A 62848-nucleotide genomic window follows, 5' to 3' on the forward strand; every position below is an offset into this window, starting at 1 on the left:
CTAATAGGTCTAATTATTTCCATAGTCAGAATCTTTTACCTCCAAGCAAATTACAATAGTATTTGATGGGTAAAAGAAGCTAAAATCCTAGCAGGGGAGCTTGTGGGTTAATAAGTGGTTTTATCCTCAATTTGCGATGTAGTGTGTTGAGATGCTGGTGATCTTCTTTGTAGGACACACTGTTGTGACATGGACTTCTACCTGGGCCTCCAGGTCTTTATATATGCGTTCAATACATATACATAGAGGAGAGGGTTAAGTTACAAGCGTCATCGAATCGGTGAAGGTAGAAGGCATGGCGGTGTTGGCGGAGATGGCGGCGCCGATGATATGATGGTGGTGGCACCGGCGGTGGTGATGATGAGGGCGGCGCTGGTGGAGGTGCCTACACGGTGGAGATGGGGCCGATGCACGTGGTGGTGGAACCTCATTGTCTTCCCTTGATCTTGTCCCTCTTTTCTATAGTGGTGGATGGAGCGGGAATGGAAATGGTCTTGGATGCATTGTTGATGAATGAGAGATGAGTCTGCGGCGGCTAGGGTTGAAGATACAAACAATACAGAAATTGGGACAACATAAACTACTGATGCCAACAAAACCAAATCCCAACCAATTGGTGACGACTCGAGGATTTATTTCCCATTGCTCCTAACCTTTAAATGGGGCTTGTGTCCCTCTTCACAAGCAAGGCACGCACGTGTGTTCATTTACAAGAACAACAACGAAAGTATTACCCCTCTCGAACCACCACCACCACCATATGTCACTATAAAGGTCCAAGGAGTTTGAGATTTAGACTAGTTCATGGATATTTCGATCTGCGAGAGTAGGGTGGGCTGCCTAGGCATTTCTATTGGTTTTGTAGTTTCGAATTGATTGTATCACATACTCACTCGGGGTTTTAGTTTTGTTGAGCTTGCCTACCTTCTTTATGGTGTACCTCGCTTTTGTTCAGTTTTCGTGAGTTATGGAAAGGCTACCATTTCGGTGAGCTCATCTAAGATGCGAGAGAAACGGTCGAAGTTGATTAGAGTTGTGAATCTTTCTGGATGCCTCCAATTCCTATTTGCAAATTCTAATCAAGTCCGATTGTTTGTCTCGCATCTCAGATGAGCTCACCGAAATGGTAGCCTTTCCAGAACTCACGAAAATTGAACAAAAGCGAGGTACACCACAAACAAGGCACCCATGCTCAACAAAACTAAAAGCCCAAGTGAGTATGTGATAAAAATCGATCCAAGAATAGTAGAAATGTCTCGAAGCCCACCCCACTCTAGCGAAACAAAATAGCTACGAATTGGTCTACATCTCAAACTACTTGGACCTTTTATAGTGGCATATGGCGGCAATGGTGGGTGGAGATGCAAAAAATCTTGTTATTGGTCTTCAAAAACAAAAAAAATGTCTAGAATGTTAATCATGCATGGCTTGAAGCTTTGGATGAATTTAATTTGATATGATGCTACTCTGGTGTGCAAGGAACAAAGTAGAAATAAATTGGTCAAGGTTTGATGTGTGACAAAATTATGGGTTGGAGGTTTCCAGAAAGATAAATGAGTCAAGTGTGTGCATGCTAACTATGCAAAAGACATGTGTGTGAACATATTGTGCTTGTATATCCTTGATGCAACGTTAAGAGTCAATAAAACGTCCTTTATCACAACACAAGCTTTTACGAGTAAATTGTATTTTTTTAAGAAGTGTGAGGTTTGCTTAGTTGGTTATGTTCCTTGTGGTGGAACAGCCCGCCGGGTTTGAGTCCTAGATTTCACATATGTGTTTTGTATATTTTTGGTATTTAGTCCAGGTTTTTGGATGGTGTTCGTTCAACAGGAGAAGATGTTTTGGTTGTCTGCTAGGCTATTGTGACGACCTCCCACATTTCAAGTCTTAAACCTTTCAAAGGTTCTCATATAGATAAGGTGTGTATATGTGCATTCATATGGTTGAGTGTGCGTACATGTAGTATTCAAATGTCTATGCTTATATTATGTTTCTAAAAAAGAGAGCTTTTTGGATTATTATTTTTGTTCGTTATCACTTCCATATAGTTGGGTTGAATTCTAGCAAAAAATATTAAAAAAATTAAAGAAAAAAAAGAAGGAATGAGTAGCAAAGAAGAAAAAAAGCTATTGATTCAGCCCAATACACAACGATGCGAGGTGCCTCACTGATGCGAGACCTCCTCCTGTCTCGTTGCAGGCAAGATAGTGCTGCCCTAATTTACCGGACGCCTGACAACCGCCATAATAATAGGAAATGTTAGCGCTTAACCAAATGATTTCCATTGTGCCATCCGCCGCCTCGATTGCATGACACATGTCCCTATGGGAGCTCAGCCGGGCTTTGTCACATGGCCCATGTTGCAATCGCAACACATGCCATGTATCCTAAACTCTTATGTGTCCAAGGTCAATATGGAAACTCCTTCAGAGGTTTATCATTAGTTTATCCTTACCTTGACTTTTTCAGAAGGTCCAAGTCAAATAGCAATGACTTGAAGCACTTCTTATTTACATTACACTATTTCATAAATCTAAGGACGGTTTTAGAACCTTCCATGCCATTTTTTTTTGTTTCGTTATCTGTTCTTTGGTTTTATTTTTTCCTTTTTTGTATTTTCTTGTTATTTCCCTTTTTTTTAAATAGATGCCTGCTTTTTTATACATCTTGTACATTTTCTGTGTAGATGTGAACATTTTTTTGATACAAATTGAACATTTTTTAAATACATGACAAAATTTTGAATACATTATGAACATTTTCGTAATACATGTTAAGTATTTATCAAATAAATGTAGAACATTTTTTGAATGGTATGGAACATTTTTGAAGTGACACAAACATTTTTTTAAATTGTAAATCATTTTAAAAAAATATTAATAACATATTTTGAAACGTTTGAAGTTTTTTTAAATGTCATGGACAACTATTTTAATAATACATTGTTGGGAAAAATAGGTGAATATTTTTTCCCCTGTATAAATATTTTTTCAAAAAACATTATTTTTTTTGAATGGGGTGAACATTTTTTGAATGGTAAAACATTTTTAAAAATGGCACAATTTTTTTTACACTGCGTTAAAGTTTTTAAGTACTTTAATTAAATTAAGTTTTGAGATATTAAAAAATTATAACTAAAAGTTTAAAAACAAAAAGGAAACAAAAAATGAATGAACGAGAAGCAAATAAGAAAGGAAAAGAAAACAAAGCTACTAGGCCAACCCAATAGCAGCGATGCGTGGTGCCTCACTAAGGGGGTGAGACGTCCTCCTATCTAGTTGCGGACAAGATAAAATGCTAACCCAAATTGCTAGATGCGGACAACCACCGTAATAATAGGAAAAGACTAGCACTCGATCGACTAATTTCCATTGGGCCATCCGCCACCTCGCGCACGCGATGTTTGTTCCCCTGGAAGCTAAGTCAGGCTTTGTAACATGGCCCATGTTACAATCCACAAACGCGTGCCATGTTGCAGAGACTGAAGACAACACAAGGTGCATGGCATGTATTAAGGATTGTAATAAGACCCACATCGCAAATGACACATGTGTGGGACCTCAGTTCGGGATTAAAACATGACCCATATTGCAGATGACACATGTGTGGGAGCTTTGCCCAGGATTGCAAGATGGCCCATGCATGTCACAAAGGATATGGCAATGCGAGGCACGTGATGTGTTTGTGAGAGTCCAGCCTAAGATTGCAACAGGGACCATGTTGCAAAGAATGGGGCAGCGTGAAACATGTGACACGTGTGTGAGAGCTCAGCCAGAGATTGCAACATGACCATGTGTTGCGTAGACACAAAGAGCATGTGGCAATGAGTTTTTTCTAGATGAACCTTAGAAAACAGTTTCACGAAACACAACACTTGTCGTGTTGCAAGCCCCGAATGCAACACAAGCCATGTTGAGAACGGGCAGAGATGCACTTTTGACGTGGGTAAAGATATAATGGATGTCCCGCACACCATCGAACGGCTGTCGAGGCGGTTGATGCGATCCGATTTTTCCGATTTTCATCTCGATTCTTCTTCTTTTATTTGAGAGGGGGTGGGCTGTGAAGGCCCTAAAATGAAAGCCCAGCTAATGTGGTAAGTTAGCAACCCTAGCTCTAGTCAGGCCCAAGCCGCACGCCGGAGTGGGAGTGGCGGCGCCAACTCCATCTCGGACAAAATCACTGTTCTGACCTTATGAGTAATCTTTGTCGCAAACTGAACTCGACATGAAAGTATTTCACGATCCGACCCTTTTAGCAACGCCACAGCCCGCGGCGTTGCCGCTCAATATAGAAACGCCGAACAAGGTCGCGTTTCTGCTCCACATAGAAACGCCGAACTACCTCGTGTTGCTGCCGAGACCAAGCTGGCGTCAGTCGCTGACGTGGCATGCTCGAAACGCCAGGACCATTGGCGTTTCTAACTTGTCTTCAAACGCCAAAAGGCATGGCGTTTCCGGCCTTGATACAGCGGCGGCAGAGGCCTATGTCGGGCGATGGAAAACAGTCCGACGCTCACGCTGCAAATAATGCGCCTTGTAGGCTAGGTGGTAGGCTGGTGAACATGCATGCTTGCACGGCTGCTAACAATGCGCTGCACTACAGTCTACTTCTTACAGGCTAGGCTATAGATTGGTAGACATGCATGCTTGCACGGGTTGCATGCAAAGCAGAGAAAAAGGAGCATGCAATGGCACGTATTGGTGAAAAAAAAATAGGAGTATGCAATGGCACGTAGTGGTAAAGTAAAAATAGGTAACCATTATTCACAACATGATCTAGGGACATGCTCAATGATTCCTGGCGGCAAGCATGCATGTGCAGCGTGAGACTGTTTTCCACAGCCCGGCATGGGCCTCTCCCGCCGCTGCGTGCGGCCACTGTATCAAGGTCAGAAACGCCATGCCCCTTGGCGTTTGTAGACAAGCTGGAAACGCCGGCGGCCTTGGCGTTTCCAACGTACCACGTCGGCAATCGATGCCAGTTTCAGCCTGGGCAGCAACGTGAGCTAGCTCGGCGTTTTCATATGGAGCAGAAACGCTAGCTAGCTCGACGTTTTTATGTGGAGGAGAAACGCCACGGTCTATGGCGTTGCGAAAAGGATTATGAAATAATTTCGTTCAGAGTTCATTTTGTGTCATAGTTTCTAAACAAGGTCAGAATAGTGATTTTGGCCCTCCATCTCCGTCTCTCTTTCTGAGGAGTGGAGGAGCCACGGCGGTGCGGCTCTCTTTCTGAGGAGGGGAGGGGAGGACCGACGTCGGCGCGTGCGGCGAGGAGCAACTTCCTGCTCTGTGCTCCCGCCGGCGCAATTCCAGGTTCGTCCCCAATTCTGAAACCTTTCTTTTACTCCAATTTCGAATTAAGGAGCCCCAATTTCGTCCAAACAATCATGAAAATGGCATCATCAGTCCAAAATGCCATCAATTCTTCTATGACTGTTGAGATGAGCGCCCAAAATTCACTAGAGACATGTCCTGATGATTCTGGAAATCAGAGGCTTCTGCACTCTAAATTCGCACCAGAGTGAAAATTGATAGTAGATGTTTTAGTTAAATTCAGTAGACTGACAACTTGGGCACTCTAAACTATCTGCCTCAATAAACTGGAACTGAAACTTAAGAGTGAAGTGCACTGTAGGTCCCTAAACTATTCGAGGGGTGTCAACCGGCCAGGTCCTCGAACTATGAAAATCGACATGTGGGTCCTCGAACTATTGTAAGTGTCTCAGTCACGTCCAAAACCTGCCCGACCCAGTCTGACCTGCCGTTGACTGTTGCCACGTCGGACAGGGGTAACGGAGGTGGATGGATATTTACAAAAAAACACCCTGAATCATTTCAGATCTCCATTCCCCAGTCCTTGCCTCTTCTTCTCCTTATCTCCCGATCTCTCTCACGGCGATTTGGGGGCGGCGGCGCCCTGGAGATTTGGTGTGGCCGCACGGAGACGGCGGCTCCCTGGAGATCCTCCTCCACAGTACGGTATGTTCCTCTCTGTCCCCCCAATCGATTTGTGACTAGGGTTAGGATTTGATCCGAATTGGTTAGGGTTAGGTTTGTGTGCAGCTTCCTGATGCTTGATTCCCTCTCTTTGCACGTAGGACCGAACAACGACCTCTTTTCAGTAGAGATTCATCACAGTGGGTTCTTTTGTGGTGACGACCCAAACAAGACATATGTAGATGAGCGTATTGACACATTTGATTGTTGTGAAGTGGACACATGGTCTCTGCTTTGGATAGAAGATTTTGTTAGGCAGTGTGGCTTTGCAGATGTCACAAGGTTGGAAGTGTATTGGTTGCTGCCAGGGAAATCATTGTTTGATGGTCTGCGAGTGCTCGGGTGTGATGCTGACACAAATTATATGATGTCTGTGGTCAGCAAGATCAAAACTTTTGAGCTATATGTGAATGATAAAGATCTGGAGAGATCAATCTTCAGTGATAATGACATTCCAATGACTGGAGGCCCTGAGCTGCCTAAGGTTTTTACTCCTACAAAGAGAAAGCCACTGGATATTCCACCCTTCTATGATAATGTCATCAGCCCCAAACAGAGAGCAAAACTTCAGAGAAATTTTGACAGGAGAGAGGCTGAGGCATGGAACAGTAATGCAGGGCATCAGTTCACATATGAGAGGAGAAGCAATAGGAGGAGGGCTCAGTTTGAACCAGAAGTTGAAGAGGACAGTTCTGGGGGTGAAGACAGTAGTAGTGGATCAGAGTTTGTGGACTCCGATAATGAGTTCGATAAAGATGATGACAACCTATATGAGAAGTATGTTGATGCAGATGCAGAGGAGGATGAGCAGAGCAAAGACAAGGACAAGGACAAGGACAAGGATATTGGAAGCTCAAAGGAAAAGGGAAATGCAAGTAAGGGCAAGAATTTGGTGGAAGAAGAGGAGGAGCTGGACCTCCCAGATTCAGATGAAGAAGGAGGTGAGAACAGTTTGAAGTTCAAAAGTTTTAGGCCTAAAGACATGAAAAATCCTGTGTTCAAAGTTGGAATGGTCTTCTCATCAATTGTAGAGGTTAGGACAGCTTTGGCAGAGTATGCTGTTAAGAACAGGGTAGCTATAAAGACACCACAAAACGACAAAATTAGAGTGAAAGCTCATCGTGTCCCAGGTTGCCCCTGGGAGTTCTTTGCCTCAAAGGACAGCAGAACAAAGTGCATAATGCTGAAAAAATACATAGATGAGCACACTTGCAGTAGGGAGTGGGAGGTGAAGCAATTCACTGCTAGTTACATAGCAAAGAAGTATGTTGAGAAGGTGAGGACAGATGAATCAATTTCATTGAGAACCCTGGGAAGTAATGTGCAAGAGGATTACAATATGGCAGCCACCAAGAGCAAGCTTGCTAGAGCAAAGAGAGAAGCAATCCGAAAGATTAGAGGAGATGAGCAAAAACAGTACAATATGTTGTGGGATTTTGCAGAAGAGCTGAGAACACAAAATCCTGGTAGCACATTCTATTTGAAACTGAAAAATGGTGTTCTTTTTGACAAATTGTACATGTCTATAGATGCATGTAAGAAGGGTTTTCTGCAAGGATGTAGGCCAGTAATTTGTCTGGATGGTTGCCACCTTAAGACAAAGCATGGAGGAATACTTCTAACAGCCATAGGAGTTGATCCCAATGACTGCATCATTCCAATAGCCATTGCAGTAGTTGAGGTTGAAAACACCATCACCTGGACATGGTTTCTCAAGACCTTGAAAGAGGATCTGTTAATTCAGAACACTAAACCATGGACAATCATGAGTGATAGGCAGAAAGGCTTGATTAATGCTGTGGACGATATGTTCCCTGATTCAGAGCATAGGATTTGTGTACGACACTTATACCAGAACTTCCATGCCAATTGGAAGGGTGAAACATTGAAGAACCAGTTGTGGGCAATAGCAAGAAGCAACAATATGGCTACATGGAAAAAGAACATGGAGAAGATGAAGGAGATGAATCTAGAAGCATGGGCATATTTGGATGGCCTTGCCCCTAACACATGGTGTAGGGCATTTTTTGAAGAATTACCTAAGTGTGATCTACTCCTCAACAACAGTTGTGAGGTCTTCAACAAATGGATACTTGATGCAAGGGAGTTACCAATTCTGAGCATGTTGAGGAAGATCAAGGCGCAGTTGATGACAATATGGTATACAAATAGAAAGCAATGTGAGGATGACTGGTCTCAACTACCATTATGCCCAAAGATCAAGAAAAAACTTGACAAAAACATTGAATGGGCAAAAAGTTGCCATGAATGTCCTACTGGCAAAGGCGTGTTCAAGGTAATGAGCCGTGAAAATGAATATGTTGTTGATATTCTCAAGAACAAATGTAGTTGCAGAAGGTGGCAGCTGACAGGGATTCCTTGTAGCCATAGTATTGCTTGTTTGAGGTTTGAGAGAATTAAACCAGAGGACAAAGTGGCTGCTTGCTATAGTATTGAGGCATACAGGCTGGCATATGGACATGTCATCATGCCTTGCAGAGATCCAGCTGAGTGGCAGAAAACAAATGGTCCTCCGGTAGAACCTCCAAAGTATGAGAAGAAGGCAGGCAGGAAAAAGAAGAAGAGAATAGTTCACCCTTCAGAGAAGGATGAAGGCACTAGGTTTAGCAAGCATGGAGTAATAATGCATTGCAGTGTCTGCAACTCCACAGAACACAATAGAAGAAAATGCACTGTACTACATCCATCTGATAGAGTGCCTGCACTAGAAAAACTACCTGTGAGAAGAAATTTGCTTCAAGCACCTACTGCACAGGACTCCCAATGGACTGAGATGACCATCACACAGGTACTGAACTAACCATGCTTGAATGCCTACTTGTAGTGTATCCAAATGCAATGAATTGACATGGTTTTACATTTGAAATTAGATACCTGGTGAGGATAGTTCACACACATGTTCTGTGCTGTCAACATTATTCCAAGAGGTTAGCATTTATTCCAAAGAAATGTTGTTTACATATTTATCTGTCCGGAAATACTTGTCGCTCAAACGGATGTATCCGTGGTGTCAATTGTGTAGGTTGAAGCATCTCAAGTAACACCTGATGCACCACCAGGACCACTTCCTGAGTGCTCTTTCATTGCATCGAGGAGAGATGAGCTGCCAGTGCCCAGGGCACAACCAGTACACAATTTTTGAAGAAAAAGCTACAAACTAAGAAGAAAAAGACAACTCCTAAAGCAGCTGTTAGGCAAGCCTTTGTGCCTCCTAGAGCAGCCACTCAAGCCTCCCAAACAGATGCTGCTGTTGGTGTAACTGAAGCAGCAAAACAGGCCAGAAGAACAAAGGCAAAGAAAATGCCTAAAGATTAATGCATAGAGAGAAAAGCTCCTTGAGGTGTTGAAGGAAACCTGAGCTCATGCCCATGTCTTGGCTGTAGGTTTTGATCCACACCTTGTAATAGCGTATGGAGTGCATATGTGTCTTTTGTGAACAACCTGTTATGATAGATGCTACTGTCCCTCTCTTTTGGATGCACTCCTCTTTTGTGACAAAACTTGTTATGCATTCAGCTAATTAATGATGACTGATTTCATGCCAATTATGTATGTCTTTTGTGAACAACCTGTTATGATAGTGTTTGTTAAAAATGTGATGAAATGCTTGCCAAAATTTGTCATGCTTACACATTCTGGGAATATTGCAAAGCACATTTTGGAAATATTTCATCATGTCATCGCTACATGCACCATACATTGTTCACTGACAATGTTTCTTGCACATTTGGCAACTAAAAACACATTTCAGCTCCTACTTCATTACAACAGCATACAAGTTCACGGCGAGAATCATGGTACAAACAAGCAGAATCTTCCAACCTATGCCTACAACAAGATCCAACTGAAGCTTGATATCTTCAGCAATCTGGCTCATCTGATTTCCAGGAATGTTGCTAATCTTCTTGACCACACTTTCTGCCCTGCTATCTTTCTCTATGAAACTAGCACGAATGTTTGGCTTCGTTCCTTTGGTTGTCATCTCCCTGTCCAGATAGGGCTTGGAAATCATTGCAATGTACTCCACCTCCTCTTCAGGAATATTATAACCATGGCACAAAACAAGATCCAAATATTCATCTATCCAGTGATAGCAGTCACAAGATCCATGTGACCCTCTCTGCCAAAACAAAAAAATCAAGCAAACAAAGAGCAGAAAATTTGAGAAATCTTATTGATTCGAAAGTGAAGACTAACTCAAACAACGAAAGTGACCTTGTGATTAGGGCATTTGAAGAAAACCCGTCCTGGATTCCTCTCAGATTTGGAAACCAGACGAATCACTTGCCTCCAGCCGCACGTGCAGCACTTAAGTAGAGCGAGAGATGCACCAGCCTCAGGGTCAGAGGAAGGCGGCCAGGAAGAGCTCGCAGACGTGCTCCAGCTCCGGACCATGGCGCTGCCGCCCCCAAATCGCCGTGAGAGAGATCGGGAGAGAAGGAGAAGAAGAGGCAAGGACTGGGGAATGGAGATCTGAAACGATTCGAGGTGTTTTTTTGTAAATATCCATCCACCTCCGTTACCCCTGTCCGACGTGGCAACAGTCAACGGCAGGTCAGACTGGGTCGGGCAGGTTTTGGACGTGACTGAGACACTTACAATAGTTCGAGGACCCACATGTCGATTTTCATAGTTCGAGGACCTGGTTGACACCCCTCGAATAGTTTAGGAACCTACAGTGCACTTCACTCGAAACTTAACTTGTTTGAGATACAAACAAATTCGCACCAGAGAGATTCTTGTTTGCCATGCCATGTAAATTTGTACTATGTAAATAGGTTGCTTGGTGCGTAAATAGTTCCAGCATAAAGAAAGGTTTAGCTTTCATCAACCCCTGACACAAATATGATTGATTGGGCTACAGAAAGCCGGACCAATCCTTTTCAAATACCCCAACTCTGAAACTTTGGGTTGGTTTCAATGGTGACTGGCAGGTCTCTCATGTCCATGTTCACCGGTGTGTCTGTCGTCGACGGCGGCAAGCAGAGCTCCTGCGACACGTCGGCCATCTACGCTGGTGACGCGGACAGTGGGTAGGGTACCACCTGCTCATGGTCCGGGCCTACTCGCGCACCAAAGAGGAGCTACCCACCGGCACTCATCTTTTCACGGTGGGAGGCCATGATTGGTACGTCGACTACTACCCCAACGGCATAAACAAGGACTGCGCCGACTTCATCTCTCTCTATGTTACCCTCCTCTTCGACGACGACGACGACGACGACGACCCTTTCGACATGGTCGTGGAGGCCATGTTCAGCTTTAGTCTCATCGACCACGTTGAGCAGCACAATCCAATGTTCATTCGTGATGCCAACAAGACCTGCAGCTTCTCCAGCACTGCTATTTCCTGGGGCAGCGACAAGTTTCTGAGAAGAGACGCCCTCGAACGGTCATCAGATCTAAAGGGGGATTGTTTCACCATCCGCTGTGACATCAGGGTTGCTTGCAACAAGTAATGGCAACCAATGGCTGGGATCATGTAGTTTCAACCTATCCCTCGGTTTTGAAGGAGATCATTGCCAAGATTGCTTTGAACCGGTGCAAGTAGTAACACTACATATCTGGTATGCATCTTCCTTAGGCCTGTAGTGGCACTCTTATGCATATATGGGATCCTCTGGAGAGATGGTAGGTAGTCTGTGCGTCTTGCTTTTGTTCTCATCAGGTAATGTAGATGTTTATGTAAAACACTTATATATGGCCAAATTGTCTCTGTGAAATGGGTGGTCCGTATGTACATTCAGGTGTGAGCATCAAAATCGCATTATTATGCAAGTTCCTTAACTGGCTGTCGTTTAATCCTCATATATTTCTCTGTGCTGTCTCATACCAAGAAATTGTTGCTTTGTGCCTTTGCTGTCATGTAGATCCCTTTTCTAGTGGTTGTCAATCAAGAAGAATAATGTAGATGTTTATGGAAAGGCATTTTATGAACCTGTATTTTGGGGAACGAACCTGCTGGTAGACAAGACAAAAGATCATCAGGATTTCTTGTTGTCTTGAGCAGCCAGAGTGTCAAATCTTGGGCTCTGTACCTGAAAAGATGGCATCCATTCTGGTGTATTTTGAAGCGTAGATGGTTGATTGCTGTCATTTTTCTGCGATGAAAAGCTGGGGATAGCTTTGAGCGCACCGACAAGGGCTATACTTTTCTTTATGTAATATAAATATCTTTAGGTCAATTTACTTGGAGCTATACTCTTCCTAAGATAGGTATGAAACTAACTGAGCTTTGAGCGCATTGTTGTCGATTAATGTCAGTTTGCAGGAAACCAGGTGGTGTGAATCATCACTCTTATCTGTTTGCATGTTCTGGGAGAGTCAGTACAAGCATACGCGTATTTTAACAAACATCTCTTTGTGAGTCCTTGTGTTGCTACTCACAAAGACCCATTTATTTTTTCTGGCATTCACTACCCAAGTTGATGCTCTGTTCAAAGGCAGTGGCAATATCCTGATGCTGCAGATGCACCTGACAATATATGTTGCACAACCTTGAGCCTTCATCAAGTGTGAGGTTTGCTGCTTGTTGACGCTGGCTAGAATTACCCAGTTGTATAGGAATTTTGAATCTTTGCTCTGGCTACGGATATCATATAGGTAGCCTTGCAAATATTGCCGTGAAACTGCAATTCACTCAACATGGCGATGCTCGCTGAAGCATTTCTTAACTGACACCTTGAGCCCTCACCATGTGTGCCTCCAATGGGAGAGAATGATTCCTTGATGCTGTTGGTTGCGTCTTCATCCAGGTAATTTAAAACGTTGATAATCCGCGACTAACGAAGCAAAACCTTGTTGATTTTAGTGGCTTGATGATGACTGGCCGTGTGGGTGCGAAGAGGAGGATCTGGGAATACAAACTGAAAATTCATAGATGCTCGATCTGTAGTCTAAAATCACACATACACTTGCTAGAAATAGACCAAGAAATTATTGGAGACGCATTTTATTTATTCGTTCGTTCGTTCTAGCCAGTTGTTTCAGGAGCTGGTGCTATTATACTAGTTCATTCATCAGGAGACAAACAATTCCAGCATACTAGTTCTAACCAGATGTGTTGTTCCTGTCTGAAACACACCTGGACATGGCTAAGGCAGGGAAATTGAGAAGGAGGTTAGGTTTTGACGAGATGGAAGTTTCGGAAAGTGACGGCAGAAGTGGAGGACTGATCATGCTTTGGCAAACTAGCCTGAGAGTCTCATCTAGGGCTGTTCATTCAAATTACATAGATATACGCTTTAAGGAGACGACAGCAGCGGAATGGCGCTTCACAGGCTTCTACGGCGAGCCAAGTAGTGACCGAAAGCATCTTTCGTGGGAATATTTGCGAGGTTTGCACGCGACGACTAATCTGCCATGGTTAGTGGCAGGGGATTTTAATGAAATTTTGCAAGCTCGTGAGAAGGAAGGAGGGGCTGCACGCCCTCAGCGATGTATGCAGGCTTTTAGCAGTGCCCTGAGCGACTGCGGGCTCGATGACCTTGGTTACTCGGGCGACATTTTCAGCTGGCGTAGAGGTCGAATACGAGAGCAACTTGACAGAGCAGTTTCAAGTAGCTCTTGTGCTGATCTTTTCCTAGCATATGGTGTTGTGAACGAACCGTTTAATAAATCAGATCACCGGCCGATCCTAATTGATACTGACTTTCAGCTAGGATTACAGCCAAGGGGTCCGCCGGGACCGAGGAAATTCGAAGCTAGGTGGCTTGCGGAGGAGGATGTGGAGGTGATAGTTCAAGCTGCCTGGGATCGTGCAAAAGTCAGAGGGACCGAGCCTTACTCTCAAGTGACAGGGGATATTCATGCTACTTTGCACACTTGGGATAAGGAGACACTAAAGGGTCCTAGAATCCGGTTGAGGAAACTCCAGAAAGAGTTAAATGATGTGTTGTCGGGCCGTTGACGGGCGAGGCAGTAGCTCGGCAACACGACCTACACATGCAGATTGAAAATCTACTTGAACAAGAGGAGATATACTGGATGCAGAGAGGACGTGTTGATTGGCTTTGTCGGGGTGATCAAAACACAGATTTCTTTCATCGTGCAGCCACTGGGAGACGCAAGAAGAAAATTATCAAGAAATTGAAAGGAGAGTCTGGGGACTGGATTGAGGAGGAGAACCAACTTAAGGGCCATGTGGCGCACTATTTTGAGGGACTTTTTTTCCTCGGATGTGCAAGAACCGGACCAAACTGTTTTGGACAAGGTAAAGCCTAGGGTCTCTGATGCGATGAATGAGGAACTAATGAGACCCTATTCCAGGGATGAAGTAAAGAGAGCACTGTATAACATTGGTGATCTTAAAGCACCGGGGCCTGATGGACTGCATGCGGTGTTCTATAAAAGGTTCTGGCACATAATTGGCGAGGATTTGATTGACGAAGTGTTGATGGCAGTTAATAATAGGAAGATACCGAAAGGATGGAACAACACTACAATTGTTCTTATCCCAAAGATGGAAAATCCGGCGGTAATCACACAGTTCCGTCCGATAAGTCTTTGCAATGTGGTTTATAAGGTGATTTCGAAACTGCTAGCCAATAGGCTAAAAAATATGTTGCCGGAGCTTATTTCACCTAATCAAAGCGCTTTTGTCCCCGGGCGCTTGATTATGGACAACTTTTTAGTTGCTTTTGAGACTTATCATGCTATCAAGAGGAAGAGAGCCGGGAAGTTCGGAATATGTGCGGTAAAACTTGACATGCACAAGGCCTATGCAGGGTCGAGTGGGTGTTTCTCGAGAGAATCATGCTTCGGATGGGATTCACATCAGATTGGGTGTCACTCATTATGGAGTGTGTACGGTCAGTAAAGTATCAAGTTCGTTTAATAAGTCTCTCACAGATTTCTTTGTTCCAACTCGAGGCCTCCGCCAAGGAGACCCGCTATCACCTTATCTTTTTTTAATTTGTGCGGAGGGCCTCTCTAGTTTGCTCATTCATGAGGAGGAGATGGGTAATTTGATAGGGGTGAGAGTATGCCGGGATGCCCCGGCCGTTTCTCATTTTCTCTTTGTGGACGACTCCCTCATTATGATGCGAGCAGATGCAAGCAATGCCGCCAGCCTTCGTCGCGCTCTTGATGATTATTGTGCTACCTCGGGGCAACTGGTGAGCGACGCTAAATCGAGCATTTTCTTTAGCCCTTGTACATCGGTGGAAGTGCGGGCTGAGGTTTGTACCACATTGAACATTATGGCCGAGGCAATTACAGACAAGTATTTGGGGCTGCCCCCGATTGTTGGGGTGGAGAGAACTGACTGTTTCCAACATATATATTGTTGATAGAATGTTGAATAGGATCAGAGGATGGAAGGAGAAGAAGCTCTCCTTTGGAGGGAAAGAAGTGTTGTTGAAAGCTGTTATTCAAGCCATTCCTTCATATGCCATGCTAGTCTTTAAACTACCAAAACAAATTTGCAATGCGATAACAACCGCTATGTCACAGTACTGGTGGGGAGATGAGGATGAGAAGAAGCACATGCACTGGTTCGCGTGGTGGAAGATGTGTGTGCCAAAGAGCAACGGAGGTATGGGTTTCAGAGATGTACACTGTTTCAACCTGGCTCTCCTAGCTAAACAGTGCTGGAGACTGCTAGCAGAACCAGACTCTTTGTGTGCCAGAGTATTGAGGGCAAAGTATTTCCCGGACGACAATTTACTGAATTGTTCCCTCAAGAAAGGCAGTTCTTATACGTGGCAGAGCTTGCGGAGTGGTGTTCAGACTTTCAAAAAAGGATATATATGAAGAGTGGGAGATGGCACACAAATAAGCATTCGGAGTGATCCATGGGTATCTAGCAGCCCAAACAGGAAGGTAATGACTCCACGAGGTAATATCATACTCACGAAAGTGTCTGAACTGATTGACGTGGACAATGGGTGTTGGGATGAGCAACTTATCAGACATATATTCTGGCCCATTGATGCAAATCGTATTTTGAATACACCCCTGGCTACGGGGATGATGGAGGACTTTGTTTCATGGCACTACAACAAAACTGGAATTTTCTCGGTCAAGACGGCTTATCACGTGGAGTGGGATCAGGACGGAAGTTGAGACAAACAAATTCGGTATTGTCCTCAAGTACTAGTCCAGTTTGGCGCATTCTATGGAAGCTTCGAGTACCGGCTAAAATTAAAGTGCATGTATGGCGAGCCCTGTATGGTGCAATTCCGTGTCGGGTGTGTTGGCAAACCGACATATGATCACAACATTGGACTGCCCAATTTGTGAATCAGACTGCGAGAGTGTTCGCCATTCGTTTTTCAGATGCAACAGGTCCAAGAAATTTGGGCAAAGCTTGGTTTGAACTCTATTATAAATGAGCTATGTGAAGCTGAGTCGGAGGGCTCGTCGGTCCTAGGAGATTTGCCGTTGATGCCCAATGCCGCCGTCCCGGCACTCCCGGGCGTGTCCAGGAAGGAGCTGGTGGTGGTGGCCCTGTGGTATATATGGTGGGAACGCCGGTGCTTCACCCATGGTGAGGCCATGCGGGAGCCGGCTCGTTCGGCCCAAGCTATTGTCACTCTGACAAAGAACTTCATGAGATCAAGGAAGCAAGGTGCGAGGTGGATCCAGCGGCATGGTTGGACTAGACCACCCAAAGGTTTCGTCAGTCTAAATGTCGATGCTTCCTTCGATGCAGATAGCGGCACTGGTGGAACGGGGTCCATTATTAGAGACTCCATGGGAGCGTTCATTGCGGCGTTGGCGAGCAATATCCCTTTTGCTGAGGACACAGCAACAGCAGAGGCTAGAGGCCTCAAGGACGGGCTGATTCTGGCGAACAATGTTGGATGCAATAAGGTGGAGATCCAAGCTGATTGCATGGAGGTGATTGACACCATGCAACATGGAGGAAATTCGTTAGGTCCAGCTGCAGCCATCTATGAAGAGTGTGCTTTTTTATGTCGTAATTTTATTTCTGTTAAGTTCTGTCATTGTCCTAGGGAGTCCAATATGGCGGCTGATTTGTTGGCTACAAAGTCGGAGCCTTCGAGAACTATTGTGTGGCAGACCGAGGCTTCGGACTTTCTGCTTGATGTACTCTCAAACGATGTAGCCCTGTTTTCACATGAAATATAAACCGCCATGATGGCATTCCCCTCAAAAAAAAAACTTGGCCATTAATAATAATTTAATCTGATTTGACACATACGCACATGTTCCACACAGAATGCAGGCAAGTTTTGCTGGGATGGGAAATTTTGATCGACGGTATTTTATTCAATAAATCTTAATTACCATTAGAGTTTGTATATAATTAATTAGCGTGCTGGATTTGGCAGCTTGCCGTACCCAATAACAATAAGGCAAGTGTTGCCGTGTCTTACAGATTTGGATTTGGAGTAGGACACGATCCGGCCGGCCGGCCATGTTTATATGCGAGACAACCAATCAATCCCTCTGTTTCCTGCGACGCGCAACCTTGGCGCACAGTTAGGGGATCGGCGGTGACTACGACACTGACAGTGGTAGGTTCGTCATGTCTTCCTTCACCGGTGTATCCATCGTCCAAGGCCATGAGGGGTGCTCTTGCAACACATGGGCCGTCGACGCCGGCACGAACAACGGCTACCACCTCCTTATGGTCAATGGCTACTCGCGTACCAAAGAAGACACACCCGTCGCCGTTTGCATCAGCTCTGGTGCTTTTGTGGTAGGAGGCCATGCTTGGTTCCTTGAGTACTTCCCTAATGGCGAGAACCCGAACTGCGCCGACTTCATCTGTCTCTATGTATCCCTTTTCCGTCAAGACGACAAACCAGTGGATGCCAGGTTCAGTTTTAGTTTCATCGATCAAGTTGAGGAGCAGATGCCAATGTACATTCGTGCAACCAATCAAGCCTGCAGGTTCGCCGACGACGACAGTGATTCCTGGGGCACCAGGAAGTTTCTTAGAAAAGATGCCCTTGAACGATCCGCGCATCTAAAGGGCGATTCTTTCACCATCCGGTGTGACATAATGGTTTGCAAGGATCCCAACACCGAGGATGCCAGTGGTCACGACACCAAGGTGCTCCTCTCTGACATAGACCAGCATTTTCATACTCTCCTTCAAACCAAGGTGGGTGCTGATGTGACATTCGAGGTTAGTGGCGAGACTTTCACCGCACATCGTTGTGTGCTTGCAGCCCGGTCCAAAGTCTTCATGGCACAACTCTTTGGTCCCAGGAAGGGGGGCACTACAACGTCCGGTGTCATACATATCAAAGACATGAGAGCAAATGTGTTTAGAGCATTGCTTAGATTCATCTACACAGACTCATTCCCTGAGATAGAGAAGGACGACATGGAGGAGGAAGAAGTGTCACAGGTTTTGGAAGGAGGACAAAAAGAGGAAACAATAGAGCTGACACCTATGCTGTCAGACTCGTTCACTGCGATAGAGAAGGACGACATGGAGGAGGAAGAAGTGTCACAGGTTTTAGAAGGAGGACAAAAAGAGGAAGCAACAGAGGATGAAATGTGGATTCAATGGATCCAGGACTTGTTTGTGGCGGCAGATAGGTACGATCTTCGACGGCTCAAGTGCATATCAGAAAGGCAATTGTCTGACAGCATAGGTGTGAGCTCGGTGATGTCCACTCTTGCTCTAGCCGAGCAGCACCACTGCCACGGATTGAAGGAGGCATGCTTGAAGTTTATCCAAGTCCAGTCCCCCTCATGCTTACAAACAGTAACGACGACCGATGGCTGGGATCATGTAGTTTCGACCTATCCCTCTGTTTTGAAGGAGCTCTTTGTCAAGCTTGCTTCGAACCGACAAAAGTAACACTCTCCTATATGGTACACATGTTCCACACTTGTTCCTGAAGTGATCCCCTTATGCAAATGATACTCTAGAGAGGTCGCAGTGTCTTGCTTTCAATTTTCCCGTCATGTAAAATTTTCCTATATGCGGAATCGGAAAAAAAATCCAACATATGGACAAATTATCTCTTCATGGAATATTCGGTCAGGCGTCAAACTACGTATTACAGCAATCTGTAACATTCACAACTAGTTTTTTTTATCCTCATATATTACTCTGTGTGTTGTCTCTTATTATTGCTTTGGTGTCTTCCCTGTCATGTAACCCTTTTATTGAAGTAGAATGTATGCTAAATTAGGAAAATCCGTCTCTTCCTGGAATATATATGGTCTGAAAATTCAGGTGTACACAATGGTGGAAGCAAAAGTAGGCAAGTTTATTTCCGTTTGAAAAAGGGCGATTTTATTAACTCAGAATGAAGCATCAAGTAGATACAAAACAAAATGAGTAAACACCCAGTCTGTGATAGTTAAGATGCACACAACCAACATCAGCGCACACTCTGAAAATTCATAGATGCTCGATCTGTAGTCTAAAATCATACATACACTTGCTAAAAATAGACCAAGAAATCATTCTTTGTGGCTGCATTTTAGTCAGGATCCAGTTGGCGCTGTATATGGAATAAAAGAAACATAGTTCATTCATGCTGAAGCTTTAACAGCATTGAGGCCGGGATGCTGCTTGGTCACAATTCCATTCAATTACATCATAATAGGTAAACTCGGCCGTTAATTATCTAATTTGATACATGCACAAAATGTAGGCAAGTTTTGATGGGAAATTTTGATACATGAATGAAAAATCCACGAAAGCACGGAATTTTGATACACGAATCAAGAGCTCGTGGATGAATCCAACTCCGACTCCGACTCCACCATGACCTACGTTGAATCCAACTCCGACTGCGGGTACCATGTGGTTGTCGTCGAAAACTACTCGCGCACCAAGAAATTGACACCCACTGGTCAAGGCATCGCCTCTCGCCAATTTGAGGTAGGAGGCTATATTTGGCATATCAAGTACTACCCCAACGGCAAGAGCTCGGATTGCGCCGACTTTGTTTCCCTCTATGTTTTCCTTGATGAAGACGACGATGGCAAGAAGCCTGTGGAAGCCAAGTTTGGTTTCAGTCTCATCGACCAGGTTGAGAAGCAAAACCCAGTCTATTTTTGTCATGCTGAAACATGCAGCTTCCCTTCCGGTGGTTCTTCTTATGGCTACGACAGGTTTATGAAAAAGGACGTTCTTGAACGATAAACGGATCTGGAGGCCGATTCTTTCACCGCCAGGTGTGATATCATGGTCTACAACACAGAGGATGATGATGCCGGTGGCCGTGGCACCGCCGTGCGCCTACCCGACATATTCCATCATTTTGACGATCTCCTTGAAATCAAGCTTGGCGCGGATGTGACATTCGAGGTTAGCGGCGAGATGTTCGCCGCACACCGGTGTCTGCTTGCAACCAGGTCTAAAGTCTTCATGGCACAACTCTTTGACCCCATGAAGGAGGGCACCGATACGTCCACCACCATACATATCGAAGACATTGAAGCAAAAGTATTCAGGGCTTTGCTTACCTTCATCTACACAGACTTGTTCCCTGAGAAGAAGGAGGATGAAACAGAAGTTGTGAAACATGGACAAGAAGATGATGAGACGCGGCTGCAATGGCTGAAAGATTTGTTGGTAGCAGCAGACAAATATGATATCCAACGACTCAAGTTCATATGTGAAAAGCAGTTGTCTCACAACATAAGTGTGAGCTCGGTGGCGTCCACCCTGGTTCTAGCCGAGCAGCACCATTGCTGTGGACTGAAGGAGGCGTGCTTGAAGTTTATCCGAGCCCAATCTCCCTCGTGTTTGCAAACGTTAATGGCGACTAAGGGCTGGGAACATATAGTTAAGACCTACCCTTTGTTTTGAGCGACCTCATTGCCAAGCTTATTGCTTCGAATCAGAAGTAACACGTACTCTCTGTTTACAATAGTGTCCCTCCATGGGATTGGGATGGACGGTATATAAGTTGAGTGATATATGCTTTGTGGCAATTCCATTTCATTCCTGTATGGATATATATGTTCCACGCAAATATGTAGGCAGCTTTATTTATTTATTTTTGGTAAAACAGAGGTGGAAATTTCTGTTTTAATAATCCGTGGCAGAAGCGAAGGAAGGCATGAGTGTTTTTTAAGAAAAAGGGTTTCCCCCGCTTTATATTATAAAGCAACGGACATGCTGGGGGCACAGCGGAACAAGCCCCAAAGAAGTCTAAAAAAGAGAGCTAATCCGGCTCGAGGGTGGTAGCGGTGGAGGTGGCGGAGGAGCGAAAGCCAATGCCGCGAAACGAAGACCTGCCATAATGTTGTCGATGACGCCATGGTCGCACCGCTTGCTAAGCGGTCTCCAGAGCTGTAAGAAGCCACACGTTTTTATAGATTGCATCAATCACACGGTATGGAATGATACGCTCGATGACTAGTTTATTGCGGGAACACCAAAGGGTCCAAGGAAGAGTGCCCAAAGCCACCCAAATTGGGGGGCGGCTAGGGAGGTTGTCATGGCACCAATTCCGGCCAATGACCTCCCAGAAGCAGCTCCATAGAAACTGCGCTACAGGGCACCGGAGGAAGATGTGGTTACAGTCTTCCTGGACCAAACAAATGAGACAGAGGCCATCCCAGGGCTGTTACGTTTGCTAACCTACTCCCCCGACGGGAGGCGGCCTCGGGCCCATTGCCAGAGAAAGATGCGTATCTTCAATGGGAGTTTTATCTCCCAGATCACCGATAGTTCCACCGGGCCAGGGGTGGGAACGATCGCCTGGTAAAGGGACCTAGTCGAGAATCTGCCATTTGGCTCCAGGTGCCAAGACAGCGAGTCGGGCTCAAGGGAGGGGGATGGAGGGCGATACATTCGAGCATTTCGTCTCATTGCTCGAGCTCAACCGCCCCGAAGGTATGGCGAAAGGCAATGGCACCCAAGTCAGCTAAGGCCACAACTACAGAGAGTTGTGGTCGGACACAAATCGAGAATAACGCGTAGAAGCGTTCCGCAAATGGGCGAGGCCCCGCCCACCGATCGAGCCAGAATAATGTGCCGGACCCGGAACCAACTTTAATAGAGGTCCCTATGCGCAAGACCGGCATCAGCCGGATCACTGATTGCCAGAATTGGGATCCTACAGATCTGGGAGCGAATGCCAATGGCTGCCCGCAGAGATACTTCGCGCGGATAATCTCGAGCCACAGGCCTCCCGTATCGGTCTGAATACGCCAGAGCCATTTGGAGAGGAGGGAAATATTCATCCCTTTGGATGAAATGACTCCCAGGCCGCCCTGGTCCTTAGGCTTGCAGATCTCGGACCACTTCACCATGTGGTACTTCTGTTTATTGTTCTCTCCCGCCCAGAAGAATCTAGATAGGAGTTTGGTGACCTCATGATGAAGGGATTCATGTAGACTATAGAATCCCATTATGTACATCAAAAGACTAATGAGGGAGGAGTTCATCAAAATGACTTAAGCGACTTTAGATAGCCATCTCCCCTGCCAAGGTTCCAACCTAGGTTGGAGTTTGGCGACTATTGGGCGAAAGTCTTCTCCAGTAGCCGCGTGTCACTAATCGGCATGCCAAGGTAAGTGGTCGGGAAGGATCCCAATCGACAATTCAAGCGATTGGCGATCCGCTAAGCCTCCGCCTGGGAGTATCCCAGGACCATCACCTTGCTCTTGGCGAAGTTGATCGTGAGGCCCAACATCTCCTGAAAGTAGAGGATGAGGAACTTGAGGTTTCGAATATCGTCGTTCGATCCCTCCACCATCATAATGGTATCATCCGCATACTGGAGGTGGTTCAGACCTCCATTGTTCACAAGGTGGGGACAAATCCCCCGAATGTGACCGGCCCGCTTGGCCAAGTATAGGATCGAGGCCAAAGCATCAACCACAAGGTTGAAAAGAAACGGAGAGATCGGATCCCCTTGCCGGACGCCTTGGCCAGTCAAGAAGTAAGGCCCGATCTCCCCATTGATGTTCACAGCTGTGCGGCCGCTCGTCACTAACTGCATCACCCTCGCGACCCAGTGGGAGTCGAAGCCACGCTTGAGCAACACCTCCCGAAGGAAGGACCAATGAACGATGTCGTATGCTTTATGGAAGTCAATCTTGAAGAACACCACACAAAGGTGCTTGCTCTTGACCTCATGGATGACCTCGTGGAGAGCGAGAATCCCATCCAGAATAAACCTGCCCTTCGTGAAGGCAGACTAGTTCGGGTGGTGGATCCGAGGGGCGATTAGGGCCGCCCTAGTGGCGTGCCCCTTAGTCAAAATCCGGAATATCACATTGAGGACCGTGATAGGCCGGAATTTCCTTATGTCAGCAGCACCTGGCACCTGGGAATTAGAGAGATGATCCCGTAATTAAGCCGGGACATATCTAATGTTCCCCTAGCAAAATCCTGGAACAGGTCCAGGATAAGGTCCTTAACCATCGGCCAGAAGGCCTAGAAGAAGCGAACCGGAAGCCCATCCGGACCTGGGGCCGAGGCTGGGTTCATGGCTTTGACAAAGGTCTCGACTTTCGCGGCATCAGATGGAGCGAGCAAGACCGCGTTCTCCTCCGGGGAAACTAGTTGGTCAGGAGACCAAATATGGTCCGCCAGGGCGATACCCCCTCGAGGGCACCCCACGAATAACGACTTGTAGAAGTCGTCAACTAGAGAACGAATACCAGCATGATCTTGGAATAGTTGGCCCCATTCCCATAAAAGGGGAATGGAGCATCGTCGCCTACAGCCATTAGCGATGGCCTGGAAGTAGGCCGTGTTGACGTCGCCGAACAACACCCAATTAACAGAACCTCGATGTCGCCAGAACTCCTCCTCCTTGGAATAGATCTCCATGAGGGAGTCTTCCAGGTTATATCTATGGGCCCATTCATTAGAGGAAATCCTGGAGATATCCGCACGAAGGTCAAGGGCACGAATCTCCTCGAGAAGAGAGGCCTTTTGGAGACGGAGGTCTCGCCCAATATTGACACCCCACCCTTTCATGAATTGCCTGGACCGTTTGGAAAGGTGGTGCCATTCGTCCGGAGTGGACATCCGCCTATGGGGCTCGGCTAAAGCCGAGACCCAATGAGTCTCGACGGCAGCCATAAAGCCCGGTTGCCGGAGCCAGAAAGTTTCAAACCGAAACCGCGGTGGAGGCTGTGGTCTCTCATCCCTAGAAGACAAGAGAAGGGGAACGTGGTCGGACCCGATGCGAGTAATCGCCTGGAGCGAGGCCAAAGGAAACCGGAGCTCCCAGTCGGGTGAGACAAACACGCGGTTGAGTACACTAAGGGTCGGGGAAACCTATCGATTAGTCCAGGTAAACCGTGCCCCGACCCCATCCAGTTCTAGGAGACCTAGATCCACAACCCAATCATTAAACCGATTCATCTCCGCATAATCAACACGCGAATTGCTCTTTTCCTTGGGGGAGCGGAGAGGGTTGAAATCTCCACCGACCACTACCGGTAGGGTCGCGGAAGAAATCTTGGCATGGAGTTCGGCCAAAAAAGCGACGGAGCGACTATGGTCGGCTGGGCCGTAGACCACGATGATCTCCTACTTGAAATTCATATCGCGTTCCCAGACCTCCATGCTGACGGAGTGGGATCCACGATCCATAGGTCCCACCTCAAATGTGGCATCCTTCACTTCGAGAAGGATGCCACTGGAGTGGCCGGTCACTCCACTAGATGGCAACCAGTGCCATGCGAATAGATGTCTACTAAGGCGCTCAAGTTCTGCAAGGGAGAACTCCGTGCGCATTGTTTCATGGACCGCAACCACATCTATGGATTCATCACGCATGTACTCAATGAGCTGCCTGCGGCGGCCATCGTGGCCGAAGCCCCGCAGGTTCTAAAATAAAGCGCGCATGATCACTCATCTAATGGGTCCTCCCTGGACCCAACTGTGGTGGAAGCACTAAGAGCATGACGCAATTGGGCAGTACGAGAACGCGTCCGACCACAAATCTCACCCGGGTCGATCGCGGGGAGGCCCCGCCCACTAGCCCTACAGGCCGTAGAGGGAGGAACCTCCGCAGCCGCTTCCGCTTCGCGAGCCCGAATGGCCGCGAGGTGGCCCTCCAGGATCTCTTTGGCCTGGAGGGACACAAGCTGCTCTAAGACCGGGCCCTTCTCGCCACGGAAGACAATAGCCGAGTCGGTTGCAACCTTGGCCAGGTGACCAAGGGGAACACCAGCAAGAGCGGATTGTCGCAAATATCATCAAGACCAGAGTAAGGAGCCTGGGAGTCGGACGGACCTGTATCGATAATCTTTTTGCCTCGCGTGCCAAATTCCCCAAACGGTGATCAATGGGCTTTTCAGCCCGTGGGCTGCGAGGCTTTTAAAACAAAAGCCCAATCATCATATAATAAACCCTAACTAAATCTAGGCCGCACACCACACACCGACCAGCCGGCGGCGCTGCTTCGATCTGTTTCCGGCGAGGAGCGAGGCAGGTTTGCCCCCAGCCCCAGCTAATCGGTTCCAACTCTCCAGCCTATATATTGTTCATATGAGCTGTCTGTCTACTAATACCACTCATCTTGGGGGAGACACTCATCGATCTGTAGCCTAAGCAACATCTTGATCTTGGAGCATGTTTGGATCTCTTCTGTAAATTTCATCTTTTTTGCCCAATCATAGATTTGAGCTCATGCAAATTCCAGACAATTGTTTCTTTTTTGTGAAAAATCAATGTCTAGCGACTGAATTAGCAGCACAACTATTTAATATGCTATTTGTTCTGCTTTGATCGTATCGTCTCTTGCATGAATTATTAATTCAATCAATGGTGATTTCTGATCGGCTCGCAGGTCCGTCATGTCGTCGTTCGCCGGCATAACTCTCTTGGCCGAGGGCGACCTGAGCCCTTCCACCGCCGACGATGTTGACGCCGGCACGGACTACGGGTACCACCTGCTTGTGGTCCAAGACTACTTGCTTACCAAAGAACTGACACCCAGTGGAAGGGGCATTTGCTCCCGTGCTTTCGTCGTAGGAGGCCATACATGGTACATCGAGTACTACCCTAACGGGGAGAGCTCCAAATGTGCCGACTACATTTCTCTGCATGTCTCAGTTCTTGATAACGATGAGGATTACCAGAAGACTGTGAAAGCAAAGGTGTGTGTCAGTCTCATCGACCAGGTTGAGAAGCACAAGCCAATGTACATCCGTGGAACTGGAACGCGCACCTTCGGCGGCTATGCTTTTATGCGTCTGGACAAGTTCATGAAAAAAGACGTCCTTGAAGAATCGGTGAATCTAAAGGGTAATTGTTTGACCATCCGGTGTGACATCATGGTCCTCAACACCGATGATGATGATGCCAACGGCGACGAGGTGCTCCCACCTGACGTACGCCACCAATTCAACAGTCTCCTTCAAAATAAGGTGGGTGCCGATGTGACATTTGAGGTCAGCGGTGAGACGTTCGTCGCACACAGGTGTGTGCTTGCAGCCCGATCCACGGTGTTCATGGCACAACTCTTTGGTCCCATGAAGGAGGGTACCACTAGGTCCGCCATCATACAGATCAAAGACATGGAAGCAAAAGTGTTCAAGGCTTTGCTTAGCTTCATCTACACAGACTCATTCCCTGAGATGGAGGAGGAGGACAAAGCACAAGTTGTGGAAAAAGGACAAGAAGAGGATGAAATGCGGCTGCAATGGCTTCAAGACTTGTTGGTAGCGGCAGACAGATATGATGTCCAAGGGCTCAAGTTCATCTGTGAAAAGCAGTTTTCTGAACGCCTAGGTGTGAGCTCAGTCATGTCCACTCTTGCTCTAGCCGAGCAGCACCGCTGCTGGTGGTTGAAGGGAGCGTGCTTCAAGTATCTCCAAGTCCAGCCTCCCTCGCGTTTGCTAACAGTAATGGAGTCTAGTGGCTGGGATAATGTCTTTACGACCTATCCCTCGGCTTTGAAGGATCTCATTGCCAAGCTTATTGCTTTGAACCAGCAGAAGTAACACTCTGGATATGGTACCCATGTTCCTTAGATATGAAGTGATGCTCTTATGCGTATTTGGAATCCACTAGAGATGGTAGTCTGTGTGTCTTGCTTTTGTCTCACATTTTAATTTGCTTATATACTGGATCAGAAAATGCAACATATGGGACAATTGTTTCTTCAGGGAATATGGGACAATGGTTTCATCAGCATTGTGCAAGTTTCCTATCTAGTCGATTTATCCTCGTATATTTATCTGTGCATTTGTTGTCCCGTATATTACTATTAGTTATGCAATGATGATGTTTTCGGAAAGGCAATTTATGAACCTGCATTTAGGGGAAATGTTTTTTTTTTTGCTGATCACAATGACAGCGTTAGTGTGAAATATTTATCCATTAAGTACCCAGCAACCTTCACGTGGGTGGTTGATGTTCTCCTTGGTTAGAGTTCCAAAGGTTTTGCAAAGTCCAATGTTTGAGTTGTGCTCTGTACCCAAAGAGATGACTTTCATTCTGGTGTATGTTTTAGCACAGATGTTGTCAATTTAGTAAAGCCCGGGAAAAGCTTTGAGTGCACAGATTGGGCCACATGGGCTATAATTTTTTCCTTATATAATAAATATGTTTGGATCACTGGTAGGTTTTTTTACCGTTATTCTAAAAAAAAACAAAATATGTTTTGGTCGAATTACTTGGAGGTATGCCGGTATTAAGTGATGGGTATGCAATTAATTGATCCTACCTAGCTGCTCCTTTCTGATATTCCAGGGTTATGCAATGGCGTATTTCCTTACTCTCCAGATTACGGCTTATGATGATCTCGGCTGATTCTTGTTCCCTCCTCCAAGTGTCTGAAATAAGTGTTTGTATGATTCAGCTTGTCGCGCTTATTCTTGCGCGTATCTGGCACTCATATATTTCTTTCCAATATCAGTATGTGTCTGCGCATATCAGTGATATAAGTGAAGTTCCAATATTTCTTCCCCTGGTACTACTATATATGTTGTACAGAGAGCAATGAGATTATATTTATTCTAGTGTGGTGTTCATCTCTTGCTCATTGCCACTCATTATTAGGAATTCACAGATGATGACAAAATTAGAGTCGCTTCTTGTACAAAATAAACTGACAAAGGATGATCCGATGATTTATGTACTTGAGGCATGTCACTCCCTTTTGCAAGTGTTTGCTTGCCGTAAGACGACCAAGAGGCATAGCCACCACCGCCTCTATTGTGCCCGCCGGAGAGTCAACCATGTGGATCAACATCTGAGGCCGCCTCCCGACATCCATGTCCCGAGCCACTGCCAACCATCCATATCACAACACTCCAACCATGATAAGAAGAGCACAAGACCCAGCCTTTCACTCCTAGCTCGGCATCAGCCATCGGGTTTGGATCGACACCTCGAGGATAGGAAGCGTCCACACCTGCATCCCCAGTCAATCCCGATGGAACCGGGGTGGGGGTTAGGTGGCCCCTCTGGCCATGGTCGATGGCCAACGGTGACGGTCCAACAAAAGGCACAAGAACAACCTAGCTCGGCTCCCTATACATGTGTGCGGCCGAACGTTGTCCACCACCACCTTCATGTATTGCCACACCGCGAACACAGGCTACGAGTGCTTGAGGCCTCCCCAACACCGCCGTCCCGGAGCGTGGGCTACACGAAGAACAATGCCACCACCGTCCAGCCAGCCGCACCAACATCGAGCCGCCATCCTAATCACACACGGACACACGTGGCATGCACACTGAGAAGATTGGCAAAGGCCTGCCAGAGCCGCCACCTGCAACACAGATTTGGACCAACGCCGCCGCCATGTCACGAGCCACTGCCCAAACTGCCGTCGCGTCGCCATCCTACAAGCACACCGCCGCCGGGCCCGATGCCTCCGTCCGGACAGGTCGCCCCAAGCCGACCGCTCCCGAGAGGATGAGAGAGGTGCCCCGCCGCCAACCACCGCGAGGGGCTTTGCCCTGGCGGCTCCCGTCGGCGGTGGGGAAGGGAGGAGAAGGCGAGAGGACGGGGGTTGGTGTCGCCGCCCGAGTCGCCCGTGGGGGGACGACACTCCGGCTCTCTCTCAGGAGGGGATAAGGTCCAAAAATATAGCAGTGAAAACATGTTGTTAGCTGAATGTTGGAATGGAAAATTGAGGACAACATCGGGGATGGGCATGAAGAGAAGGAGACCGTCCTTCATGAACTCTGACCGATGTCGATTACTGCAGAGCACAACATCCAAACTGAGGTTTCTCTCCAGCGTTGTGTCCTCCTCCGTCTGAGTCCGATCTGGACTTTCCTAAATTTATGTCCTCCTCCGTTGTGCCATACGAGTTGTACTCGAAAATGCTAGACTCATGGAGTATCACAGGGCGGGGCTTTCTTCTAACAAATCTCTCTCTCTCTCCCCCTGATTTTCAGCAGGGCCGGCCCTATGTTTTGGGAGGCCCTAGGCGAGCTCGACGACATGGGTCCCTATGTCCTAAGTCCTAAGACCATATATATGTATGCGTGTGCGTTATATATATGACTTATTAAGAGTAACTTTTAGTCACACATCTTTAGTTTAAAATTTGACTATAATAATTCAAATGACTTCATCGAGAACAATAATAACCAAATTCGAACTGATTCCATCAACAACAATAATACTAAAAAATCGCAAAATGAAACCAACATGACATGATTAATTACCTCAAATAAGAACCAGATTAGACTGACTCCATCGACAACAATAATACTTTAGTGCTTCAAAAAAGGTTTCTTCGGGAGTAGTTTCTTGCCCCTGTTCTTCAATGACATCAACATTGCTTGAAGATGTAAAGAACTTATTCAAAGAATCCTTCAATGGTAGAATTTTCGGATCACTTTCTTTCTTTTTCCTTCTTGTTTCAGCATCCGACAATTGCTTCTTCTTAGGTAACATGGCAGGTTAATGTCTTAAAATCATGAAGAAAAGATCAAAAGAGGATACAAAGAATTAGGAATTTATACATCGGATGATTGGAACCCTAGACATGTACATAGAATAATAAAAAAATGATTGATTGAATTAGAAAATTTAAAACTTCATGCATACTGAAATTGGAGGATGGATCATGGATGTATAGTTGAATACGTAATTAAATACTAAATAAAGAATAAATAAAGTACTGAAATTGTCAAATTAGGGTTTGGGGGATGGACTGGAACTGAGCAACATGGATGGAAACATTCAAACGTACTTTTGGGATTGGGGACGGCCGCGTTGCAGACTTCAAGACTTGTAGTCGCCAGTCGGATGTATACTTGTATACGTATTGCCGCGGTGCCGCCTTGCCGGATGCCGAATGGCCGGCTGCTGGGTTGCTGGACTGTCGTGCGGCGCGCCGCGCGTGCAGCTCCAGCAGGCAGCGGGCCAGTGGCAGGCGAGGCGAGGATGACATGGCAAGGCGCCGAGCGACGGAGCGAGGAGGTCGACGGGCGTCACGGCGCCTGACAAACCTAACCTACGAAGAAAAAGGAAAACGAGCAGTCGTCTGTCTGCCAACTGGCGTGAGTCACGGTGTCGTTTCGCGACTTCGTGTTCGTTAATCGATCAGTGATGGTTTGCTAGCTATCTGATGGGCCTAGCCCATCTTATTTCTTTTCTCTAGTTCTTTTGTATTATTTTTACCTATTTTTTGCTGGGCTATAATATAGATATATACTCTGTCATGGGCCCCCCTCCTCGCCTAGGCCCTAGGCCGTCGCCCCGCCGCCATACCCCCAGGGCCGGCCCTGATTTTCAGGGGGTGCGGCCCATCCTTTCCCAAACTACAGTTCTGTTCTATTGGTCCACCTCAACTATTCCATGAACTCCGTATGAAATCTCTCCATTGTTGTAGCATCGTGTAGGACTACATGATACTACTCTGGATCAAAAATCGTAGACACGCGGGCAGTTTACTTAGCAATACGGACACTTTCCAAACTACCCCCCCCCCCCCCCCTCCCGCCCCCCGCGCCCGTCAGTTTACTTTTAATCAGCCAGCTAAGCCACTCCGTAACACCCAGTAAAAATATTCCGTGCGTGTAGCATTGCTTATTCTGAATCGGCCATATATATAGCCTGATAGGCAGACGTACCATAGGCTTCGTGATAACGTGAGACACACACCAGCCGTCGGGGCAAGCTAAGCGACGTCCACGCACAGGCACAGCGAGTTGGTCATGTCGTCGTTTGCCGGCGTATCCGTGTTGGACGACGGTAAGCTGTGCCCTTCCACCATGACCTTGGTCGGCACCAGCTCAGACTGCGGTTACCACCTGCTTGTGGTCCGGGTTACGCTCGTACCAAGAAGGAGACACCCAATGGTCAGAGCATCATCTCTCATGATTTCGGGGTGGGAGGCCATCGTTGGTCCATCAACTACTATCCCAACGACATCATCTCGGATCGCACTGACGTCGCTTCTCTCTACGTGCACCGTCTCGATGACGATGACAAGCATGTGGAAGCCAAGTTTAGCTTTAGTTTGGTCGATGAGGTTGCGTGGCAGAATCCAGTGTACATTCATGGAACTAAAACATGGAGCTTCTCCTCCGATGCCTCTTCTTGGGGCTGCTACAAGTTTATGAAAACAAATGCCCTTGAAAGATTAATGTATCTAGACAAGGATGACTGTTTCACCATCCGCCGTGACATCATGGTCTGCAATGCCGAGAATGATGCCCGTGGCACCCAAGTGCTCCTGCCTGATATGCACCATTACCTTAACAGTCTCCTTCACAATAAGGTTGGTGCTGATGTGACGTTCAAGGTCGGCGGCAAGATTTTCACTGTGCACCGATGCGTGCTTGCAGCCCAATCTAAAGTCTTCATGGCACAACTCTTTGGACACATGAAGGAGGGATCTGCCTCGCTCGATGTCATACAGATCAAATACATGGAAGCAATAGCGTTCAAGGCTTTGCTTAACTTCATTTACGCAGACTCATTCCCCGACATGAAGGAGGATGAAATGTCAGAAGCTACAGAAGAGGAGGGAGTAAAGTATGAAATGTGGCGGCAATGGCTTCAAAACTTATTGGTAGCAGCAGATAGATATGACGTCCAACGGCTCAAGTACATATGTGAAAAAGAGTTGTGTAAGCTCAGTGGCGTCCATTCTTGTCCTAGCTGAGCAGCACCACTGCCACAGATTGAAGGAGGTGTGCCTGGAGTTTATCCAAGTCCAGTCTCCCTCGTGTTTGCAGACAATAATCGCGAGCAAAGGTTGACAGCATATAATCGTGACTTATCCCTCTGTTTTGAACGAGCTCATTGCCAAGGTTATTGCTTCAAACCAGCAGAAGTAACACTTACTCCCTCCGTCCGGAATTACTTGTCGTAGAAATGAATAAAAATGGATGTATTTAAAACTAAAATGCGTCTAGATACATCCATTTATATGACAAATATTTTCGGACGAAGGGAGTACATGGTTTGCATGTTTCTTAGTTACACCTGAAGTGACACTCTTGTGCACGATATGGGATCCTCGAGCTTTTGCCTCGTGACGTATATAATTTGTTTCTTCATGGAATGGAAGGAACGGTTTGTAAGTTCAGGTGTAACCCCAAATTGATCTGCCTTGTACTCCCTTCGTCCGAAAATATTTGTCATAGAAATGGATGTTTCCTAGTTAGGAGTTTGCAAGTTTGCAAATTGATCTAGGACGGAGGGAGTAGCAGTTTGCAAGTTTGGGACTTGGTTTGGAAAACGATTTTGCCTGTTGGGTCCAAGGATAATAAGTTTGGAAAGTGGTCACCAAATTGGGAAGGACCATATAAAATTTTAGAAGTCGTCCCTGGAAATTCCTATTTAGTGCAAGGTTTGCAAGGAGAAAAATTGCCCAGAGCTCTTAATGGGAAGTACTTGAAAAAGTATTATCCAAGCGTTTGGCAAGATGCCTGAATGATAGTATTATGAGGCCGATGCTTGGTTATCATCGCCCTGAGAAAATACAATACACATGGCCGGTGCATGATTACCATCGTCCTGAGGAAAATGAATTCAAATGCCGATGCTAGTCATCGCCCAAAGTCAGAGCTAAATGATTAACATGTTGATTAATGATTATGATGCAAGGTACAGATGATTTTTGGTAAGCAAGCTTTACCAAAAAACAGGGGGGCATCTGTTGATAGTCAAATTTGGCAGATTAAAAATATGGATCATGATGCTAATGTGCTAAGCTGAAGATTGTTTTTTAACTGAAGATATACACACGCTGATGGAGTTGGGGAGGTAAGAGTACAGGAAGTTGAAGGTTTAGACTCCAGTTTTGTTCACGTACAACCACCATCAGGTATAAGATGAAGACGGGGCTACGGTTGAGATATGCTTGATTATTTTGGAGCACAGAGAGGAGCGGACGTCGCTGGTTATACTATTTTTATTATCAAGGAAACCAGGTTCCTGTTTAGATTTTGAATGTACAGATAAGGACCAAATCTTGTAAAACAGAGTTGTAACCAGATCGGTCCCTGATCGATCAAAGGATCAAAGTCCAGATCGCCCTATATATACGTAGGGTCGGAGGCCGGTAGAGGGACACCCAACATCGACAAAAACATATCTACTTTATTTCCACGCATAGCTTTTCTTTTCTTTTTGTTTTCCCCATCGACTCCTCTGTTCTTGCCTACAAGTTCAGAGATCGCCGTGGCAGTAGGCCAACCCTACGCCGCTGCACCCGGAAAACGGGACCTAGACGTCAGGTTCCGTTTGCCGTTGATCCTTGAAGATTCGTCCAGGAGAATCAAGTTTTCTTTGAGATCAGCAAGAAGAAGGCCGTTCTGTTCCTCATACAGCAAAAGACAGCAAAAGAGAAGACCGGCTAGATTGTTGATCACTTCAGGAATTGAGTGTGTTGCTGTGCATACGATTTTTGCCATCAACACCCGACCTCTTCGCGGAGATCCAGTCCGCCCCCCGTCGGCCCGAAACATTAGGTGGCTGACCATTGGGGTGCTAGTGTGAACTCTCTGGCGGTCCGCAATAAGCTTGTGATTCAGCATGTTCCCCTTCGACGTTCCACTGACGATGTCTTTAAAATGTGTGGTTTCCTCCAGCTCTGGCGGCCGCTTAGCCACCCCTCCGACCGAGACGCCATCAACACCATCATCGCCGATCTCCGCTCGATGGCGCTTCGTCTGGCACCCCCGCTTCCGCCGCCTCCCCCCGAGCCTAATTAGCCTATTATGGTTGCCCCACCCGGTGCTGTGTCTGGGCGTGTGTGTTTTTAGGGCTTGTTGAGCTGTGCCCTCCTATGTTGGATACTGTTCTCTGGCGGTTTGCTTTATATATAAAGCAGGGCGAAAGCCTTTTTCGGTAAAACGACCGTGTATGATGTGCAAAGGCATTACATAAGCCAATATCCTTTAGTAACCCTAACGCTATCTTTCGATTTTCCTTCCTTCTTCTCTCTCTCCTGCGGCTTCTCTCTGCGCCACTCTGCTCGTTCCTATTCTTTTGACGCCTCCTCTCCGTTTGTCCTCCGCGGCTCGCCCGGCCAGAGAAGCAGGGGAATGGGGCCTGGCACCGCTCCCCCATTTGTATATCCGTTAGTTTAGTCCTACATGGTGTGTTTTTGGGTTCGTTTGTCGGATTGGAGGCTTCGACGAATTCTCTTCATCGCTATTCTCGGTGTTCCTGCCTTTGTTCTCTCCGGCGGTGGTCTTCTCCGGGTATGGCTTGAATCATCCCCTCAAAATAACCTTTTTAGTTCAATTCTTGTTGGATATGTTTCCCTTTCTTCTGATCCGGGAACCATGCCAACAGATCGTGGTCCTTTCCTTTCTCCCATTAGCAGGAAAAGAAGTGTCTGTCATATCAAGTCATGCTTTGTTCCAAGATACACAGTGGACTATGTGAGCACCTTAACAAAATTACTCGACAGTTTGTGTGGGGCAGCAAAGATGGCAAGCGTTAGGCCGAGCTGGGTCTCATGGAAGGTAATGACACAACCAAAGTTTATGGGGTGCCTTGGTTTTCAAGACTTTAAGGTTTTTAATCTTGCTTTAGTAGCGAGGCAATCATGGCGCATTTTGCAGACACTTGAATCCCTATGTGCAAGATTGCTAAAAGCGATTTATTTCCCTAATTCATCAATCCTAACTGCTGAGGTGGGCACCCACCCCTCACAGTTGTGGCGCTCAATTAGTGAAGGAAGGGATGTTCTCTGTTAGGGATTGATTAGAAGGATTGGCAATGGACCATATACCCGACCGACCAATGGATTCAACGAGATGAATTTTTGAGACCGTCTGCGTGTCTATCCAGCCACCCACCCATGTTGGTGGTTGACAATACGACTGCCACTTGGCGACAGAAGATAATTGGCCAAGTGTTCTTAGCAGCCGGCCATGATGCAATAATGGGTATCCCCATGTGCATTAAGAACACATGATTTTTGGGCCTGGAATTTTGAGAAGAATGAGATTTTTTCCATTAGGTCCACACACCGAATGTTGGCGGCGACTAAGGTTCGTAGAGAAAACTGGTTGAAAGGAACCACATGATCATCTGATCATGTCGCAGAAGGGAAGGGAAAGCATGGGCTACTATATGGCGAGTTGACATGCCATGAAAGGTACACAACTTTCTTTGGCGTCAACAATCTATTCCAACTGAAATTGTTCGTCGCAAGAGAAAGATGCCATACTCGGATCATTACATATGTGATATGGAGGACTCGTCGAGACACTCCTTGCTAGAATGTTCCCCACGAATCCCCTACAGATGATTGGGTGTAAACCCTAATACTCTTCAATAAAGCTTGGGTTTACTGCTAAAAGAACATACGCGCCACAGCGAGTGAAGCAGCGGTGACTCGTTGGACCGGTTTGTTGTACGTGACGGGACGGCCCTCTAAAACACGACTCGGTGACAAGTAATTCGGTTTTGGTAAGTACAGAGGTGGAGAATTCTGACCGAGTTCACGAAATTACAAATTACAGTCAAGTTAGTCATTGCGTAAATACAAAATCGAATTGTTTTGGTTGAATTATTATTATTATTATTATTATTATTATTATTATTATTATTATTATTATTATTGTTATTATTATTATTATTATACTCATGGCAAATTTTGGTTTTTTAGCTATATGTTTGATATATATGATTTTCTTGGACATGTTGTAGTTTAACTTTCTAGTACCTTGCAGTTTTTTGTATGTTAGATATAATACACAAGAATTTCAAATATACGCCAGTTTTATTTTACTAGAGCATGAATATAGGTTTTGCTACATGGCAAACTTATGTAAAACATCATGGCTAATTCTCCAAGTATAAGTAATGGACAACTTTAGTTTGTCATGCATGGGAAATCTAGGATTTAGCTGATGGCAACTTTTTAGGTCCAAACATCATGGCTACTTCTTTTTTCAGTATAAGTGATGGAAAACTTTAGTTTGTCATGCATGGTAAATCTAAAACTTAAGTAAAAACATCATGGCTACTTTTCTCTGTTTTAAGTTATGGAGAATAGACCCAGGGGACCATAGGTTCACTAGTGGCATCTCTCTCGAAGCTATGTGTGGTGAACCCCTGCTGCTTAGATGCCTATGTTGAATTAGTATGTTGATATAATTTCACACACTACGTTCTTATTGTGTTTGTATTAGGTCGAGATGTTGTTGGTATTGCATTTCTTAATTCAAGACAACAATAAGTGTTTATATTTGTATTAACATATGTGTGGGCAAAAAAAGATGTGACATTTACGTATAAATGTGTGGGGGTATTTGTAAAACATATGTGAAATGTTCAGACTGCAAAACATTACGAACGCTTTAGAAATAGTTTGAGTATCAAAATCAGACCGATCACTTTCAGAATTTGTCAAAAAAGGTTTTGAAATAGTTTCAGCATGTTCAAGAATATTCAGTAGCACTTAAAGAAATAGTTTGAGAACTTCCGGAATGTTTGTAAACACTTCCTGCATATGTACCTTGAAAATGAACTATATCATGTAATATCCCGAGTATTGACAAATGTCGCATGTCATCAATTGAGATCGTACGATGCGAACAATTCATGAAACGTGTTTCATATAGACCGCATCGCTTCTCGGTTGCATTAGGTCTTTCCATTAAGGCGCAACGGGTCATCTAGTTAGCTGAAGTATCAACCATTATACTATCCTGGTAGATTTGCTGCAACACCCCTCTATAGCGGTTGATGTCGAGGGTGATGTTCTGGCCGTTGAGGAAGAGCTCCCACGTCATACCATACCCCTGCCTATTTATGGAGGCGACATCGGTGAAGACAGCATGGTCCCTCGGGTATTTGTACTTGAGCGTCGTCTCCTCCGGGGTCGTCTCGTATTGGACGTACCGGAGCCCCATGTCAGCCGACGGTGCACCAAAGGCAGCATTGGATCCCCAGCTCATGTCGCCCCACGGGACGACCTGCACCAACGTCGCGTTGCGCGGGAGGAACACCAGGTTGGTGAGCCCTGCGCCATGCACGCCCACCATCACGTCGCATGAGTTCACAACCTCTGCAAACCGGGCCATGTCGCTCACGACATGCGGCTCTGCCGACACCACCTCGAAGCCGACCTCTGTGGCAGCTGCGACGGCCTCCGCCTCATTCGCGAACGCCCTCGAGTTGCGGCGCAGGATCATGAGGAGGCGAGGCCTGTCACCGGAGGTCCGGTTTACAGGGGTCGACCACTCACGCTTCAACGAGTAGATCGAACGAAGAAAGTTCCGGAAGTCCGTCATTGTGTAGCCCTTGCGGGAGAGAGCAGGGATGATCCCCATCTCCTTATGGCCTTCGGTGCCGACGTGCACCGACGGGAAGCAACGCACCTTGTCATCGGCGTCCAAGTTGATGACCGGGTACCTGGAGAGCGCGGCGAGGATGCGTTGGAACTTGTCAACCCACTTGCGGTTGTAGTCGGTGATCACAAGCTGGACACGACCATCGTACTCCCTCACAGTGTTGAAGAGAGGGATGATGCCGTCGGTCATGGCGTGGAAAAAGTTGTTGAGGTAGGCGCCGGTGGAGAAGACCACCGCAGGGACGTCGTGCGTCACCGTGCACCGTGGCGCATCCAGCCCGCTCCAGCGGATGGTCATCTCCCGGATAGCATTCATGGTTCCTTCCTCCGACTTACGCGGGTACGGGCGGATCTTCACCGTCCCATTCTTTGGCCGGTAGCTATCATCAGACACCGAGACCACGTACACGGTGGCGGATTTTCCGTGCATACGGACATCGCCTTGCATGGCACATATGTCCATGCGTTCACTGCTGAAGTCGCAAATTGACTTGCTTCTTGGTGCTGCCACATCTGTATCATGCATAAAAGAGTTACTCCCTTTTTGGATATTTTGATATGGACTACTTACGTACTGAAATGAGTTGTTACAAAAAGAAAACCCAACTGATATGAGTGAACAAATAACTAAAATGCGTCTATATAAAGCCGGATCAGAAACAAATTGTACAACATCTTATATATGTGAGTGGAGGAAGTATTGATTAGTACTAGTTAGAAACTTTTCTTAGGTTTTCTTTTGTCACTCTTAGGAAATTTCCAATTGCCGTTGGATCATTCCATCATGGGCAGCCCTTTATTATATACTCTACTAGTCATCGGTTCATGCACGGGCTCATACATGTATTCTGACAATTATATGGTTACTATTAGTAGGTAGTGTTTTGGAGGTAAATAGTAAAAACAATTAATATTTTGAAAATTTAAGAAGAATTTTGTAATGAACATGTTCAGGTCTTAACATGCTCGAAACTTTTCATGAACAAAAGAAAGATGTTGTGATCTGGGCCAAAAAAAAAGGTTCTAAACGAAGGCTAGTTTTAACATGAAATATCTTCACCTACTTCACTACATATGTTGTTTCTTGGTAAAATTCACTACATTGTTAAAAGAGACATTCATGTATGTTTGAAAAAAGAAATCAATTTTCTTTGACCATTTTTGCCTCTTTCTTGTTTACTGTTAGTTCGGGATCTTGTGGTGTGGCCTCCGAAAGAAATATCTGACTTACTATCATATTGATTTCATATGGACACTCAATATACAGTGCATAAGTCCCTATATTTATCTCTCTGATGTTTTCGTATTAAGCATTGGGCCAAACAAAATTGCATGGTCATATTATTGTATCTATTTTCGCACATTTTTTACACTAACTAGTTAGTGATAGAGATTCTGATTGCGTAGTAGATACTCTCTCCATCAGAAAAAGCTTGTTGTGCTAGATACATCTATTTGAGGGACAAATTTTTTCGGACGGAGGGAGTAGATTAGTCTATTAGGATTCTGCTTTGAGAGGCACATACACATATAGACTAGCAAAGGGCTAATCGGCTACAAAAAAAAGTGTAAGCGAATGTTTATACAGTATATGTTAATAGAAAATGTCACCCGCAAAAAAATGTTAATAGAAAATGTAAAGACGTAGAGATTCAACTGCAGGAACTTAGAACCATGTGCAAATCGTTTGGTTATTTTGTTGAATTCAAATCGTTTGGTTATTTATGGCATGTTTTCTAGGATTAACACGGTGGCTTGAAAGATGCCTCCAATTAGTACTCCATTCGTCTCATAATACAAAAGCGTTTTTGACACTAGCACGCTAGTGTAAAAAATGCTCTTGTATTATGTGACGGAGGGAGTGTCGAAAGCGCTCTTGTATTATGGGACGGAGGGAGTAATTAGGAGTAATTTCTATAATACGTTGGTACTGTACTACAACCCAGTGCTTGGATATGCAGTATACATACATTGTACGTACCTGATTTTATCAAAGAGGCATCTACTCCCGCGTTCATGGCTTGCAACCCCTTCTCGTTTTGGAGATCTGCAACAGATTACAGTACATATATTCAATTGAGTAGGCAGACTTGTGTTTCCAACAAGCTGACTGAACCTCGGTGCTCTGGAGAGATCAAGTAATTAATTACCTCTGATCCCATCGAGGACGTCGCCGGGTGATGCGGGAGAAGGTGGCGCTTCGACGACCGGGTCAGAACTAAATGAAGGATCGACGATTATACTATCATGGTAGATTTTCTGCAACACCCCTCTGTAACGGTCGATGTCGAGAGTGATGTTCTGGCCGTTGAGGAAGAGCTCCCACGTCATACCATACCCCTGCCTGTTTATGGAGGCGACGTCGGTGAAGACGGCATGGTCCCTCGGGTATTTGTACTTGAGCGTCGTCTCCTCCGGGGTCGTCTCGTACTGTACGTACCGGAGCCCCATGTCAGCCGACGGTGCACCAAAGGCAGCATTGGATCCCCAGCTCATGTCGCCCCACGGGACGACCTGCACCAACGTCGCGTTGCGCGGGAGGAACACCAGGTTGGTGAGCCCCGCGCCATGCACGCCAACCATCACGTCGCAGGAGTTCACGACCTCTGCGAACCGGGCCATGTCGCTCACGACTTGCGGCTCTGCCGACACCACCTCGAAGCCGACCTCTGTGGCAGCTGCGACGGCCTCTGCCTCATTCGCGAACGCCCTCGAGTTGCGGCGCAGAATCATGAGGAGGCGAGGCCTGTCACCGGAGGTCCGGTTTACAGGGGTCGACCACTCACGCTTCAGTGAGTAGACCGACCGGAGAAAGTTTCGGAAGTCCGTCATCGTGTAGCCCTTGCGGGAGAGAGCAGGGATGATCCCCATCTCCTTATGGCCTTCGGTGCCGATGTGCACCGACGGGAAGCAACGCACCTTGTCATCGGCGTCCAAGTTGATGACCGGGTACCTGGAGAGCGCGGCGAGGATGCGTTGGAACTTGTCAACCCACTTGCGGTTGTAGTCGGTGATCACAAGCTGGACACGGCCATCGTACTCCCTCACAGTGTTGAAGAGAGGGATGATGCCGTCGGTCATGGCGTGGAAAAAGTTGTTGAGGTAGGCGCCGGTGGAGAAGACCACCGCGGGGACGTCGTGCGTCACCGTGCACCGTGGCGCATCCAGCCCGCTCCAGCGGATGGTCACCTCCCGGATAGCATGCATCGTTCCTTCCTCTGACTTGCGCGGATACGGGCGGATCTTCACCGTCCCGTTCTCTGGCCAGTAGCTGTCTTCAGACGCTGAGACCACGTAGACGGTGGCAGATTTGCCGTGCATACGGACGTCGCCTTGCATGGCACAGATGTCCATGCGGTCACTGCTGAAGTTGCAAATTGACTTGCTTCTTGGTGCTGCCACATCTGTATCTGTAAGATGCACACAAGAGTTATTAATCAGTAGAAAGAAACTTCTTTTTACTAGTTTTTAGAGGGTGCTTGGATCCAAGGGACTATTTTTAGTCGGACTAAAAATAATCTCTTTTAGAGGCTAAAGTTCCAAGCACCCCTGACTAAAGAGAGGCTAGGACTAGTCTTGAGGCTAAAATTTTTTAGTCATAGGAAACCTACTAAAATATGTATTAGCCCTCTCTCTCATCATTTAATGCCTCTCCTTTAACACATGCGAGTTCTGGATTGGAGGGTTTGAAGGATAATAAATGCTCAATAACTTGATTTTAGTCTCTTTAGTATTTGGATCAAACATGGGTGAGGCTAGCAAGTTTTAGTCCCACTACTTTTAGTCATGGGACTAAAACGTATCCAAACACCCTCTTAGTACCTTGTCATTCTTGGAGAGATCGAAAAGGTAATTAATTACCTCGTGGACGGGCTTGACTTTTGTTGGCACTGACGACGCCGGGGCGTGATGCGGGGGAAGGATGGTGGCTTGTTGCGGGAGAAGGTGGTGCGTTGACGGGCGTTTCATCGCCTGATGCGGGAGAAGGTGGTGCACCGACGGGCGTCTGCTCGCTTGATGCATGACCGACCAAATCTGAATTAGACCAAGGATCAACCCATATTACTGTTAGTGCCAAAACCAATGAACTAATTAGAGAACGCTCAAGCTCATGGGCAGTATACATACTCGCGTTGCAACAGATATGTTAAATTACCTCCGCCCCCCTCGTATTAGTACTTAGGGTCATATTTTGATCATGATTTTAACTAATAAAAGTATGAGTTATACATAGTAAAGATAATATTATCGGAAACTATGTTCAAACACGATTTCAGCGATGTAATTTTTTTCTGATGACATGCATTAACATTTTGTTAGATAAATCTGTGGTTAAAATTGAGCATATAATATAAAGGAGACCAAAAAACAAGGAGATGCGTCAATTCATACTATGGGCCAAGAGTTTGAGTAATGAGTCTTTGGGACAAATGAATCGAAGATGAGTGCGCACACGTATAGATCAGATGAACACTCGAAACCTAGAGTTGTTGCTTGTAATGTAATTGAGGGGACTTACAAAGAGTTGTTGCTTGAAGAGGAACCTGCGGCATGTGATGGGAGTTGAGCACGACGAAGACGAGGACAGGAAGCAGAAGCCACACGAGAGCCCTTGCCGCGGCCTTGCCCGCAAGCATCTTACCCTTGTCGTTCCTCCTGCCCTTTTTCATCTTGTACCCACTGGCTTGTTCACTTAGCTTGAGTGAACAATGGTGGACACTGATCGTCCTCACAGACCTGGGAGCTACTCCTACTAGCTAGTATTCTGCAAAGTCTGGAGTCTAGTGAGTAGTACAAGTGAAGCGTGATGCGATCTCCTTCCCGAACGCGCGCGCTTCTCATATTACTCTACTCGAGACCGGGTCTTAAAGTCTTTGGGTTGACCTCAGCCTCTGAGTGTCATAATGGCACCACTGCGCTAATCGAGCATACTACTGCCACTAGCATATATGTCTAGTAGTACCATATATACTCTCTCTCTCTCTCTCTCCCTCTCCATCCATTTTTACAGGGTCCATACTCTAGAGTGGGTCTTAAGTCTTTGAGTTGACCTCGACCTCGAGTGTCTTAATGGCACCACTGCGCTAATCCAGCATACTCCCTCGGTTCCTTTGAACAAGTCGTAAATTCTTTGTCATTTCCTCAAGGAGAGGCCAGGAACGTGGAAGCTTTCCTATATTGTCCCTGAAAAGTCGGATCTCCCGTTACGCATTAATCTCTCGTGTCTTTGGCTTCCTCCTCGGTTCTCGCCAGTACCAGTACCTCTTTGTGTGTATATTAGGCTGGTCGTAATGATAGTATCATAGCCAGTATCATGCATGTCAACTATACAATTTTGATGAGGTGCCATAGAATTAAATGAAGAAAGAGAATGTTGAGTATCATATCATGATACCATATCATTATAAATGATATGCTAATATGTGTCATGCATGATAATAAATAAAATAGTAAATAATACTAATATATGATACTATGCATTAGGGAGGTACTATCATACACTAATATCATATGCATGATACTAGTATATGATACTCCTCATTACAACCAGCCTTAGTTGCCATCGTATTTCATTAGCAAAATATTAATACATGTCATCATAATTTATATTGTTTGATTTGTATTTGAATGTAGTTTTCAATGATATTGTTTTTGCTAAGTATAGATTATGTCCTATTAGTTAAAATTATGATCAAAATATGATCCAAATTATGAAAGGACTAGTAAATCAGAATGGAGTACTACCTCCGTCTCGATGAATAAATCATTCGCGTAGTTCTAGGTCGACGATTTAACTATTTAGATATGTCATTCATGTAGAAATCTAATGATATATTTTTCATAACATATAACACATATTTAAATCCTTAAATCGATGACTTAGAACTACGTGAATGATTTATTCACCTATATTACTAGCTAGTAGGAGTAGTTGTAATAAGCTATCACTAGTGTGAACCACAATAAAAGATTGGGAAAGTTGCAGTCGAGTGCGCATTGTCTCGGGATGGATGCATTGGGCCTGTTCCATGTCAGATGATTGTCAGGCCATATGTGGTTTAACTTTCTTCCGGTTATTAATGATATGAGACAATTTTATCCGGTTGTGCCGCTGTGTGCATGCGACCTTGTGCAGCAGAAAAGACAAAGATAAAGTGTGCACTCCATTATCTCCTTTCTCGTACCCAGTCCATCGGATTTGTCAACAAAAATATTTTCAATAAAAAAGCAGACATACATGACCTGGTATATACACTACTATCAAAGAAAAAACAATCAGCGTTACGTCTAGCAGATACAAACGGAGAGAATGACGTTTTATCACACTCACTAGATCAGTGCTGGTGTGTTGCAACGGGGACATACATCTTTTAGTAGTGTCTAACATATAGTACTTTTAGGATCCTCGTTGTCAACATTATAAGTTACTATGTTCTTCTTTCTTTCACACACTACCTCTATCATACAAATCCAAGTTCACAATGCCCCCTTCCACACACACTTTAAACTATGGGCATGAGTCGTTGCAACACCACACTATTGTATAGTTGAAACGACAACATGAGCCGTTGCAAAGCCGCTCCCTGACTCCAGAGCATGACAAACAACATGATGGTTAATGCCCCTGACTCCAGAGGATGACAAAATGATAGTTAATCTCCCCGACTCCAGAGCATGACAAAAAGTTTCAAGTAAATTAAATACGCAAAATCATGTTACAAGGAGGGGACTTAGCATAATGTTATACTTGACCAGACACAATGAAGTCATATATACAACATCTCTTCTTGATTTATGCCCGAATTGGCTTTCCAACTATACCGACAAGGATATATACAAATCTTCTTTTTCTGAAGCATTGCTTCTTTGTTGCTGGTCTTTTATGCACTATATGAAAGATAAGAAACAAATCTGGCTTCCAAGGTATTTTGCATGGAGGCCTCACTATTGTGATTTGTCTCTCCATGTGCTCAAAGTGTCCAGGGGGATTGCCCAAGTGATGCATGAAGTCTTCATGAGGGGGCATGGCTTGGGAGAGGTGGCGGGGGGGGGGGGGGGGGGGGGGCTGGGGGCTGCTATATGAAAGACTAGATCATGACAGGCGCGCGTTGCCGCGCCCATCAAATTGTACCGAATGATAGAAATTTTGTACATATATTTTTTTTGATAAAGGACTTTTCATTGAATAGATATATCGAGGTGATACAATCATATTGAAAGAAAGCCCGACCTCTGCATAGCTAGATGCACACAGCCAAAACGTCCAGAGCACTCTAAAAATAAAATAATTTGATACAATGCCAAGCAATAAATCGTGTCCAGCCTAAGGAGCGGTAGATCCTATCCGTAAATCACACCGCCATCCATGGGGTAGAAAACCTCCCTGGCCGTACGCTCCAGCCAGGTAGACGCCATCATAAAAAGGTCCCTGTCCTCCGGCTTCTGCATGATAGACCACGTACGGAGCAATCGTGTACAAGCATGAATAACCTACATAGGAGATGAGACACTTTTGTTGTTAAAAATCACATCATTCCTGGTAAGCCACATTGCCCAGCATAAGGCCGCCGCTCCCACAAGAATATGTGCAGAAAATTGTTTATCAATACCCCGCAACCAGTTACCGAACATATTCCGTGCAGTACGTGATGGGTATAAATTCGAAGCTACCTGGACCACGGCCCAAACTGCCCGCGCGAACTTGCACTCAAAAAATAAGTGTTTGATAGACTCGTCATGTTGACAAAAGACACATGACTTGGGCCCATGCCAGTTTCGTCGTGCCAGATTATCTCTAGTTAGAATGACTCTTTTGTTTTGAAACCAGAGGAAAATCTTCACTCTTAGAGGAATTTTTAGCTTCCACAATTTCCTGTTATCTACCGAGCATCACAATGTACCATTGCATCATACATGGATTTGACCGAAAATTTGCCATTCTGATGCAAGTTCCATCGAAAAGTGTCCGGCTCATCTGACAGTTGAATGTCATCCAGGCGAGTGAGTAATTCATTCCATGCTGCCAGATGAGTTCCCAAAAGATCCCTACGAAAAGAAATATCGGGGTTTTGTTGTCCTAAGACTTGTTTGATCGTGACAAATTTATGTCTAACAATCCTATACAAGCTCGGATATTGCACCATTAGTGAGTTGTTCCCTAGCCAGGTATCTTCCCAGAAACGAACCTGAGAACCGTCCCTAACCGAGAAGGTCCCAAATTGGAAGAAGAATTCCTTGGCCTTCATGACACCACTCCAAAAATGTGAATCCCTAGGTTTCCAATAAATCTGAGAAATGGCATTGGATCCCACATACTTGTTGCGAATGATTTCCTGCCATACTCCATTCTCAGTGAGTAGTTTATAAACCCACTTGCTGAGAAGAGCGATGTTTTTAATCTCAAGGTCTTGGATTCCTAGGCCCCCTTGACTTTTAGGTCTGCATAATATGCTCCACCTAGCCAGTCGATATTTCTTAGTTTCGTTATCACTCTACCAAAAAAATCCGGATCTGAAGTAATCGAGCCGCTGTAGTACCCCTTTCGGCAGGTGGAAGAAGGACAACATATATAAAACCATGTTGCTTAGGACAGAATTGATCAAGATCAATCGCCCCCCATACGACAAGAGTTTGGCCTTCCAACTGGCTAAACGTTTCTCAAGTCTCTCTTCCACATACCTCCACTCAGCAATAGTTAGACGCCGATAGTGTATGGGGATACCCAGATACCGAATCGGAAACTGCCCAAGCTGGCATCCAAAAATGTCGGCATACTCGGGTGCTAATTCTGCAGCCTTGCCAAAGCAAAAAAGTTCGCTCTTATGAAAATTAATTTTGAGACCAGAAAGTTCCTCAAAAGCACATAAGAGCAGCTTAAGATTTCTTGCCTTATCTAAATCACGATCCATAAAAAGTATTGTGTCATCCACATATTGTAGGATGGATAGACCATCTTCTACCAAGTGTGGAATGACCCCACTAATTTGACCATCCAGCTTAGCCCGCTCAACAAGGGTAGCTAGCATGTCAGCCACAATGTTAAATAGGATAGGAGATGCGGGGTCGCCTTGACGAAGCCCCTTTCTTGTCTAAAAATAGTTGCCAACGTCATCGTTAACTTTTATGGCCACACTACCTCCAGATACAAAACTCTCTACCCAGCGACACCATTTTTGTGAGAACCCCTTCATGCGCAAGGTTTGCAACAAAAAGGGCCACTTAGCTTTGTCGTAGGCTTTCTCAAAATCAATTTTAAGAATGACACCGTTCATCTTTTTCCGGTGCAGTTCATGAACAGTTTCGTGCAGGACGACCACTCCATCTAATATGTTGCGTCCTTGCATAAATGCTGTTTCAGTGGGTTTTACGACATGGTCAGCTACATTATTCAACCGGTTGGTCGCTACCGTCGTAAAAATTTTAAAACTTACATTGAGAAGGCAAATCAGTCTATATTGCTGAATATGACTAGCCTCCTTAATCTTATGCAATAGGACAATTTCTCCAAAATTTAAACGGGAAATATCAAGGTCCTCGGAATGCAGCTGGTTAAACAACTGAACCAAGTCTTCCTTAATCACGTCCCAAAAGCTTTGATAGAACTCAGCGGGAAAGCCATCCGGTCCCGGCGCCTTGTTGTGTTCCATCTCAAACACCGCGATTCGAATTTCCTCCTCAGAAAACGAAGAGGTTAGGAATTCGTTTTCCGCTTCAGTAACTTGAGTAATATCATGAGTAACGGATTCGTCCAGCTGGAAATTAGTTTCAGGTGAAGGCCCAAAAAGGTCTTTGTACAACTTAGTGATAAAATTTCTAAGTGGTACATCCCCCTCTATTCGGCCTTCCTCTTGATCAAGGGAGAATATACCCTTCTTTCTATGCCAGCCATTAGCTAGCATTTGACAGTATTTCGTGTTATCATCACCTTGCACCAGCGAATCCGCTTTGCTACGTTGGTACCATTTAATCTCTTCCTCGCGTAATAGGCGGGCAATCTGCTCGTTAAGATTACTTTTTTGCTCAATCTCAATAGCAGACAGAGACCTCACCTCCGCTATTTTATCAAGGGAATCAATTAAAGTAGACAAACACAATTTTTCTTTTTTGTAAATGCCCGCGGTATGTTTGGCCCATCCTCGGAGGAATCGACGCAAGGCGCGGATTCGATTATTCCATCGTTGAATGGGTGTGTTGCCACGAGGCTGGCGCGCCCACACCTTCTTAACTAGTTCATAAAATCCCTCTCTAGTGAGCCATCCCAGTTCAAATTTAAACCGGTGACAGTTAGAACTTGGGATTGGTTGTCCAAAATCGGTTAGCAACGGAGCGTGATCCGATAAGGCCTCAATTCTTTCTAGTGCCCGAACCGAGGCTAGGGGATATTTATATTCCCAGTCAGTAGTAACTAGCACCCGGTCCAGATTTTCGAAGGTTGGCACCGATCGGTTATTGGCCCAGGTATACTGACGACCAGACATCGTGATCTCCCTCAGATCGAGGCTGTCAATAACAGCATTAAAGAGGAAGGGCCACCTAGTGTCAAACCGATCATTGTTTTTTTCCTGCCGATATCGAAGGATATTAAAATCCCCCCCCCCCCGATTAACATGGGATGGGGATTATCTCGACAGGTGTTGACTAATTATTTTAGAAATGCAGATTTAAATTCCTCTTGAGCGGCGCCATATACAGCTACCAGACTCCAGATGAAGTTGTCGGACTTATTTCGAAGGTGGAATTTGATATGATACTCCCCCTTTGACGTGGACAATAGTTGTAAGTATGTAGAGTTGATACCTAGCAAAATTCCCCCGGACCTCCCGGTCGGTGGTAAGACGTGCCATTCGTAATCGAAACCACATGAAAAGTGGTCCAGATCACGTGTTGGAAAATCACGTTTGCCCGACTCAGTGATAGCCACAAAATCCAACGAATGGTCCTTTACACAATCGGCAATGTGTTTGTGTTTAGCCAAGTCGCCAAGACCTATGCTATTCCAGAACATGCCTCTCATGATGAACCAACTTTATGTTTAGAGCTCTTTACTTTTTTAGAAGAGCGCCCTCTTTTCTTTGCTGAGTTAGACTTATTCTTGCGCACCGACGCGACAAGCTCAAAAAGCATAGTGTCGCGTACTGTATTTTCAAGGTCTACTTCAGTCGTGTCTTTAACCAAATGAGAGAGAAGCTTGCCTTCATGATTGGCATCAGCATCAGCATCCTCCGCCTCCTCATCTGACACGAGAGGGTCGACAAAGCTCGACAACTTCGGAGCAACCGTAAGCCGGTCGAACTCCACTTGTTTTAAAGCCTTGACCAAAAAATCTATCTCATTCTCATTACGTCCTAGTGACACCCCAAGTCTAGTAATATTTGAACATACTTTGGAATTATCAAAAGACATAAAAGACATGCGAGAGGGAGTACCTTCGAAGTCGAGGTTACGAGCAGCAGTCCTAGCATGGCCTTCACCATAGAGTCCTCGTCGGTGGCTGCAGATCCGTCAGCCCCAACATGATGACGCCCGCTGCGCCTCAGCGATAGAGGAGTAACATCCGCCTCGAAGTCCATCATATCGACTCCGCAAGGCATAGTTGGCTGCTGCAACGACGACAAAGAAGAAAGAAGGGGCTGCTCCTTAGCCTCCTCAAGTCCGGGTGCGGTCACCCCCCCCCCCCCCCGGCGGAGGAGTGGATGATAACGCGCGAAGTACAGCTATGGCAGACTCCTGGCCAGCTCGAACGGACGGAGAGAAGATGACACCACGTCGAGTCGGAGAAGCCGGAGTGGGCGATGATGACAACGGCGATGAAGCGGTCCCCTCTGGCGTGGGTTGCCCACGACTCCCCTCCTGGGGGTTAGGCGGTGGCGACAAGCGAGCCGACGATGGCGGTGTCGAGGACCGGGGCGCCGCCGGAGAGGGCGGTGATGACGACGACGCTGGAGTTGTCCTCTCCGGTGAAGAGCGCCCACAATTCCCCACGTGGTGGTTAGGCGATGGTGACCTGGGAGCCGAAGATGGCAGCGTCGAAGACCGGGGCGCCGATGACGAAGGAGAAGCAACCCTAGACGAAGAATCCAACCCCGACGGAGAAGCCCCCCTTATAGGCGGTGAAGCATCCGTGACGGGTAAGCCACTATGAGAGTTCGGAGGTGTGACGGCAATGGCGATCTGCATGGGCACCACCCCACCCGATGAAGAAGGCGTCGAAGAGTTGTTGGATGATGAAGTGGGTTTGGACCTCTTGCTTGGGTCATTGTCCCTCACTGTGTCCTCCCTGTCATGCCCCTTGTCGCCCCCTGAATCATCGCCATGCTCCCATACTCGAGGCACAAATTCACTATCAACGCGGAAGTCTGACTTTTCAAGACTGTACCGGAACTCATAACCTTTCCTTTGAACCACTACGTCTGAAGAGAGAGAATCAATTGTGCTGCTCTTGAAAGCATCAAGGTCCAAAACTGCTACCTGGATACGAACAATTCCTCTCCGGCGCAAACAAAGAAGATCAACATCAAGAGTAGCACCAATTACCGAGCTGACTGCCCACAGCCCCAAGAAGTGTCGGAGAGCGTGAGGCACCCCATGCACATGAACCCAGATAGGAATCAGCTCGAAACGGTGTGGTATCCTCTCCGTATTCCAAGGCTTGAACTCGATATTGACATTGTGAGATTTGATGAAAACTGCAAAGCCAGTCACCCTCTGTAACACCTCCTCACCCGGAAAGGACATGAGAAAAGCGTCGTTGCCATGCGGAATGGCCTCCCATATCCACTGCTGCTGGTACTGAGCAATCTTAGCAACCTCTGCCTCCACGATACTGGGAGTGATAGAGCCACCAGAAATAGATACCAACGCCGTCAGTGAATCCTGTGGTGCAAGATCCTCCCTGCAAACATTATCAAGCATCTGGAAGAAAGCCATATTTTCAGGTCCATATCCACATAACATCGCCACCGGTTTCGGCATCTTGAGAGCAGGACAACGTCGCATGGTCATCGGGTGATTATATTTGTTACAAATAAAACAGTACTGTTGTGTCTCGCAGTCATCAGATATGTGTCCTGCAGCCTGGCACTTCGAGCACCATACCTTCTTAGGATTAACTATCACCTCAGCTGCCCCTGAATTTTGATTTATAGGTTGCTGTTGCAACAAACTAGACTGCAAAGGGGTGTTTTGTCCATGACCCACTGCCATCGTAGACGATGAAGCGGGCACCTGCATCAAAGGCAGCATCATAGGAGCCGCCGATGGATTAGCGGTAGGTGGTACAGCAGGTTTGTGTCGACCACCCTTGCCGCCCTTTGGCTTCCGAGGGCGTGCGGCCGCATGAACGCCGGCAGCAGATGGAGCTTGTGGCATGCTGGTATTGAAGCTGGCCGGCACCTGCATCCCGGCAATACCAGAGTGTTGCATGGACTGAAACTGTTGCTGTTGCGCATAGCCCCCCGTTGGTTGAAGAAGAAATGGCTGGTGCGGCATATACTGACCCTGGGCAGTGAAGAATAGCTGCGGAAATTGCGGCTGATGCGCCGGAGACTGCTGCAGAGGCAGTTGCTGTGCCTGAGGCTGCTGCGCCGGCACGAAACCACCCGGCTCTACATGCGTCTGCACCGCCTGCACCGGTTGATAGACGCCCGGAGCGAAGCCCGGCGCGCCGCCCGTCGGCGAAGAAACCGGCTGGGAAGACGTTGCAGGCTGCACGTGTTGGCGATCGGTGGAGATGGCCGGCGGCGCGGAAGGGTCGCCGCACGTCATTGTTGGAGAGGCGACGACGGCAGCGAAAGAGCGATTGAAGTTAGGGTTCGCCCCCTGCGTTTTCCTGGTCCACATATGACCAAGCCAACGGCCAAGATGAACCATCCGTAGTGGACGCACAGGATACGCCTGCATGCCTAATGCAGCCACCGGTGCATGATCTGGAACAACAGCGACGTCCACGGCCCGTCCAGAATGGCCCGAAGACGACGAAGGCCCACGGATCACCGGCGGGAGTCCTCCATCGGCGAGACATGCTCGCGGCAGAAGATCACCCAGCGTTCTTGGCGGTGACAGGCGAGGCGGCGGAACAGGGCCGATCCAAGGCTTGATCAGAGGCCTCGACCGGACGGGGACTCCGGAGACACCGCGGGAGGGAGCTGCAGCCGTCTCCGCCACTTTCGAAGAGGTGGCTGCTACGCCCTCCACCGAGACCGGCGCAGAATCTCTGTCCTCGACCGACCTGGAAACAGAAGAAACCTCACCTGCCCGACGAGCTGAGGGTCGCTCCCAAACCCTAGACGCCGGAGTAGGGTAGCCGATATCCGCCCAGAACTCATCCGCCAACTCCTCGTCAGTTTTCCTCCGGAGAACTGCAGGAAGGGGGGAGGCGTCACCCGTATGCGTCGGCTCCTCCGCGTCGGAAGAACCTAGGCAGGAAAACCGGGAGCCTAAGTTGCCCGGCGACGCCGGCGACCAACAAGGTGCCAGAGTCAGTCGCCGCCGAGTGGCGATCCGCATTTCGCGGTCAGTCAGTTTAACCGACGAGTATTCAATAAGGAAAATATAATGGCATAGAACATTAAAATTAAATATGAAAGTTGGTGTAGTATGCAAAGTGAATATATACAAAATACATAAGAAAATACAATTATATTAACAACATTGTGCGAAATACACCAGAAACATACGAGTGATACAACATGACCCAGGAAAAACATTGTATTCCAAGACACCTACTTTGCTCATTACTTGGGAGGGCATAGCGTGAACCATTGTACATAGGGGTTTTTACTTTGCTCGGTGATCATCAGGCACATAGGCACGCCATGACATGCTTGAAACTGCTGGCAGGCTAGGCTCAACATAGGAACACTGCCACCCCTTCGATGTCCTCCACCTCTATCGCCACCGATGTACCTCTCCGACCTCCATAGTGGTAGGGATGGTAACATGCACTTAAGTATGAAGACCCATGTTTTCAGTAAGCTCGGGATACTTCCTTTGATCCTAGATACTTGTTGCGGAGCAGAGTTTGTTAGATCCCTTTCTCAGTTAGAAGTTTATACCCCCTCCATCTTAAAATAAGTGCAAATTTGGTTGGTATTGATGAAAACAACTTAAAGTCTTATTAGGACATCTCCAACACCGACCCTCAAACCGCTCGCATACGTCTAGACGGCACAGTCCGGACCGTGGAAGCCATTCAACGTGGGCATGAATTGGACCGCTCGGTGGTCCAGACGTAGTTTCTCCCGCAAAGTGCACAAGGGGCGGGGGGGGGGGGGGGGGGGTTGCGGGTGTCCGGACAGCAACCACGTTGGACTCCGATAACCCAAGCCCACCAAATCTATCCTCCTGGCCCCCATTTTCTAACACTCTGCCACTTCTCCCACTTGCTTCACATCTGCACCGCCCACCTCTGCCGCCACCGATGTACCTCTCCGACCGCCACACAATCATTACCGGATGTTTACAACCAGCACCGACGCACTCGCCCGCCTTTTTCGATGGCGTTCTCTACCCTGGAGCTATTTGTACCCAGGTAAACTCTGACACCCTGCCGACAACCTCCATGGCGGCTACCACGCTCGGCAGGTGTTCGGTCAAATGTCGTTGAGCTTATTTCCAGACGCCATGTCGCTTTTTTAGAGTAAGAAGGATGTCGGGGTTCTCGACCATGGTCGACGAGTTGTTGTGCGATGCGTGGTTAGCCGTATCAGCGGACTTCGTAGGCAGGAGCAGAGAGGGGACCTTCTGGCAGCAAGTGCATGATTTGTTTCATGAACGAAAGCACATTACGCCCTGTGACATACACATCATCCACGATCGCAATGTGAGGTCCTTATCGTATAGATGGTAAGCCATGCAGACCATCATCAGTAAGTTTAGTCATGCAGTTGCTCTGCTGGAGGTAAGGTGGCCATTGCACAAGTCAGATGAGAAGATTGTAAGTTTTGCCTCTTCTTCCTCAACTTGATGATTGAATCATTCATTCACTCAATATTGCTATTCATGTTTTGTAGCCCGTACGCGCTATCGTGATGTACCACAAGACAGAGGGACGACCATTTATGTACACACTGTTGGATGAAGCTGAAGGTACAACATGTGAGGGACCACATGACCTGCTGAAAAACTTGTTGGACATCTAATTTGGGACATTGTTGTACTTGCATCCTATGTATGGATCATTTGTGATATTTTCTTTCCGAACTTTGATGAATAGCAGCCGGTTTGCATGAATATGGTCCGCTAAGTCGAAACCTGACTTCAAATGCATGCGGGCAACATTGAATTGCTCTGAGCGCTCCCTTCAGATTTTTATAATTTTTCCGCACGTGTTTTCTGCTTTTTAGATGATTTAACTATTTTTTGGGGTTTTTCGGCCTTTTGGTTTTTCACCGGTATTTCTTAGCTTTTGGACAAAAAATCGATTTTTTGCATTCGCGAGAGGCACGGATATGCTTTCATGAGAGGCACGGCCGTACCTCTCGGAAACAAAACAAAAAACATGTTTCCTTTTTTCCTTCTGTAAGAGGCACGGTTTTGTTTCCACAAGAGGCACGGTCCTGTCTCTCAAAACGAAAAAAACACTTTTTTTCCTTTCGTGAGAGGCACGATTTTGCTTTCGTGAGAGGCACAGCTGTGGCTCTCGAAAACGGAAAAACGCGTTTTTTCCTTCTGCGAGAGGCACGGATTTACTTCTCGTGGAGGCACAGATTTGCTTTTGCGAGAGGCACAGTCGTGTCTCTTTCGGAAAGGAAAAAAACTTGTTGCCGGTTTGGATTTTTCATAAAAAATGTTCGTCAAAACCTATCAACATGCGATCTAGATTAGAAGATCTCGACCCGAGGAATTCAATGGTGAAAACGGTTTGAAATTTGGACGCTCGATTTAAAAGATAAAACACTTTGAATAAACAGATCTAGAAAAAAGGACAAATTCCCATGTTGCAACAAATGGGGCACATGCAATGCGCCACTTGCCACAATTTGGGGAGGTGCAGGTGATCTTTGGAAGAATTACTTCTTAATTAGTGATTTTGGGTTTACGAGCCATAACTTTTTTTTGACTTTTTTATCTTGTGGACGGAGATGAGCTTTTCATGTGTGTATGGGCAGGCCCTGGTTTGTTTGTTTTATTCTATTTCAGGCTAGACTTGTTATTTCTTTTGTTTTTTCCTTGTTGTTAGCATAACCTTGGTCTCATTTTTGCTTTTATTATGCCTTTTTTCTTGGGTAATTGTTATTTTTTAGGGAGGTGCTTTCACATTGGTTGAATTTCGTAGTTTTTTTATTTCCTCAAAAAATATTTACTTTTCCGTTAAAACAACATCTCCTGACTTTTTATTTGCGTGTTTTAGGCGAGGTGTGCATTATTGAAACTGCACTGCCACAAGTAGACTCATGTTCGAAAATTTTGATTACAATTGATGACCGCGAAACTCCTGCGGGTATCAGCAACATAGTGGTGACATCGCTCGTCCTTGATCCCATCATTGACGGCTTTCATATAGATCGCATCGCTTGTCGGCAGCATTAGTTCTTTGCGTCAAGGGCACAACATGTCGTCTAGTTAAATGAAGGATTGGCCATTACACTATCATGGTAGATTTGCTGCAACACCCCTCTGTAGCGGTCGATGTCGAGGGTGATATTCTGGCCGTTGAGGAAGATCGCCCACGTCATACCATACCCCTGCCTGTGTATGGAGGCAATGTCGGTGAAGACGGCGTGGTCCCTCGGGTATATGTACTTGAGCGTCGTCTCATCGGCGGTCGGCTCGTACTGGACGTACCGGAGCCCCATGTCAGCCGACGGCGCACCAAAGGCAGCATTGGCCCCCCAACTCATGTCGCCCCACGGGACGACCTGCACCAACGTCGCGTTACGCGGGAGGAACACCAGGTTGGTGAGCCCTGCGCCATGCACGCCCACCATCACGTCGCACGAGTTCACGACCTCTGCGAACCGGGACATGTCGCTCATGGCCTCCGGGGCCCCCAACACCACCTCAAAACCGATATCTGTGGCAGCTGCGACGGCCTCCGCCTCATTCGCGAATGCCCTTGACTTGCGGCGCAACACCATGAGGAGACGAGGCCTGTCGCCGGAGGTCCGGTTTACGGGGGTCGCCCACTCACGCTTCAACGAGTAGACCGACCGGAGAAAGTTCCGGAAGTCCGTCATCGTGTAGCCCTTGCGGGAGAGAGCAGGGATGATCCCCATCTCCTTATGGCTCTCGGTGCCGACGTGCACCGACGGGAAGCAACGCACCTTGTCGTCGGTGTCAAAGTCGATGACCGGGTACATGGAGAGCGCGGCGAGGATGTCTTGGAACTTGTCAACCCACTTGTGGTTGTAGTCGGTGACCACAAGCTGGACGCGGCCATCGTACTCCCGCACAGTGTTGAAGAGAGGGATGAGACCATCGGTCATGGCGTGAAAAAAGTTGTTAAGGAAGCCGCCGGTGGAGAAGACCACCGCGGGGACGTCGTGTGTCACCGTGCACCGTGGCGCATCCAGCCCGCTCCAGCGGATGGTCACCTCCCGGATAGCGTGCATCGTTCCTTCCTCCGACTTGCGCGGGTACGGGTGGATCTTCACTGTTCCATTCTCTGGCCGGTAACTGTCATCAGATGCTGAGACCACGTAGACGGTGGCGGATTTGCCATGCATACGGACGTCGCCTTGCATGGCACATATGTCCATGCGTTCACTGCTGAAGTCGCAGATTGACTTGCTTCTTGGTGCTGCCACATCTGTATCATGCACAAAAGAGTTACTCCCTTTGTTCATAAAAGTAAGATGTTTTGCATATTTCTCTATGGACTACTTATGTACTGAAATGAGTCAACAACAATTAAAATACCACTATATACATCTGAATCAGAAAAAGAGGCAGAACATCTTATATTTGTGAGTCCAGGGAGTATTTATTAGTACTTGTTAGAAACTTCTCTTAGGTTTTCTTTTTTCACTCTTATGAAACTTTAAAATTTCGTTGAATTATTCCATCATGGGTAGCCCTTTATTATATACTCTATTACTCATCAATCCGTGCATGGGTTCATACATGTATTGTGACAAATATATGTGGTTACTATTAGAGGTAGTGTTTTGGAGGTGAATAGTAAAAACAATTAATATTTAGAAAATTTAATTAGAATTTTTGTAACGAACATGTTCAGGCCTTTTACATGTTTGATACTTTTCATGAACAAAAGAAAGATGTTGTGGTCTGGGCAAAACAGAAGGCTCTAAACAGAGGCTACTTTTTAATGTGAACTATGTTCACCTACATCACAACATATGATTTTTCTTGGTAAAAAAATCACTACGTTGTTAAAATAGACAGTCATGTTTGTTAAAAAAAATCAAATTTCTTTCACCATTTCTGCACCTTTCTTATTTACTGTTAGCCTGGGATCTTGTAGTGTGTCCTCCGAAAAAAATCTGAAATTATTATCATGCTAATTTCATATGGAAACTCAATATACGGTGGATAAGTCCCCATCTTCATACCTCTGAGGTTTTTGTATTACACATTGGGTATTTTTGTTTGCATTGTCATATTATTATATTTATTTCCGCACAACAAAATTTTATTGTAAACCAACCTGTAGTTGGATGGATAGGAGGATAATGGTATCCCAAGCCCACCAGGGTTCAATTCCTGGTGCTTGCATATTCCCGGATTTATTTCAGGATTTCTGGAGATGCGCGTTCAGTGGGAGGAGGCATTCCCGTCGACTACGAGGTACCATAGAGGTAGGGTGTGTGTGCGCGCGCGTTCATACGGATGAATATATGTGCGTATATATAAGCGCTTGCGTTTGTAGTGATGGTAGTGATGCCACTTCATATATATGTTTCTACGCTAGTTCATAAAAAATAGTATATACCAGAATCTTGTGTCACTATTTCCCATTTATTTATTTGCAAATGCCTTTTTTTTAAGATCTACAGACCGACATGGTCTACAAATCGACCTGGCTGAAACATTACATACTTGCGTGGGTTCTATTAACCTCAGTTTTTTTTGGACTATTGACCATGCATGAAGCATGTGCCATCTACGTGTCCACATGTGAGCACTTTTTTCTTAATTATTACTGTTTGGCCGATTTCTTTTAACTATATGTGCTTCGAAATATATGAAATCTAAAGCTCGGGCTAATGGAATCTATGGTTTATGGTCGTCGGTGAAAGAGAGGAATAAGGTACACATTATGCTTGCGTAGTAGATGCATTAGTCTATTATAGGATTCTACTCTGCGAGGTACATACACATACATCCGGACTACCGAAGGGCTAATCGGCTACAAACTGGCAACGTGCAAGTGAATGCTTGCATATGTTAATACAAAAATGTAAAGACGTGGCACACAAATATACTCTATCTCACATCTAGTCTTAGTCGTCGAATTCAAATTGTTTGGTTATTTATGGTATATTTTCTAGGATTAACATGGTGGCTCCAAAGATGCCTCTAATTAGTAACTAGGAGTAATTTCTATGATATGTTGGTACTGTACCACTAACGAAAAATTTGTTAGTTGTATTAGTTTGTTTGCTACCAAATTCTAGTATCGCCAACAATTACATGTTTTCTCGTTGCCACCAAAGCGCCACAACCAAATTATGAAGAGATGCAAAAACCCAGTGCTTGGATATGCAGTATAAAACTTGGTACGTACCTGATTTTATCGAAGAACCATCTAATCCCGTGTTCATGGCTAGGAGCCCCTTTTCGTTTTGGAGATCTGCAACAGATTACAATATATTCAATTTATTCAGACTTGACTTTCGAACAAACTGACTGAAACGACTGTGTGTTCTGAGGAGAACAAGTAATTAATTACCTCTGTTGGCATCAAGGACGTTGCCGGGTGTCTCGCCGGTTGATGCCGGAGAAGGCGGTGCTTCGACAGCGGCAACAGAATTGAATGAAGGATTGACCGTTACACTATCATGGTAGATTTGCTGCAACACCCCTCTGTAGCGGTCGATGTCGAGGGTGATATTCTGGCCATTGAGGAAGATCGCCCACGTCATACCATACCCCTGCCTGTGTATGGAGGCAATGTCGGTGAAGACGGCGTGGTCCCTCGGGTATATGTACTTGAGCGTCGTCTCATCGGCGGTCGGCTCGTACTGGACGTACCGGAGCCCCATGTCAGCCGACGGCGCACCAAAGGCAGCATTGGCCCCCCAACTCATGTCGCCCCACGGGACGACCTGCACCAACGTCGCGTTACGCGGGAGGAACACCAGGTTGGTGAGCCCTGCGCCATGCACGCCCACCATCACGTCGCACGAGTTCACGACCTCTGCGAACCGGGACATGTCGCTCATGGCCTCCGGGGCCCCCAACACCACCTCAAAACCGATATCTGTGGCAGCTGCGACGGCCTCCGCCTCATTCGCGAATGCCCTTGACTTGCGGCGCAACACCATGAGGAGACGAGGCCTGTCGCCGGAGGTCCGGTTTACGGGGGTCGCCCACTCACGCTTCAACGAGTAGACCGACCGGAGAAAGTTCCGGAAGTCCGTCATCGTGTAGCCCTTGCGGGAGAGAGCAGGGATGATCCCCATCTCCTTATGGCTCTTGGTGCCGACGTGCACCGACGGGAAGCAACGCACCTTGTCGTCGGCGTCAAAGTCGATGACCGGGTACATGGAGAGTGCGGCGAGGATGTCTTGGAACTTGTCAACCCACTTGTGGTTGTAGTCGGTGACCACAAGCTGGACGCGGCCATCGTACTCCCGCACAGTGTTGAAGAGAGGGATGAGACCATCGGTCATGGCGTGAAAAAAGTTGTTGAGGAAGCCGCCGGTGGAGAAGACCACCGCGGGGACGTCATGTGTCACCGTGCACCGTGGCGCATCCAGCCTGCTCCAGCGGATGGTCACCTCCCGGATAGCGTGCATCGTTCCTTCCTCCGACTTGCGCGGGTACGGGTGGATCTTCACTGTTCCATTCTCTGGCCGGTAACTGTCATCAGATGCTGAGACCACGTAGACGGTGGCGGATTTGCCATGCATACGGACATCGCCTTGCATGGCACATATGTCCATGCGTTCACTGCTGAAGTCGCAGATTGACTTGCTTCTTGGTGCTGCCACATATATATCTGTAAGATGCACAAAAGAGTTATTAATTACGAGTAGTAGAAAGAAACTTCTTTTTAGTTTTTATCTTGCCACTCTTAGAGAGATCTCAATTGCCGTTGGATTATTCCATTGGTAGTGTAAAACTAACACAATGTCTGTTAGCATTAGTTTGGTTAGGCAGATTTAACAACCGTCCTGCCGAGAAAAGGTAACTAATTACCTTGGCTTTTGTTCGCACTGACGATGTTGCCGGGCGTCTCGTCGCGTGATGCCGGAGAAGGTGGTGTATCAACGGCCGCGCCGGGCGTCTGGTCGCTTGTTGCGGGAGAAGGTGGTGCATCGACGGCCTCGCCGGGCGTCTGCTGGCTTGATGCGGGAGAAGGTGGCGGTGCATGGCCGACCAAATCTGAATTAAATGAATGATCTGCCACATGGTCATATACTTATTGTTAGCGCCAAATCGATGAATTAATCAGAGAACGATCAAGCTCATGGGCAGTATACATACTCGTGCTCCCCTACACCCTTCATGAACAGTAAATTCAAAACAAAATACAAAAACCCAAAACTTTTGAACATCAAACATGATCAAGTATTTCATGTTCTTGCAAAGTTTCGGCCACAAATAACATCTGAGGAGCCCTAAAAAAATCGCTGCTCAAAAGTGCACGTGTAGTTTGAACAATGAATTTTTTGGTGTCGAACCCTCGAATGTTATTTGTGCAGTGGCTGAAACCTTGCAAGAATATCAAAGGTTTGATCATGTTTGATGTCCTAAAGTTTTGGAAGTTTTTGATTTTTATATCAAATTTTTTTCGAATTTACTGTTCATGACGGTGTATGGGCACCCAAGAGGTATCACACCTTTCTCTTCATGCTATGGGCAAAGAGTCTGAGTAATGAGTTTTTCAGACGATGGATCGAAGATGATGGTGCACTCGTATAGATCGGATGAACACTCGAAACCTAAACGTGTGTAAAGAGCTGTTGCTTGAAAGGTGTAATTGAGGGGACTTACAAAGAGTTGTTGCATGTAATTGAGGAACCCGCGGCATGTGATCGGAGTTGAGCACGACGAAGACAAGGACAGGAAGCAGAAGCCACACGAGAGCCCTTGCTGCTGCCCTGCCCACAAGCTTCTTACCACTCTCCTTCCTCATGGCCTTGTTCATCTTGTACACTGGCTTGTTCACTTACCTCGAGTGAACAATGGTGGACACTGATCCTCTCAGACTTGGGAGCTAGCTAGCTAGTCGTATATGTATGCATGGGATTTAGTACTCTACTAGTAGTACAAGTGAAGCGTGGTGACGCGATCTCCTTCCTCAGCGGGCTTCTCATACTTATCCAGACTGGGTCTCTAGTCTTTTAGTTGACTTCGACGTCTGAGTGTCATAATGGCACAGCTGCGCTAATCGAGCATACTATACTGCCATTAGCATATATGTCTAGTATACGCTACTCCTATACTCTCTCTCTCTCTCTCTCTACATCGATTTGTACAAAGATCTATACTCTAGAGTGGCTCTTAAGTAGTTGACCTCAACCTCGATCGAGTGTCATAATGGCACCACTGCGCTAATCGAGCATACTCAGATTGGCATATACTCCCTCTTTGCCATTTCCCCAAGGAGAGGACAAGAACGTGCAATCTTTCCTATATTGACCATGAAAATCGGATCTCCCGTTACACATTAATCTCTCGTGTCCTCGGCTTCCTTCTCGGTTCTCTGGTCAGTACTACCTCTGTGTGTCTATATTAGTCGCCATCGTAGTTGACTAGCAAAATGTTAGTGCATGTCATCGTAATTTATGTTGTTGGATTCAGATTTGAATGTTGTTTTCAATGATATTGTTTTTGCTAAGTACAAGCTAGTATATCTTATTAGTTAAAATCATTGTCAAAATATGGCCCAAATTACCAAAGTTTCATAATGTAGTTTTTTCTGTAAATTTGGTCAAATTGCTGAAGCGCCCTTGTAAACTGTGACAGAGGAGTAGTGTGAACCATACAATAAAAGATTGGAAAGTTAAAGTTGAGTGCTCATTGTCTCGGGATAGATGCATTGGGCCTATTGCATGTCAGATGATTGTCAGGCCATATGTGATTTAGTAGTAACTTTCTTCCCGGCATTAATGATATGCCACTGTAGGTCAGACTGTATGAGACCATTTTATCCGGTTGTGCCGCTGTGTGCATGTGAGTGACCTTGTGAAGCACAAAAGACAAAGAGGAAGTCTTATCTCCTTTCTCATACCCAGCTCATCGTATTTGTCAACCAAAATAATTTCTGACTATTTATACTATTGTTCTTGCAATCACACATAAATGAGAAATACTTGTCAATAAAAAAGTGACTACCAACGACCGTCGGCGAGCAAGCTCACACAACGCCATGCCCATGGTCATCACGCCGATCTGCCAGACAAAGAGGTGACGTCTTCGCCAAGGACCACCACGCCCGCCATGAACTACGGTCACATCCTAGACCGAGCCCCACCTCACCTACCCGGAGCACAACTCCGACCCGCCTTGAGCCCAGAACTAGCCCGCCCAAGCACGAACCCTAGATCTTCGCCATCCCCCTCATGCGTGTGGCCGGGACCACCGGCACCCGCCCAGCCCCGTTCCCCGTCGCCTTGGATCCAGAAGAAAGGAGATGGCCACTACAGCCTGCTGGACCCCGACCGCTCTCTGATTCCAGAGCATGACAAAATGATGGTTAATCTCCCTGACTCTCGAGCATGACAAAATGGTGGTTAATTCACTGCCCATCGTACAAAAAGTTTCAAGTAAAATACGCAAAATCATGTTACCGGTAGAGGACTTAGCATAATGTTATACTTGAGCAGGCAAAACTATGAACCACACATAGCTTCATATAATTCTTATAAATGTGACAGTTTTGCAATCTTTTAATTTACATGTCTTAGGTTGTCCCACTCAAGTGACTTGTATACATCTTACATGATTAATACTTCCTCCGTTCCTAAATACTTGTCTTTCTAAGCATTTTAACAAGTGACTACATACGGAGCAAAATAAGTGAATCTACACTCTAAAATATGTCTA

The 62848-nt window shown here is 46.3% G+C and overlaps 5 protein-coding genes and 5 pseudogenes across 12 annotated transcripts; 6 read left to right on the plus strand and 4 right to left on the minus strand.

The window, feature by feature from the left end:
• Positions 1-4853: 4853 nt before the first annotated feature.
• LOC147967247 (uncharacterized) lies at positions 4854-9168 on the plus strand. The gene is made up of 5 exons (XM_087531075.1): positions 4854-4893; positions 6107-6792; positions 6835-8814; positions 8897-8953; positions 9049-9168. Exons 1-5 carry the CDS (start codon positions 4854-4856, stop codon positions 9166-9168), a joined length of 2883 nt encoding a protein of 960 aa, XP_087387201.1.
• A 1799-nt stretch (positions 9169-10967) lies between these two features.
• On the plus strand, positions 10968-11485 carry LOC147967248 (BTB/POZ and MATH domain-containing protein 3-like; annotated as a pseudogene).
• A 6035-nt stretch (positions 11486-17520) lies between these two features.
• LOC125513191 (BTB/POZ and MATH domain-containing protein 2-like) lies at positions 17521-18810 on the plus strand. 7 transcript variants are annotated; one of them, XM_087527537.1, is made up of 2 exons: positions 17521-18386; positions 18492-18810. In XM_087527537.1, exons 1-2 carry the CDS (start codon positions 17521-17523, stop codon positions 18808-18810), a joined length of 1185 nt encoding a protein of 394 aa, XP_087383663.1. The 7 variants fall into 7 exon arrangements, with proteins under 7 accessions (XP_087383663.1, XP_087383660.1, XP_048534179.1 ...); XM_087527534.1 differs by having other exon boundaries at positions 17521-18351; positions 18430-18810; XM_048678222.1 differs by having other exon boundaries at positions 17521-18351; positions 18460-18810.
• A 716-nt stretch (positions 18811-19526) lies between these two features.
• LOC125517107 (BTB/POZ and MATH domain-containing protein 2-like) lies at positions 19527-20819 on the plus strand (annotated as a pseudogene).
• Positions 20820-25736: 4917 nt separating this feature from the next.
• On the plus strand, positions 25737-27004 carry LOC125513289 (BTB/POZ and MATH domain-containing protein 2-like). Its single transcript, XM_048678366.2, has one exon. It carries the CDS (start codon positions 25737-25739, stop codon positions 26883-26885), a length of 1149 nt encoding a protein of 382 aa, XP_048534323.1. The 3' UTR covers positions 26886-27004.
• A 4060-nt stretch (positions 27005-31064) lies between these two features.
• LOC125514466 (BTB/POZ and MATH domain-containing protein 3-like) lies at positions 31065-32192 on the plus strand (annotated as a pseudogene).
• Positions 32193-36755: 4563 nt separating this feature from the next.
• On the minus strand, positions 36756-39955 carry LOC125515675 (alpha-1,3-arabinosyltransferase XAT3). The gene is made up of 3 exons (XM_087529379.1): positions 39823-39955; positions 39654-39719; positions 36756-38185 (listed from the first exon to the last, which is right to left on the minus strand). Exons 2-3 carry the CDS (start codon positions 39688-39690, stop codon positions 36996-36998), a joined length of 1227 nt encoding a protein of 408 aa, XP_087385505.1. The 5' UTR covers positions 39691-39719; positions 39823-39955; the 3' UTR covers positions 36756-36995.
• On the minus strand, positions 39815-42465 carry LOC147967249 (beta-1,2-xylosyltransferase XYXT1 pseudogene; annotated as a pseudogene). Its single transcript, XR_015609326.1, has 3 exons — positions 42192-42465; positions 41534-41707; positions 39815-41082 (listed from the first exon to the last, which is right to left on the minus strand). The product of XR_015609326.1 is annotated as a beta-1,2-xylosyltransferase XYXT1 pseudogene (transcript).
• A 12680-nt stretch (positions 42466-55145) lies between these two features.
• LOC147967250 (alpha-1,3-arabinosyltransferase XAT3-like) lies at positions 55146-58656 on the minus strand. The gene is made up of 3 exons (XM_087529378.1): positions 58524-58656; positions 58359-58424; positions 55146-56420 (listed from the first exon to the last, which is right to left on the minus strand). The coding sequence occupies exons 2-3, from the start codon at positions 58393-58395 to the stop codon at positions 55231-55233; spliced, it is 1227 nt and encodes a 408-aa protein (XP_087385504.1). The 5' UTR covers positions 58396-58424; positions 58524-58656; the 3' UTR covers positions 55146-55230.
• LOC125513168 (beta-1,2-xylosyltransferase XYXT1 pseudogene) lies at positions 58516-60935 on the minus strand (annotated as a pseudogene).
• Positions 60936-62848: the final 1913 nt, after the last annotated feature.

This window comes from Triticum urartu, chromosome 6A (genome assembly GCF_056163025.1).
Source record: "Triticum urartu cultivar PI428250 chromosome 6A, HENAU_Tu73, whole genome shotgun sequence".
Lineage (NCBI taxonomy): Eukaryota > Viridiplantae > Streptophyta > Magnoliopsida > Poales > Poaceae > Triticum > Triticum urartu.

Bases quoted from the DNA above. Each gene is read 5' to 3' on its own strand.
- LOC147967247 (XM_087531075.1), top strand. From the start codon at position 4,854: ATGGGCCTCTCCCGCCGCTGCGTGCGGCCACTGTATCAAG. The intron at 6,793-6,834 runs GCAGATGCAGAG...GACAAGGACAAG, and splicing joins TATATGAGAAGTATGTTGAT to GACAAGGACAAGGATATTGG. The intron at 8,954-9,048 runs GTTAGCATTTAT...TCAATTGTGTAG, and splicing joins TGTCAACATTATTCCAAGAG to GTTGAAGCATCTCAAGTAAC.
- LOC147967250 (XM_087529378.1), bottom strand. From the start codon at position 58,395: ATGAACACGGGATTAGATGGTTCTTCGATAAAATCAG. The intron at 56,421-58,358 runs GTACGTACCAAG...TGCATGATACAG, and splicing joins TGGTTCTTCGATAAAATCAG to ATGTGGCAGCACCAAGAAGC.
- LOC125513289 (XM_048678366.2), top strand. From the start codon at position 25,737: ATGTCGTCGTTCGCCGGCATAACTCTCTTGGCCGAGGGCGACCTGAGC.
- LOC125515675 (XM_087529379.1), bottom strand. From the start codon at position 39,690: ATGAACGCGGGAGTAGATGCCTCTTTGATAAAATCAG. The intron at 38,186-39,653 runs GTACGTACAATG...TGCATGATACAG, and splicing joins TGCCTCTTTGATAAAATCAG to ATGTGGCAGCACCAAGAAGC.
- LOC125513191 (XM_087527534.1), top strand. From the start codon at position 17,521: ATGTCTTCCTTCACCGGTGTATCCATCGTCCAAGGCCATGAGGGGTGC. The intron at 18,352-18,429 runs GTTTTGGAAGGA...GCGATAGAGAAG, and splicing joins AGGAGGAAGAAGTGTCACAG to GACGACATGGAGGAGGAAGA.